The sequence below is a fragment of the Taudactylus pleione genome, unplaced genomic scaffold (genome assembly GCF_031769625.1).
Source record: "Taudactylus pleione unplaced genomic scaffold, aTauple2 ptg001437l, whole genome shotgun sequence".
Lineage (NCBI taxonomy): Eukaryota > Metazoa > Chordata > Amphibia > Anura > Myobatrachidae > Taudactylus > Taudactylus pleione.
Window position 1 is genome coordinate 996,747 of NW_028285836.1, and position 61,877 is coordinate 1,058,623.

Here is a 61,877-nt window from a genome sequence, read left to right on the forward strand (position 1 = left end):
AAATTAAATTCAACAAGGCTTCTCTCAATAAAAATTTATATTTAATAGACACAGACACTTAACGGGTTGGGTATGAAATCCCGGCGGCTCGATAGCCGCTGGGATGAAATGCAGATGTCAGAAGCCCGATAGAGGAGAATCCCGATGGAGCATGTAAGTACCCTATCCTTACCTAGGGGTGCCTAACCCTAAAACTCCCAGGGTGCTGCCTAACCTTAAGTCCTCCCTGCGGTTGCCTAAACCTAACCCTCCCCCCCGCACCCTAAACCTAACCCTCCCGGGGGGGTGCCTAGCCTTAATCCTCCCTTCTCCATGCCTAACCCTAACCCTTTCCGGGGGGTGTCTAACCATAAGTCTCCCTGGGGGTGCCTAAACCTAACCCCCCCTCCGCGGCTAAGTTCTAAGGACAGCCAGACTTACCTCGATTGATATCCTTCGGCATTCCGGCGTTGGGATTAAGATAGGCGTCGGTATTTCAACGCCTATCTTAAGTTCCTTGTCAGGCTTCTGCTGTCAGGATATAGACCGGTGGCATTTAGTCTGCTGGTCTATAAACTACATCCCCACTTTACATATCTAAAACACACATATCACATGGCAAGTATGCAAATGTATTATAATAAAAATGAACATGAAAGTAGTTTGAAATAATACCACTTTAGGCTGCAATATTCAATTTGGTAGTATTTGTAAATGGTTACCCATAATCAGTGAGGCTAAATACACTATCCAGCACATTTGAGAGATAGATACAACGTATAAAGTGCTCACCGGCACATTGAGATAGTTACTTTGTCTCCTTAATTAGCCTGTATGCATGGGTTGAGATCACAAAGTTCTTAGGACCTTATTCAGCTTGGATTGCATGGCTGCGTTCACACGCAGCCGGTCGATGTTTGTGCTCTGCGCATGCGTATGGATCGTAGGGCACGTGCATGAACCAGCCACTGCAAATGGCAAGCGATTGCAGTGAGCACACAGTCCAACAGCATAGTGATTGACTAGAAGTGACCATTTAGGGGTGAAGAGGTGGGTGGTCGGCGGAACGTAGACGTGCCTCTGCGTTTGAATGCCGTTACAGGGGTGTGTATAATTAAGCCTCTGCAATTGTGTAAACTGGCAGAGATCTAGATGGTGACAGGAAGTTTAGCAGTTTGTGAGGTAGGGTCAGGTCAACCACAACTGAGAATGGTTCCGATGTTACTCAATGTTTTCACTGACTTGTGGATGCATGTCATGGGAAGTGGGTGGCTTTATACAGTGATGGCGTCTTGGTATAGTGCTGCGGTTGCCGTGCGATTGCAATCATTAGCATATTTTTGGGGATAATGCCCTTAATGTGGTGTGTTAACTCAGTCCTTATATGCACACTGCACTCGTCCTCCCGTGCAGGCTCGTGGGTGAAGTCAGCAACACTCTGCTGCTTAATGTCTTTCCTCCGGCATTAGGAGAGAAGACGGCGCGTGTATAAAACACCAATTATTATCTTGTCAGAACTTTATGTTCAATAGTACACCACAACATTTTTAATCAGGTGCTGCACATTAAATGAAGGGCTGCCAACACTTTGAATTTTATTTTAATACAGTTATACTGTACTTCATTTTTCTTTATATTGTGAAAAATATGTCAGGTATGTATATGTTTGTTGTTTTTTTCTGGTGGTGTTATGAAAATGTCAAAATCTACTTGATTCAAAAAAAGGAAAAAAAATATTTTGTTTACCATTTTTCCCCCTTAAAACTGGTCAAAAATTTAAATTTTTTTATTTAATAAAGTTCACAATATATTTTTAAAAATGAATTCAAGCATTTTATTTACATTTTTTTTTCCAAAGGGGCGTCTCGCACCCTCCCATATCCATAGGCCCCCATTGAAAAATTACCCACAACCCCCAATGACAATAGACCCCCCCTACCCCCGTGGCAATAGATCCCATTACTATTACCCTCTACCCCCTTAGTGGTAAAAGAGACCCTGTCATTTAAGCCCACTCCTGGTGTAAATTGTTCCTGCTTTTTAAAACCCTCCTTCCCTGTGATCAGTGTAATTTTTTTCCCATTACTTTTACCTTCCCTCCCCAAATGATGAGTGCAGCAAAGCATGTGTCAGGGGCTACTGATGAGCAGTCCCCTGCGGAAGCTGATTTCTGCATTTGCAGCATACTTGCCGATATCCTGGCTGCCCCTTCCGGGAGGGAGCAGCCAGGTCGGCTTAGCATGGGGGAGGGGCCATCAAAAGGGGGCGTGGCTGGGAAGAAGTCCCGTTTAGGGGATGGACTAGGGGGCAGAGCCACTCACTTGCATCATTTTGGCCCCACCCCCGCTACACAATGACAAGATTCCCGGCATTGTGGACCAGGGGGCAGGGTCATGATGACGCGATTCAGCAAGAATCGTGTCATCAGCCCCCCCTGCTGCGGATGTTTGGGTGGTGTTTGGGTAAGTATTGTGAGGGGACTGGAGGGGCCGGGAGACATGCCTTCTTTTCCGGGGGGCCGGGAGCAGCACCCGACTTTCGGGAGGCTCCCGACCAAAACGGGAGAGTATGCATGTATGACTTGCAGAGATCAGCCAAATAGTGCTTGGAGTGAAACTAAGTTCTCCTCCTTGCACTTCTGTCCCTGATACATGCTGTTGTTCCCACAGCATTCTGGGGCTAGATTCAAGCAGTGAAGTCGGCGGTCATGGACCACCCCATCACTGCTTGACAGTCCGGGGAGATCCATTCTGCACATGTTGAGAATGGATCTCCTCTTCAAAAATCGAGTGGCACAGCAGAACAAGGCAGTCGCATGTGATGCAACCTTGTCAGATGAAACGCTGCTCGCTGCAGTTCCCACATCAGTTTAGTCTTGTCAGGGGTAACATGGATTAGGCCTTAATCTCCCATTTTCAATGAGGTGTGAACTTCATCTCCACCAGCCCTAGAATAAAGGATGAAAAAACCTTGGCTGCTCCACTTTGACATAAGAGATATATTTAGATAGACTAACTCAGGCTTATGGCATTCTATATACAGTACTATGCAAATTATGAAAAAAATAGCATGTTAAGATAAAAGTGCAGGATTTACATGTTTTACGGTTTCAAGATCATTTTGTTAGCTTTAAATTTCAATTCTGAAATGAATGGCTGAGGTCTCAACAATTGGGACATAGGCCTGTATTCAATATGGGGCGAAAAGTCTGAGTCATCGACGTTTTTTACTGGGATAAAGTATCGGGCACATGCCCGCTTATCCCAGTATTCAATTAGGATCCGGCGAAAACGGGACCCGGCGGAAAGGTAAGTATTGCAAAGTCCTGGGAATTTTCAGGAAATCATCCTGGCCCTCCCCTAAAGATGGTCTGACAAGGGGGATCACTATGGGTATCCCCGAATTTGCCTGTTGAAGGTAGTCGGGTTTTTAAATAGTTGCGGCAGGTTCATAAATGTGGCTTTGCTAAAGTGGTGAAGAATAGCACTTAGGGTTTTTCTGGGAAAAAATAACTATGCCCATCAAATTTGGGTACATGAAAATGAGTGCAAGCATATTTTTAAGTCCCTAAAGTTATTTTTTGAAATTCTTAAAAAATGCACCTGCCGCTACCTAGAAAAATGCACCTGCCGCTACCTAGAAAACACCTGCCGCATACTTGGGGACCCCACATGAATCAATTTAGCTAGTTTAAAACTTTGTTCCCCAATATTTTATTTTTCACCTCAAAATTAAAGTACATTTTTTGGTGTGTCCTGAGGATTTTTTTACAATTTTTTGACTTTTAGGGGACCCTCCCAGGACTGTAGGCTAATTTTTTTAAGCCTGCACCCCTAAACCCCAGTTCTGCACTTTTTTTTGCCATGTATTACATGGAGAAAAGTTATCCCCGTTTTTTAAGACTTTTCGCACACGTGAAAATTCTTTGAAATTGAATATGGGGATAATTGAAATAGGCGAAAATGACGTCATCAGCGATAAATTATCGCCGATAACGCATTTTTTAGCCTCTAATTGAATATGGCCCAAAGTTGGTTGAGGAAAGGAGTTGTGTAGAATGAAGAAATGTAATGCTGACAGATGTTTTCTCATACACTTATTCCTTTTGCTCCATATTGCGTACATTTTCCTCAGATCTGATACTTTTTCATGCTACTTTTTCTGTCATTGTGCTACTTTTTCCTTAATTTTGTTTAGCTACTCGATTACTTTTTTTGTAGCAAATGTATAAAGTAGCAGATTATACATTATGATGCCTGGCGAGTGTCTCTAGTATCAGACCTGTCTTTTGCTGGTTTATCCTGGATAGTGTACTTTTTCCTATACATTTGCTGCTTTTTCCTCAATTTTGCTAGTTGTTTCTGCTATTTTTTCCTAGAAATGTGTGGTTCTGAGTCGAACTGAGGGCCTGATTCAGAGCCCCTCGCTAGATGCAATCACTTGCACGATGTGTATGCAAATGCGTAGGCAGTGCTGTTGCACAGCAATGCATTAGCATGCCCTGTATTTCTTAGAGAGTGATCACATAGTGTATGCAGACACCCACCAGCCTGTTTTAAGACAACCATCGGTACATTGAGTAACATCGGATCGCAGCGCTTGAGGTTGACCATACCCTGCTGCAAGCACTGCGAGCAGTTCAGTGTAAAAAACAAGCCAGGTGACGTGTACTATGATGCTGTCTTATAATTATGCACGCCTCTAAAACGCTGTTGAGATGCTCAGGCACGCCTTCGCTTGCACCTCCACTCCCCCCGTTTTTAATGGCCAGCCCCTGTTACCACCTACAAACGGCTTCCCCTGTCACTCACTCTGCTGGGCTGTCTATGCACAGCGAGCGAATGCATTGTGAACTTTCACGCAGGTATGCGCATGCTTACTGCGATACATATGCATGTGCACAATGCATACACACTGTATACCATCGACAGCAGCGAGAGTATGCATCTAGGCGAGTGGGTCTGAATCAGGGCCTGAGTCCCAGCTCAGGTCTGCTGTAAGTTTGGCACTCGGTTTTGGATTGTAGGTACAGGTTAACATTATATGATTTTAGTTGTTTTTGTCAATTTTAAAGAAATCCAAAATCAAATTCACTTGAGGGTGGTTTTGCCAAAACCAAAACGCGCACATCTCTACTTTTTCCTTCATTGTGCTGCATTTTTCTCCGTATTATATTTTAGTTTGCTTATAGTGTACTAGGTACTTAAGATTAGTGTTTTGGCGAAGCTAAGTAGCAAAATCCGTGTTGCGATAAACAGGGCTATTTGGCACGATTTGAGGATGAGTGTATGTGGACACATCTGTAGTTGGACCCAAACAACCAGAATACTTAGTTCTTAACACCATCAAGTGCTATAATTAATAGATATATCTACTTTTCAGCAATGTATATAAGTTGTGTCCTTGTCCTGCACTGTAATGTACTGTAAGTTACTTGTTTCTTGTTCACCTATTAGTTCTATGTACTATGTAAGGCGCTGCGGAACACTTGTGACGCCATATAAATAAAGGATAATAATAATAATAATAATACTTGTAAAGAAGAAAGGATTTTCTTACACTTCAGTTAGGAATGTAATTTGAATGACCGTTTACTTGACTTAGTGCTCCATAATGATATATTGAAACTACATACTATGAAATTATTGACACATCATTTGGCCAAGTTTAAACCATTAGGATTGCAATTAAAGTTAAACTGCCTCCATGCACTTGTTTTGACAATTTTGTAAATATTTATTTATAATTATTGTGAATATAGGAGTTACACACCTTGAATTCTGTCAAGTACAAAATTTAGATGACACCACAATAGTGGGTTGGGGATATGGACAGTTATAGGGAAGAGTGGAGCAACTTGTAAAATGGGGAGAGGATAACAAGCTGCTTTTAAATAGCAAGGAAACCAAGGAGGTGGAGATAGATTTTAGGAGGACTAGGAAAATTGCCCCATGATCCCTATTCTTGAATGGTTCGGAGGTAGATAGGGTTAGTGGAATTAGGCCCTGATTCAGAGCCGGACGCTCTGACAGAGCGCTCGCTCTGAATCAGGGCCGTCCCTCCTTCATTTTGGAGCGGCCTCCTGTGTGACCACCCACAGCTATAGCGAGCGGCCAAAATGATGGTCGCGATGGTCAAGACCAAGACCATCGTGACCATCGGGCTTGCGACGAGACCCTGCGGTAGGGTCTCACTGCCGCAAGCCCAGGAGTGCTTTTGGCTCTATCAGAGCCAAAAGCACTCCCACTGACATCACTAGTGATGTCAGCGGGGCCGTCCCCAGACGGTAGGCGTTCCCATCGACAGCACGCCCCCTTTGGTGCGAGACCAATAACGATGGCTTGGCCGTCGTTATTCGGGTCTCGCGCATGCGCACTTGGGCACCAGCGCTCGCGAGCGGGTCTAAATCAGACCCTTAGGTCCTTGGGAATTCATTTCTCTGATGATCTTTCATGGTCTTCACATCTCAACGGTAATTGGGAAGGCTTAGCAATACCTTTTCTTTCTAAGAAAACTCAGAGCAAGTGGTTTATCAAGGCCATTACTTGTACATTGTTACTGTTTAATTGAGAGTATTTTAACGTACTACATCACTGTATGGTATGGAAATTCCAAATGTTCGGACCGTGGATCATTAGTTAGAGCACTTAAAGCAGCTAAAAGAACCATTGGCCAATCCTTGCCTAGATAGGAAGAAAGTTTTGCTAAATGGTGTTTATTAAAAGCGAATAAGATCATTGATGATTCTAAGGAAACGATCTGAAAAACCGATGGCTGAATAGTCACTGGTTCTCATGCCGATGATCTACAATCCCGACTGGGGCTGGTAAGTACTGTATGCTAACCCTCCCCTCTCCCTCCCCACCCCTAACCCATCTTTAGAGGTGCCTAGCCCTAACCTCCCCTGGTGGTGGCTAACTCTAACCCCCCCTTCTCGCACCCTAAACCTAACCCTCCCCGGGGGGTGCCTAACCCCCTTCCTGTAGCTTAACACTAACCCTCCGGTGGGAGGTGCTTACCCTAATCTCCCCCGGGGGTGCCTAATCCTAACCCACCCATCCCCGGGCAAACTATATACTTACAATCGGGATGGCAGGGTCGGGATGCCGACGCCGGTATCCTGATGTCATTCGGGATATTGGCATCGGCATTATGGCAGGCAGTGGGATTCCGGTGTTGGTATATCGATGTCTGGGATCCCGATTTCTGGGAAACTAACTACATCTCGATTCTAGCCACCCGTGTTATTCTCTGTTCTCTCTATTGCCCTCTGGTAAGCGTTTTAGGTGTATTGGGTGCTGTACTATCAGGTTGTGGAATAGTTTTTTCCAAACTGTGATTGTCTAAATTCTTAACTGTATATTTTATGTAATTTTATTAAGCTGTGAGTTTTTTGCATCGTAATTTTGCTGACACATTTTTGCAATGTGGAAGTGACAATAAATTTGATTGATTGCTATATCAAATGAAAATGTCAAAATGGCGATAACAAAATAACCCGTAAATAATTACATTTTTATTATTGAGTGATGTTTTTATCAAAATGATTCTGCAGTCCTTTAAATGTATTTAAATATACAGGATTGCTAAGATTGCACAATTAAATTTTGTCAGTTGCAAAATATGTAGCAGTAAAAGAATGCAAGACCAAGAGACAATTTTCTGAAAATGGGAAAGAATATTATTTATGTTCCATTGACAAAGATATGCTTTAAAATGAATTTGGTAGTATTTTAAACCATATTTACAAATACAAGCATATATTTCCACAGCTGAGCAAGAAGGACTGAAGTTTATCTTGCTCTACCATTTGGGTCTTTGCAGTATCCAAAATCTGTGTTTGTGATGGTCCCGATAATAGTTCTGTCCACTTCACAAGTCAGTCCACTTTCACATGGGCAGAAATAGTAGACTCCATAAAGATGCTAAAGAGAAAGATGCAATGTTATTGCAAAAATATTAAATTAATGATCTACCACATTTTATAATCCTAGGCAAATGCAGGGGTGGGTTTTAGTTGCCTGGAACTCACAAGCTCTGTTCCTACATACGAATTTTAATACATTTGAGCAATATTTTCAAATATCGCAATGTAAAAATAAGTAAATTTATTGCATCATAACTGCAAGATGCGGATTGTGATAAATATACCTGTAGGTGTCTTCTTATTTGAATTATGAAAACCACACTATATTGTATTTTCTAGATATTATTTTAGGTTTACCTGACTGTATTCAAGAGACACTGTAAGAAAAGTATTCCTTCTTTTATACTATTTCACAGAGCGACATTATGCTCAATTGTTTTTCTTTATTACTATGTCTGTACAGTTAAGTTGGAAAAAATGGCATTGCAGTTTCCACATAGACCTGAATTACCTCCTTTATCATCTTCCAGGATTATAACATTCTTTAATACTGACAGATTCAATCCTGCTTCTTTGTTCAGCGAGACTGGCCTCAGTGATCTAGATCAACTCATTTCTCCACCATTATTTTAAGCACCTAACCCAGTAACCAGAGCCCAAAAAGCAGCAAACGTATGCACAGACACACACGGCATAGGGACAGTGATAGTGGGACCAAAAAGAACAGAGGGTAGAAAACTTTATCTACAAACAATCTCTCTAGTTTTACCCTGACTTCAATAGAAAATAAGGATCTTCAGAAAGGTTTATCCTTTGTTCCTAACCACCAATTTTAGTTTGATTTGAATATGGGATTATTAAAAATGGGAAGAGTTTTGAGACTAATACATTTTTTGGCAAGACATCCACCTCATCTATCACATTGCCACATATGATGCTTGTAAAACCAGGTCCACATTTGACCTTCAAACAAATAATGCCTCTATCAAGACCTCCCGAAGATGTCCAGATTTCATCATAGTCAAAACCTCAAATACTGTATATATGATCCCAAACTTACACAATATAAGATGACAGGTCTCAAAAAACTGTCAAAATTAAAGAACATGGTAATCCGGGAAACTGATAAAGGAGGTGCGGTGTTGATTCAGGATTATGCGGACCGACTACCGCAATTAAATTCTTTCCCAACTAAACTGTACAGGTACCTACCATTTACTAGATGAGGATTCTACCACGCTATTTGAATAGCTACAGATCCGGACATATCCTTACTGCGGGATACCCGGGTGATGCCCAGTTATATATTGCCATGGTTAGATACAAGGTCATTGACCATGTGCCTGTCTCTTTAAGAGGAGGCAATCGATCCAGAAAATTATTACAGCTAGAAACATCATGGATCTTTAGATTAGACACCTTAGCCCCTCTGGGCTTATATGAGTCGTTGGGCCTTCAATGCCATTTGTAGTGATTTTGGTTACATAGAGTTGTTTAATATAGGACTGACATTAGCTTGTTTGACATTTTCATATTCAACATGAATTGTAATATGATCATACTATTAGGCAACATCAGGCAACTATCTATGAGGCAGATAGTTGACATCATATTATTATACTATATCTTATATTAAGAATAGATACATGCTTTCAGTATTTAAGGGACATTTAAGGGAAAACGTTCTACAATTTCCACATCCAAAATCGCAGCTATTTATAAACTCAACTAAAGATTAATATAAAAACTCCAGGATGCACAATAACCTCCACTGGCTCTCTAAATCAGTCACTGAAACAGTATATGGACTCAAAAAGAACAATAGGTGGCACTAAACACATATATTCATAAATTGGTATCAGACATTTATTAAAAACTAATAATAATAATAATAATATAGTTGTTATGTAACTTACGGCAGGGGGACAGCATGTTGTTAATATAGAGAGCATCCGGAAATTATTCACAGCGCTTGACTTTTTCTACATTTTGTTATGTTACAGCCTTATTCAAAAATGGAATAAATTCATTTTTGTCCTCAAAATTCTACACACAATACCCCATAATGACAACGTGTAAAAAGTTTTTCTGAGATTTTTGCAAATTTAATAAAAAAAAAAAACAAAGAAATCACATGTACATAAGTATTCACAGCCTTTGCTCAATACTTTGTTGATGCACCTTTGGCAGCAATTACAGCCTCAAGTCTATTTGAATATGATGCCACAAGCTTGGCACACCTATCTTTGGGCAGTTTCGCCCATTCCTCTTTGCAGCACCTCTCAAGCTCCATCAGGTAGGATGGGAAGCATCGGTGCACATCTATTTTCAGATCTCTCCAGAGATGTTCAATCGGATTCAAGTCTGGGCTCTGGCTGGGCCACTCAAGGACATTCACAGAGTTGTCCTGAAGCCACTCCTTTGATATCTTGGCTGTGTGCTTAGGGTCGTTGTCCTACTGAAAGATGAACCGTCACCGCAGTCTGAGGTCAAGAGCACTCTGGAGCAGGTTTTCAACCTGGAAGTCTCTGTACATTGCTGCATTCATCTTTCCATCTATCCTGATTAGTCTCCCAGTTCCTGCTGCTGAAAAACAACCTCACAGCATGATGATGCCACCAGGGATGGTATTGGCCTGGTGATGAGCGGTGCCTGGTTTCCTCCAAACATAACGCCTGGCATTGACGCCAAAGAGTTCAATATTTTGTTTCTCATTGTCTGAGAATCCTTCAGGTGCATTTTGGCAAACTCTAAGCAGGCTGCCATGTGCTTTTTACTAAGGAGTGGCTTCCGTCTGGCCACTCTACCTTACAGGCGTGATTGGTGGATTGCTGCACAGATGGTTGTCCTTCTGGAAGGTTCTCCTCTCTCCACAGAGGAATGCTGTAGCTCTGACAGAGTGACCATCGGGTTCTTGGTCACCTCCCTGACTAGGGCCCTTATCCCACGATCACTCAGCTTAGACGGCCGGCCATCTCTAGGAAGAGTCCTGCTGGTTCTGAACTTCTTCCATTTACGGATGATGCTGTGCTCAGTGGAACCTTCCCCAGATTTGTGCCTCGAGACAATCCTGTTTCGGAGGTCTACAGACAATTCCTTGGACTTCATGCTTGGTTTGTGCTCTGACATGCACTGTCAAGTGTGGGACCTTATATAGACAAGTGTATGCCTTTCAAAATCATGTCCAAACAACTGAATTTACCACAGGTAGACTCCAATAAATCTGTAGGAACATCTCAAGGATGATCAGTGGAAACAGGATGCACCTGAGCTCAATTTTGAGCTTCATGGCAAAGACTGTGAATACTTTTTTTTTCTATTAAATTTGCAAAGATCTCAAAAAAACTTTTACAAGTATGTCATTATGGGGTATTGTGTGTAGAATTTTGAGGACAAAAATTAATTTATTCCATTTTAGAATAAGGCTGTAACATAACAAAATGTGGAAAAGGTGAAGTGCTGTGAATACTTTCCGGATGCACTGTATGAGGTCAATACATAAATAAATACACACAAAAAATAAATGAACATACAATAATATCTTTAATAGAGAAGATATTATTGTGTGTTCATTTATTTAATTTTTTTGTTTGTATTTATATATGTATCTTTTGTGTGTATTTATTATGTATTTATGTATTCACATCATATATTAAGAATTTGCTGTCCCACTCCCAGAACCACTATATTATAGGGGTGAGCGGGTTCGGATTTCTGAAATCCGAACCCCCCCGAGCCCCCCCGATCCGAGTCCGATCCGAGTCAGGCTCGACTTTTCCCGCCTGACTCGGATCTGACATCGAGGCAAAACGTCATCATCCCGCCTTCCGAGTCTCGCGGGTTTTGGATCCTATATAAGGTACCCGCGTCGGCGCCATTTTCTCACTCGGCTGTGGACAGTGAAGAGGGAGGGTGGGAGTTAGTGCTGTGTAGTGTAGTGTAGTGTAGTGCTGCTGTTGTCCACTACTTCAAAGTCCATAGGGGCTGGCTGTGTTGTGCTGTGCTGCTGTTGTTAATAGGGGCTGTGTCCACTACTTCAAAGTCCATAGGGGCTGGCTGGACTGTGTTGTGCAGTCAGTTCTCCATAGGGGCTGTGTCCACTCCAAAGTCCTGTGCAGTGTCCCAGTCCTAAAGGGGTGCTGTAGTGTTGTCCAGGGGGTGCTCTGTCCATCAGGGGTGCTCCCCCCAAGTGCTAAAAAAATAATATATTTTCTGTGTTTGTGAATTGTGTGCGCAGTAGCCGCACGTGCATCAACAAAGTAGTGCCAAGCGTGCGCCTGTGTCATAAGTAAAGGGCCGGCTGGCTTGACCGTTAAGGGTGCTGTAACCCCCGAAAGTACACTCCAGTCCAAACCAAAAAAAAAATTATTTTCTGTGTTTGTGAATTGTGTGCGCAGTAGCCGCACGTGCATCAACAAAGTAGTGCCAAGCGTGCGCCTGTGTCATAAGTAAAGGGCCGGCTGGCTTGACCGTTAAGGGTGCTGTAACCCCCGAAAGTACACTCCAGTCCAAACCAAAAAAAAAATTATTTTCTGTGTTTGTGAATTGTGTGCGCAGTAGCCGCACGTGCATCAACAAAGTAGTGCCAAGCGTGCGCCTGTGTCATAAGTAAAGGGCCGGCTGGCTTGACCGTTAAGGGTGCTGTAACCCCCGAAAGTACACTCCAGTCCAAACCTAAAAAAAAATTATTTTCTGTGTTTGTGAATTGTGTGCGCAGTAGCCGCACGTGCATCAACAAAGTAGTGCCAAGCGTGCGCCTGTGTCATAAGTAAAGGGCCGGCTGGCTTGACCGTTAAAGGGTGCTGTAACCCCCGAAAGTACACTCCAGTCCAAACCAAAAAAAAAATATTTTCTGTGTTTGTGAATTGTGTGCGCAGTAGCCGCACGTGCATCAACAAAGTAGTGCCAAGCGTGCGCCTGTGTCATAAGTAAAGGGCCGGCTGGCTTGACCGTTAAGGGTGCTGTAACCCCCGAAAGTACACTCCAGTCCAAACCTAAAAAAAAATTATTTTCTGTGTTTGTGAATTGTGTGCGCAGTAGCCGCACGTGCATCAACAAAGTAGTGCCAAGAGTGCCCCTGTGTCATAAGTAAAGGGCCGGCTGGCTTGACCGTTAAAGGGTGCTGTAACCCCCGAAAGTACACTCCAGTCCAAACCAAAAAAAAATTATTTTCTGTGTTTGTGAATTGTGTGCGCAGTAGCCGCACGTGCATCAACAAAGTAGTGCCAAGCGTGCGCCTGTGTCATAAGTAAAGGGCCGGCTGGCTTGACCGTTAAAGGGTGCTGTAACCCCTGAAAGTACACTCCAGTCCAAACCAAAAAAAAATTATTTTCTGTGTTTGTGAATTGTGTGCGCAGTAGCCGCACGTGCATCAACAAAGTAGTGTCAAGCGTTCGCCTGTGTCATAAGTAAAGGGCCGGCTGGCTTGACCGTTAAGGGTGCTGTAACCCCCGAAAGTACACTCCAGTCCAAACCAAAAAAAAAATTATTTTCTGTGTTTGTGAATTGTGTGCGCAGTAGCCGCACGTGCATCAACAAAGTAGTGCCAAGCGTGCGCCTGTGTCATAAGTAAAGGGCCGGCTGGCTTGACCGTTAAGGGTGCTGTAACCCCCGAAAGTACACTCCAGTCCAAACCAAAAAAAAAATTATTTTCTGTGTTTGTGATTTGTGTGCGCAGTAGCCGCACGTGCATCAACAAAGTAGTGCCAAGCGTGCGCCTGTGTCATAAGTAAAGGGCCGGCTGGCTTGACCGTTAAGGGTGCTGTAACCCCCGAAAGTACACTCCAGTCCAAACCTAAAAAAAAATTATTTTCTGTGTTTGTGAATTGTGTGCGCAGTAGCCGCACGTGCATCAACAAAGTAGTGCCAAGCGTGCGCCTGTGTCATAAGTAAAGGGCCGGCTGGCTTGACCGTTAAAGGGTGCTGTAACCCCCGAAAGTACACTCCAGTCCAAACCAAAAAAAAATTATTTTCTGTGTTTGTGAATTGTGTGCGCAGTAGCCGCACGTGCATCAACAAAGTAGTGCCAAGCGTGCGCCTGTGTCATAAGTAAAGGGCCGGCTGGCTTGACCGTTAAGGGTGCTGTAACCCCCGAAAGTACACTCCAGTCCAAACCTAAAAAAAAATTATTTTCTGTGTTTGTGAATTGTGTGCGCAGTAGCCGCACGTGCATCAACAAAGTAGTGCCAAGAGTGCCCCTGTGTCATAAGTAAAGGGCCGGCTGGCTTGACCGTTAAAGGGTGCTGTAACCCCCGAAAGTACACTCCAGTCCAAACCAAAAAAAAATTATTTTCTGTGTTTGTGAATTGTGTGCGCAGTAGCCGCACGTGCATCAACAAAGTAGTGCCAAGCGTGCGCCTGTGTCATAAGTAAAGGGCCGGCTGGCTTGACCGTTAAAGGGTGCTGTAACCCCTGAAAGTACACTCCAGTCCAAACCAAAAAAAAATTATTTTCTGTGTTTGTGAATTGTGTGCGCAGTAGCCGCACGTGCATCAACAAAGTAGTGCCAAGCGTGCGCCTGTGTCATAAGTAAAGGGCCGGCTGGCTTGACCGTTAAAGGGTGCTGTAACCCCCGAAAGTACACTCCAGTCCAAACCAAAAAAAAATTATTTTCTGTGTTTGTGAATTGTGTGCGCAGTAGCCGCACGTGCATCAACAAAGTAGTGCCAAGCGTGCGCCTGTGTCATAAGTAAAGGGCCGGCTGGCTTGACCGTTAAGGGTGCTGTAACCCCCGAAAGTACACTCCAGTCCAAACCTAAAAAAAAATTATTTTCTGTGTTTGTGAATTGTGTGCGCAGTAGCCGCACGTGCATCAACAAAGTAGTGCCAAGAGTGCCCCTGTGTCATAAGTAAAGGGCCGGCTGGCTTGACCGTTAAAGGGTGCTGTAACCCCCGAAAGTACACTCCAGTCCAAACCAAAAAAAAATTATTTTCTGTGTTTGTGAATTGTGTGCGCAGTAGCCGCACGTGCATCAACAAAGTAGTGCCAAGCGTGCGCCTGTGTCATAAGTAAAGGGCCGGCTGGCTTGACCGTTAAAGGGTGCTGTAACCCCTGAAAGTACACTCCAGTCCAAACCAAAAAAAAATTATTTTCTGTGTTTGTGAATTGTGTGCGCAGTAGCCGCACGTGCATCAACAAAGTAGTGTCAAGCGTGCGCCTGTGTCATAAGTAAAGGGCCGGCTGGCTTGACCGTTAAGGGTGCTGTAACCCCCGAAAGTACACTCCAGTCCAAACCAAAAAAAAAATTATTTTCTGTGTTTGTGAATTGTGTGCGCAGTAGCCGCACGTGCATCAACAAAGTAGTGCCAAGAGTGCGCCTGTGTCATAAGTAAAGGGCCGGCTGGCTTGACCGTTAAAGGGTGCTGTAACCCACAAAGTACACTCCAGTCCGAACCAAAAAAAAATTTATTTTCTGTGTTTAGCCGCACGTATATATCAAATCGATATAACATAAATGGAGGACCAAACTTTCTCCGATAAAAATAAAATAGAGAAAGATCAAGAACCACTTCCTCCTAGTGCTGAAGCTGCTGCCACTAGTCATGACATAGACGATAACATGCCATCAACGTCGTCTGCCAAGGCCGATGCCCAATGTCATAGTAGAGGGCACATACAATCCCAAATGGCAAAGTTCAGGAAAATGACCTTGAAAAAGACATTTAAATCAGCTGAAGAGAAACGTAAACTTGCCAATATGCCATTTACGACACGGAGTGGCAAGGAACGGCTAAGGTCGATCCCTAGTATGTTCATGACTAGTGGTTCAGCTTCACATGACGATGGAAGCACTCCTCCCACTAAAAAAATCAAAAGAGTTAAGCTGGCAAAAGCACAGCGAAGAACTGTGCTTTCTAAGAAGATATCACAAATCCCCAAAGAGAGTCCAAGTGTGGTGGTGGTTGCGATGCCTGACCTTCCCAGCACTGGACGGGAAGAGGTGGCTCTTTCCACCATTTGCACGCCCCCTGCAAGTGCTGAAAGGAGCACCCACAGTCCACTTGCTGATATGCAAATTGAAGATGTCACTGTTGAAGTACAACAGGATGAGGATACTGGTGTAGCTGGCGCTGAGGAGGAAGTTGGCGAGGAGGATTCTGATGGTGATGTGGTTTGTTTAAATCAGGCTCCGGGGGAGACAGTTGTTGTCCGTGGGATGAAAAAGCCCATCACGGTCATGCCTGGGCAGAAGACCAAACATTCCACCTCTTTGGTCTGGCAATATTTCTATCCAAATCCGGACAACAACTGTCTTGCCATATGTACCATATGTAAAGGTGAAATAAGTAGGGGTAGGGACGTCAACCACCTAGGAACATCCTCCCTTATACGGCACCTGCAGCGCGTTCATAAAAAGTTACTGTCAAGTTCAGAAACTTTGGCTCAGACCGTAAGCAGTCCAGGGACACCTAAATCCCGTTGTCCTGTTGTATCCAAGCGCCTGCAAACCACACCGTCAACTCCCTCCTCGTCAATTTCCTCCTTAGTCAGGATCGGAAGTAGTCCTGCAGGCCATATCACTGGCATGACTGACTCTCCTTTCCGGGATTCCTCCGGAGGATCCTGCATTGCTACGCCTACTGCTGCCGCTGCTGCTGTTGCTGCTGCTGCTGGGAGTCGTTCATCATCCCAGAGAGGAAGTAGGAACACCACTACTTTTACTAAACAATTGACCCTCCAACAGTCCTTAGCGAGGAGGATGAAGTACGACAGCAGTCATCCTGAAGCAAAACGTATAACTGAGGCCTTGACTGCTATGTTGGTGTTAGACGTGCGTCCGGTATCCGCCATTAGTGCAGTGGGATTTAGACAATTGATGGAGGTAGTGTGTCCCCGGTTCCAAATCCCGTCTAGATTCCACTTCACTAGGCAGGCGATACCGAGACTGTACAGAAACGTCAGAAAAAGTGTCCTCAGTGTCCTGAAAAATGCCGTTGTACACAATGTCCACTTAACCACGGACATGTGGACAAGTGGAACAGGGCAGACTAAGGACTATATGACTGTGACAGCCCACTGGGTAGATGTATCACCTTACGCAGCAACAGCAGCAGCGTCACCAGTAGCAGCATCTCAGAAACGCCAGCTCGTTACAAGGCAGGCTATGCTGTGTATCACCGGTTTCAGTAAGAGGCACACCGCCGACAACCTCTTAGAGAAACTGAGGGAAATCATCGCCCAGTGGCTTACCCCACTTAGACTCTCCTGGGGATTTGTGATATCTGACAACGCCACCAATATTGTGCGGGCATTACATCTGGGCAAATTCCAGCACGTCCCATGTTTTGCTCACACAATAAACTTGGTGGTGCAGAATTTTCTGAAAAGCGACAGGGGCGTGCAGGAGACGCTTTGGGTGGCCCGAAAAATTTCTGGCCACTTTCGCCATTCAGCGACTGCGTGCCGAAGACTGGAGCGCCAGCAAACACTCTTGAACCTGCCCCGCCATCACCTGAAGCAAGAGGTTGTGACGCGGTGGAACTCAACCCTCTATATGCTTCAGAGGATGGAGGAGCAGCAAAAGGCCATACAAGCCTATACATCCACCTATGACATAGGCAAAGGAGGGGGTATGCACCTGACTCAAGCGCAGTGGAGAATGATTTCCGTGTTGTGCAAGGTTCTTCAGCCCTTCGAACTTGCCACACGTGAAGTCAGTTCAGACACTGCCAGCTTGAGTCAGGTCATTCCCCTCATCAGGCTTTTGCAGAAGCAGCTGGAGAAAGTGAAGGAGGAGCTAAGACGGAGCGATTCCGCTCGGCATGTGGGACTTGTGGATGAAGCCCTTCATTCGCTTTGCCAGGATTCCAGGGTGGTCAATCTGTTGAAATCAGACCACTACATTTTGGCCACCGTGCTCGATCCTAGGTTTAAAGCCTATGTGGTGTCTCTCTTTCCGGCCGACACAAGCCTGCAGAGGTGCAAAGACCTGCTGGTGAACACACTGTCAGCTGAAGCGGAACGTGACACGTCAACGGCTCCTTCTTCATTTTCTCCCGCAACTGGGGCTGCCAGGAAAAAACTTAGGTATCCTAAGCAACCCGCTGGCGGTGATGCAGGGCAGGCAGGACCAAGTTTGGACATCTGGTCCGGACTGAAGGACCTGGCAACAATTTCTGACATGTCTACTGTCACTGCATATGATACTGTCACCATTGACAGAATGGTGGAGGATTACATCGGTGACAGCATCCAAGTAGGCATGTCAGACAGTCCATACCTGTACTGGCAGGAAAAAGAGGCAATTTGGAGGCCCCTGTACAAACTGGCTCTATTTTACCTGAGTTGCCCCCCCTCCAGTGTGTACTCCGAAAGAGTGTTTAGTGCAGCCGGGAACCTTGTCAGCGAAAGGCGTAGGAGGTTGCTTCCACAGAATGTGGAGAAGATGATGTTCATCAAAATGAATTATCAGCTCTTCCAGGGAGACCAGCCTCCAGAAGGTACAGAGGGACCTGTGGTGGTGGATTCAAGTGGGGACGAGTTAATACTTTGTGAGGATGAGGATGTACACACTGAAGAGGGTGAGGAATCGGTGGATGAGGAGGATGAGGATGACATCTTGCCTCCGTAGAGCCAGTTTGTGCAGGGACACATTAATTGCCAGCTTGTTTTGTGGGGGCCCAAACGAACCAATCATTTCAGCCACAGTTGTGTGGCAGACCCTGGCGCTGAAATGATTGATTTGTTAAAGTGTGCATGTCCTGTTTATACAACATAAGGGTGGGTGGGAGGGCCCAAGGACAATTCCATCTTGCACCTCTTTTTTTCTTTGCATTATGTACAGTTTGGGGCCTAGTTTTTCTAACTGCCATCCTGCCTGCCACTGCAGTGTCACTCCTAGATGGGTCACGTGTTTGTGCCGCCCACTCGTGTCGCTTAGCATAGTCATCCAGCTACCTCGGTGCAACCTTTTGGACATAAAAACACTATTGTGAGGTGTGAGGTGTTCAGAATAGACTGGAAATGAGTGGAAATTAAGGTTATTGAGGTTAATAATAGCATAGGAGCAGAAAAACCTACAAATTCTGTGATTTTAGCTGTTTTTATGCTTTTTTTCAAAAAAATACAGATCCAAAACACAAAACCCAGAACCCAAAACACGGAAGGGTGGTTTTGGCAAAACCAATCCAGATCCAAAACACGAAGAAAGATCCAGATCCAAAACCAAAACACAAAACACGAAAAGTGGCCGGTGCACACCCCTACTATATTATTACTATAGTTATTACTATTATTATTATTATTATTATTCTTTTAATAACTGTACTAATTTATGAATATATGTGTGGATGACTCTATGGGGGTCATTCAGACCCGCTCACGAGCGAAGGTTGCTTGCTAGCGGGTCGATGTTACCCCAAAGCGCATGCGCACGACGGAGGGAGCTCCATAGTGCGCATGCGCGAGACCCGGACTGCGACAGCCAAGCTGTCGCTCCGGGTCTCGCACCAAAGGTGGCGTGCTGTCGATGGTGACTGTCAGCATGCCCCCTTTGATGGGCGTGCCGGGGGCGTGGCTGCCAGACGGAGGCGTTCCCATGGGAACGCCTACCGTCTGAAGCCGGCCCCACTGACATCAGTAATGATGTCAGTGGGAGTGACTTTGGCTCTGATAGAGCCAAAATCACTCCTGGGCTTGCGGCAGCGAGACCCTACCGCAGGGTCTCGTCGCAAGCCCGATGGTCGCGATGGTCTTTGACCATCATCATGGATGCTCGCTATAGCTGTGGGTGGTAACCCACAGCTATGTGAGCGTCCATGAGGACGCTCCAAAAAAAGGTAGGAGGGCACTGATTCAGAGCGAGCTCTCTGGTCAGAGCGTTCAGCTCTGAATCAGGCCCAATGTGTATAGTGTCACGATTCCGGGTAATGGCCCTGATTCAGAGCCGGACGCTCTGAGAGAGCGCTCGCTCTGAATCAGGGCTGTCCTTCCTGATTTTAGAGCAGCCTCCTGGTCGCTCGCATAGCTGTGGGTTACCACCCACAGCTATAGCGAGCGGCCAAAAAGATGGTCGCGATGGTCAAGACTATCGTGCCCAACGGGCTTGCGACGAGACCCTTGTGATAGGGTCTCATCTGCCGCAAGCCCTGGAGTGCTTTTGGCTCTATCAGAGCCAAAAGCACTCTCACTCACATGTCAGTGGGGCCGGACCCAGATGGTAGGCATTCCCATGGGAACGTCTCCGCCTGGCCAGCCACGCCCCTGGCACGCCCACCAAAGGGGGCGTGCTGTCACTCACCATCGACAGCACGCCCCCTTTGTAGCGAGACCCATAGTACCGGCTTGCCCGTCGCTATCCGGGTCTCGCGCATGCGCACGACGGAGCCGGGTCCGTCGTGCGCATGCACACTGGCCCAACATCGACCCGCTTGCGAGCGCTCAGCGATCACGAGCGGGTCTGAATCAGGCCCTATGTTCCCAGAATCAGGTCCTGTTTCTACCTGTCCGGCCACTTGTCAGACGACGGGGTGCTCTGGTGGCAGGAGCTGCATGACTCACGCAGCTATGTTGGTCTTCACGGCGGATGCCGTGAGTGCCAATGTCGCTGCACATGTGTGCACTATACAGGATTCGGGGTGCAGCACTTGTGTCCCTCGTGGCTTTGTTCCCGCCGGGCCAGCAACATGGATGCCGCCATCTTGCCCAACATCAGGTGATTGAGTCCAGGCCAATCCTGTCCAGCCAATACGGATCTGCCCATGGGTATAAAGCTTCCAGGTCAGAAGGGCCTGGGTTGTCAGTGCCATATATCACACAGCTCTGCGTGTGAACTTTGCAGCTGTACACCTCTGTATTCAATAATGGTCCCAGCGGATCCTGACTGCTGCTTTGTTAGCAATTCCTCTGGTGTCAACTCTGACTTATCTCCTCATTCATCGGTGCAAGTTCAATATTCCTCGGCCATCGATGCAAGAATGATATTCCTCTGCCTTCGGTGCAAGTCTGATATTATTCAATCATCGGTGCAAGTCGGATATTCCTCAGCCTCGGTGCAAGTCTGATATTCCTCAGTAATCGGTGTAAGTCCGATATTCTCAGCCATCGGTGCAAGCCCGATATTCCTCAGTCATTGGTGCAAGTTCGTTATTTCAGTTCGATATCCTTAAGTCTTTGATGCAAGTCCGATATCCTTTAGTGTTCAGTGCAAGTCCGATATCCTTCAGTCATCGGTGCAAGTCTGATATCATTCAGTCATCGGTTCAAGGACGAAATTCGACACTGTCATCAGTTATCCCTCTAGTGCTAGCCCAGGTGACCCAGTCAGGGGGATACGACAGGCCCGTCGGACACAGCTGAGCCCATATTCCCTTGCGGGATTCCCTGGTAAGACTCTGCTCTGGGTCTTCACCAACACCTTGGTGGTAGTTTTAGTTCCCTCATTTTATTATCTCGTCATTCACCTCCGTGGTTCCAGCTGACAGTATTCTGCTTAATGCAAAGAAATTATATTAAGTCATCCAGCTTCTCACACTCCTCCAGTCCAAACCCACACAACCCATACACAGGGTCGAAGACACAACCACCTATTGTTCTTTTTAAATGTATTTTCCGTGAAAGAACTGGAATTTCTCTCTTTAGGTAAGCAGCTTACTTTCCTCATAGGACCTTTTTAGAGTAATTATCCTGCTTGGCACCAGGATTACTTTTATGTTCAACTACATGACGATACAGCTTTTATCATTTTCTTAAGACAATTAACTACTCTCTCTGCCTCCTGTCTACTTGTGATCCTGGATGTGACAAGTCTATAAACATGCATCCCACATGAGGAAGGTATTAAGGCTGTCCATGATCTTTTGGTCTACAATCCTGCTTATGTACAGTAGGACCAAAAATGTATTTACTTTGGAACTGCTCAACATTATTTTAAAAAAATTGCTTTGCTTTTAGGATCTGTATTACCTACAAATTCAAGGAACGGGCTAGGCAGTGTCACCATCTAATGCTAATGCCTATATGTCTGCTTTTGAGTCAAAACACTTTGTGAATTCCATCTATAGCCAACATATTGTCAGCTAGCATCGTTACATAGATAACATTTTCCTTTTCTGGACAGGCCCTTGTGATGTCCTGATTAAAATGGTGGATGATATCAACCATTTCCCTATCTAACTGACCTTAACATATGATGAACATACCATATACTTTTTATATGTACAAGTTTCAATGACAGATATGAGCATCAAGACTTAAAGTTGTAAAAAAGTAATAGATAAAAATAATGCATTATTAGCAAATCGCTTTCATCCACTCAGGTCACAATTCCTGAGGGTACATCGCATTTCACCTGATCTGGAAATTGCATGCACAGACATGATGACCATGATTGATAACTTCATAGTAAGAGGCTATAACGCATAATCACATTAATAACAGAGGAGGTTTTCAGAATTTCACATATGTCACTGTGAACAGATGTCACCCTTATTGCCCATTCTGATAAGACTGGGAATCTCTTTCCAATATATTCTCTGCGGACATGCAGCACAGCAAGCCCCATAGGATTCTATGCTGCGATGTGCCTGTATACAGCTAGCTCCGGAGAGCATAATTTTACGAAGTTTCTCCCAATAGACAAAGCCATTGTCAGGCTATTCTGACCCTCTGCCGAGGTATTGGAAGACATGGACCCAGGTTGAGAAACGAACAGGAGGCGAGGGGCCTGGATAAATGACTTCCTCATCCATTAGTACAGGATGTTGGCTAAACCAAAAGCGCGAAGTCTAACTTACTGGGAGGTGTTCACCAATGACCCCTCCAATGCTGCACCCAGCAAGCAGGTCACCACTCTTTGGTCAGGTATACGGTACAAGTGGGAAATGGAAGACCATCACGGGGAAAGAAAGGAAAAAGATACTCTGTTCATCCAGACGCGAGGCTGACACAGGAAAATGGCACTAGGAGAGTTTGTATTTGGATGACGTACTAAGTACATACGCTGTGGCTTCAGATGCAGAACTGGCACAGGAGAATGGTATGTTGAGATGGAACTTGGATGTTGTACTAAGTACACACACTGTGGCTTCAGATGTAGAACTGGCACAGGAGAATGGTATGTTGAGATGGAACTTGGATGTTGTACTAAGTACACACACTGTGGCTTCAGATGCAGAGCTGGCACAGGAGAATGTTATGACGAAATAGTGTTTGGATGACATACTAAGTACACACTGTGGCTCCAGATGCAGAACTGGCACAGTAGATGACTCTAGGAGATTGTACTCTGAAGACAGACTGTCAGGATGCGGCCTGGGATCGGCTGCTACTCACCTCCGTGCTGGCGTCCTTGGGCATAGGTGTTCAGTCACTGGCTGGGAGTGAAGGTGAGTGGTGTCTGAGTATTCTCCCCTGGGTCTGCTAGGGGTTTTGTGCGTGCGTCCTGGTTTCCGGGGTGCCGGCCATGGGCGCAACCATGTTGGTCCATATCACCTGACTAGTCTCTCCCAATGGTAGTCCTGTGGTCAGCTGATCCTCTGATCCAATGACCAGCTACCCAGGGGTATTTAAGTCTGACTCCAGGAACAGGAAACTGCTGTTCAACTTCGCTGTTCCAGTGACTGTGAGACTCATCAGTGTTGCTCTGTGTTATTGCCTTCAGAGTGTTGCTTCAGCCTACACACAGTTTTTCAGTGTTACCTGTATTAGCTTCCATGCTAACTTTCAGTCTGAGTCTTTAGCTCTCTCTGAGAACTCCAGTGTTTTATGTTGTTATTCCTGTGTCTTGTAGTGTGATGCTGTGTTCTATTGCATTTTCCCTGTGTTACTGTGGAGTCAGCTTTCCTTCTAATTATTAGTTACTCTCAGCTATACTTTTAGCAATCCCCAGTACATGCCTGTGTACACTTCTCATGGACCTCATTCAGAGTCGGTCGAAGCGGCCGCACGGTCGTACACCACCGATGTTCGCTATACTGCGTATGCGTAAAGTTCGCAATGCGCGTGCGCAAACTAGCCGCTACGATCAGAAATTTCTCTCTCCTTGAATACAGCCAGGTCGGTAGTTTGAGTGACAGATTGAGGCGTTTGTGGGTGGTAACAGGGGAAGGTGCTTGAAAACGGGGGAGTGGAGATCCGAACGCAGGTGTGCCTAATTAGGCGAATGGCGTTTTATGGGAGTGCATACAGTTTATGGGAGTGCATAATTAACAAAGTAGCATCATGGCACATGTGACATGGGAGGTTTTTACACCGACATGATCGTAGGGCTTAAGAGAGGGTATGGTCAACCTTAAGCTCTACGACCAGTTCCAATGGTTTCCGATGGTCTTGATTAATCCTTATATGCCCGGAGATGACGTGTAATGCGTACAAGAAGGGGGCGTATTTTTTTGTCTTCCGGCCGCTTCCTCCCCTTGGTCGGCCAGCTACCGATCCGAACTTAGGGACGCAACTTGCGAGGGAATCATTTGCATATCCAGCCCCTTTTTCCGTACGACCATGCGGCCGCTTCGACCAATTCTGAATGAGGTCCTGTGTCTCTCTGTGCAAATCAGCACATGAATGTGTAGCAAATCCCAGTATATTTCCCTGTGTTCTCAAGCAAGCCTGTGACTAGGATCTCTTGCATTCTCAAGTTCATCACCAGTGTTAAATTATTAAGTTCATCACCAGTGTTCACGTATTCCGTTCAAGTATTTGCGTTCATCTCCGGTTTTCAAGCATTCAGTTCATCTCCAGTATCCAAGTATTCGGTGTGTCTCCAGTGTTCCAGTAATAATTTCTACTCCAGTGTTCCAGTATTATCTCTACTCAAGTGTCCAAGTATTAATTCATTTAATATAGCTCCGGTCTTTCTGCCATTCCCAGGTACCTGTCCAGAGGGCCGCGACATGCCAACTTGGTGCAGCAAAACCCAAATCCCAACTGGGGGGGTCACTAGTGAAGACCACCAAGTGGGTTAGACTCCGCACCTCTGTGCAGGTCTAGTCAAACCTGGGTTTGTCCGCAAAAGGCACACCTAGCTGTCATTCACCTGCTTATTCCCTAGCCACCCTATCCCCTGGCTCCTCCTCTATGGTTCCTGACACAGACACACACCATGGATAAACACTAGGAACAAGTCACTAGAAGCAATGGAGCTTGGGACCTGGAACACTGCAACATCTAGTCTTCACTGGAAGTAACTACATTGTACAGGCAATTTCCTGTATTATCCAGAGCCCAGTTAAATACCCTAAGGTAGCAGTCCATTGGAGGATAGTGGCTAATCAGGATTTAGACTGTCATGGCTGCATCCATGGCAGTAATCGCAGAAACCACATCACGGAGTGAGCACATGGATGTCCTAGCAGACCCCAGGTATAATCCTCAGCACGTAACCCGCCACTGTGCCTGGTGTCTGACTGCTAGGCAGGTCAGGGGAAGCCAGCACTGAGTTGAGTAACGGCCGCTCCTAGGGCCTGATTCAGACCCGCTCGCTAACATGCATACTCTCGCTGCTGTCGATGGTATGCAGTGTGCATGCATTGTGCGCATGCATATGCATTGCAGTGCGCATGTGCATACCTTAGCGAAAGTTCACAATGCATTCACTCGCTGCACATAGACAGCCCAGTAGAGTGAGTGACAGGGTAAGCCGTTTGTAGGTGGTAACAGGGGCTGGCCATTAAAAACGGGGGGAGTGGAGGTGCAAGCGAAGGCGTGCCTGAGCATCTCAACAGCGTTTTAGAGGTGTGCATAATTATAAGACAGCATCATAGTACACGTCACCTGGTTTGTTTTTTACACTGAACTGCTCGCAGTGCTTGCAGCAGGGTATGGTCAACCTCAAGCACTGCGATCCGATGTTACCCGATGTACCGATGGTTGTCTTAAAACAGGCAGGTGGGTGTCTGCATACACTATGTGATCGCTCTCTAAGAAATACAGGGCATGCTAATCAGTGGCGTAACTAGGGTATTTGGAGCCCAGGGCAAATTTGAAAAGGGAGCCCCCCCCCCCATGTGCGCGGCTAAAAATGGGGCGTGTCAACATGACACACCCTTTATTTTCAAACTGAACATTCCTATCCATATGCACCTTAACCCCAGTAGTACCCCCAGTATGCAGTTGTGGTCCCTCTGATGCAGGCCCATAGTAGTGCCCCTTATACAGTATCCCCAGTAGTGGTCCCTCTTATACAGCCTCCAATTAGTTCCCCTTACTCAGTACCCCCAGTAGTGGCCCCCCAAATGCAGTGCCCCCAGTAGCAGTCCCCACAATGCAGTGCGCCCAGTAGCGGTATCCCCTTATGCAGTGCCCTTTTATATAGTGCCCCCAGCAGTAGTCCCCCCCCATGCAGTTTTCCCAGTAGTGGTCCCCTTATGCAGGCACCCTGTAGTGATCCCCCCTATCTAGTGCCCCCTGTAGTGGTCCCCGCAGTGCCCCTAGCAGTAAGCCCCTTATATAGTGCCCCCAGCAGTAGTGTCCCCCCCTCCCATGCAGTGCCCCCAGTAGTGGTCCCCCTGATGCAGGCTCCCGGTAGTGACCCCCCCCTATCCAGTGGTCCCTGTAGTGGCCCTTCCTATTATTGCCCCCATTAGTGGTCCCCCGAGTGCAGTGCCTCTAGTAATACTAGGCCCCTTTTAGAATGCCCCCAGTGGTAGTCCCCCCCCCCAAGTAGTAGTCCCCAGTAGAGTAGCCCCCCCCCCAGTAGAGGTCCTCCCAATGGCACCCCCAGTAGATGTCCCCCCCAGTAGTAGCCAACCCCTCCCCCGTTGTGCAGATAGGTTTAAAAATAAATAAATATATATAAAACTATACTTACCTGATTCCACGCTGCTCCTGTCCGCGATGCCGATGCCGCTCCCGCCCTCCAGTCCGCCCGGGCTGGCGCGCTCAGCATTATGGGACTGACGTCATGACGTCAGTCCCATTACCCACTGCAGGAGCCGGACGGAAGTCCGGCTCTTGCAGTGGGTGCTGCAGCAGTCAATGAGAGTCTATCTGACTCTCATTGGCTGCTGTTTAACACACGCATCGCCGCCAGCGCTGGCGGCGATGCGTGTGTTATGCACAGCCTGAGCCCGCCTCCTGGTGCTATTGGGCAAGTGCTCAGGGGGAGGGAACGGGCTCAGGTGTGCAGCACAGGACCGGCGCTGGAAGCCTAGCACCGGTCCTGTGCAAATGTGTAGCGCTGACCGCACTCATTGCGGTCGGCGCTACACTGGCTATCTAGGGCGGGCTGGCCGGTACCGTGGCCGGCGGCGCCCCCCCGCGCCGCCGGTCCAGCGGCGCCCAGGGCACGAACCCCGCTCGCCCTGCCCTAGTTACGCCACTGATGCTAATGCATTGCTGTGCAATAGCACTGCCTACGCATTTGCATACACATCGTGCGAGTGATTGCATCTAGCGAGCGGCTCTGAATCAGGCCCTCAGTTCGACTCAGAACCACACATTTCTAGGAAAAAATAGCAGAAACAACTAGCAAAATTGAGGAAAAAGCAGCAAATGTATAGGAAAAAGTACACTATCCAGGATAAACCAGCAAAAGACAGGTCTGATACTAGAAACACTCGCCAGGCATCATAATGTATAATCTGCTACTTTATACATTCGCTACAAAAAAAGTAATCAAGTAGCTAAACAAAATTAAGGAAAAAGTAGCACAATGACAGAAAAAACAGGGGAGTGGAGGTGCAAACGCAGGCGTGCCTGAGCATCTCACTGCATTTTAGAGGTGTGCATAATTAAAAGACAGCATCATAGTACACGTCACCTGGCTTGTTTTTACACTGAACTGCTCGCAGTGCTTGCAGCAGGGTATGGTCAGCCTCAAGCACTGCGATAGCATCCGATGTTACCCGATGTACCGATGGTTGCATACACTTCCTGAACATGACATGCACAAGTGAGCATCTTAAGACAGGCTGATGGGTGTCTGCATACACTATTACACTATGTGATTGCTCCCTAACAAATACTGGGCGTGCTAATGCATAGCTGTGCGGTAGCACTGCCTACGCAATTTGCATACACATCGTGCGAGAGATCGCATCTAGCGAGCGGCTCTGAATCAGACCCCTAGGCCGCAACCTGACAGCCATCTTTAGATAGTGTTTCCTATAAAAGCCTGTTGGCTTCTCAATTCCTATTCATCCCCACCCCTACCCCCATGTGGATTGCACATTTGCTGGCCGATTGCAATACATAAACAATAGGACTTCAGAGTCACATACCCAGAAGTCTATAAAAGGAGGTAAGTATTTATTGCATACTGGCGATCAAACTTGCCGTTATGCCAGTAAATAATGGTGGAATGTATCAGAGTATTAAAAAAACTTTGGGAAATCCTGTTGCAATAATCCTCTGATGAAACTACAGTAACATTTCTAGCTATAGAAACAGGCCAGGAAGCAAGGACTGGAAGAGGAAGAGTTATAACATCTGCACTACTGAACATTTATTTTGAAGCACTCAAAACTTTTAAGTGACTGAGAATGAAGCAGATTTTGCACATCATATAAAGTTGCATACACACGGTACGATCTGTACCACCAACGACTTGAAAGATATCTCTCAGTGAAGTCATCCTGCCATATCTCTGAACAGGCAAAGTTGACAATATCGTGCAAGTTGGCCTGTATGTACGGACGATCATAGATATCGTTATAGCTCATGCAGGAACGCGCATCATTGGTCATTCACTGCATAAAAATGAATGATATATCATTGAACAATATCGTTATTGTTCATAGATATCGTACCGTGTGTACGCACTTTTAGAGTTCCTTTTCAGTCCAGTTTGATGCGAATAGACTGCTAATATTTGCATTTATTTGCCTGGTTTACAGCTGCTTCACTAAAGACATAAATGGATACTAACAAGCCATTTTGCTATGGGGATGCTACCTATTGCTACAAACTCAGGGCAGGTGGATAAAAATCAAAAAGAATAACTTGCAACTTTCAAATCTGCCAACAAAAATACTGTAAGTCGTCAATAAACTATCTGGGTCAGGGCAATGGCAGACAGAGTAAAGATAAACAATCTAAAGTCAGGAGAATAACAGGCTTGACAGTAAAAATTGAGCTGGATCAACCAAAAGCATGGCCAGAACAAGAGCAATAACAGACTGACTGAACCCTATTACTGACAACCTGTAAATGCCAAAGATCAGCACATGTGACCAGATTTTCAAACATGACGCAATCCGGATTTAAAATGCAGTTATACTTATAACGTGATATTTTCCACTAAATTTGCATTGCAAGTTTAGGAAATATCACCTGGATGCAGTCAATAGCATCACCAGGTGGGAGCGGGGGGTGTGGGCCGCACTGGGTGACACCATCTGAGGGGGTGACACCAAAATAGCAGATCTGCTCTGCTATTTTGGTGCCACCCTGTTGGATGGTGTCACCTAGAAGCCACAACACGGAGAGAGGCAGGGGAGAGACTGGGCTGCCCCAGCAGCTGTTGGAGCACTGGGTAAGCCCACTTATTGCCGAGAATGGGGGCGGTAATGCCCCCAAGATCGGCACACACGAGGGGTCATGGTATCACATATAAAGACCACACCCCTTCCATGAAGACAGCCCCCTTTTTTGTGAGTGCGTGATGCAGACGCGTGGAAGGACTCCTTCCAGCTGCACCAGGTGTCATCCAGATGAGTGACACCTCTGGATGCACTAACATCTGCATGCAGGGTCAGAGCTTGTGATAAAGCTCTGTCCTTGGGAATCCCGTCCGCACACTTCTCTCTGAGCTTTTAAAAAAAAATACAGGGGGATATCTTGATAAAGACCTATTACAGGCCGAAACGCATCGAGAGAACCACAAGTGTGAACAGCCTTTTTCCTGAACCATCACGTTTGCATTTACTTTTTAATTTTTAAAAAAAAATTTTTTTTTGTATGCCTTTTTTTCATGGACTTGTTAATGTTTTTTATTGTTCTGTATATATGATTGACCATTTGGAGGTCATCATATACATGTTTTTTACCTAAGATCACTGGCTGCTGTACCCTTCTATGAGTGATCTGATACAATAAACTCCATATTAATGCCCATGGTTTGGAATGAGATGTTCAACAACCAATTATTGAGGAATGGTATTGAAATACCGGTGGTTCAGATCCCTACAGCGGATGCCGACATGATGAAGATCCCGACTCGGGTAGGTATGTACCCTAACCCTCCATTAGCGGTGCCTAATCCTAACCCCCTCTTACCGCTTCCTGAACCTAACCCTCCCAGGGGGGTGCCTAACCCTGATTTCTCCCTGGGGGTGTCTAATCCTCCCCCCTAGGGGTGCCTAATCCTAATTCCTCCCCCTACCTAACCCTAACCCCGCAAAACTCCCTAATCCTAACCCTCCCCCCCCCGCGGCTCTCGCTAAGGACCTGCCTTTGTTCGGGCTGGCGTCCTCTGCATTCCGTCGTCGGGATTAAGATAGGCAACTTTATTTCGACGCCTATCTTAAATCCCTTGCTGGTATTCTGATGTCAGATTGAGACCAGCGGCCTTGCGGACGCCAGTCTCATAACTACATCCCACTATTGATGTGATGTTCGGGTGTTTACATACTTTTGGCGATGTATGTGATATCTATCAGTTCTACAGCATTCTATAACATACCTTCTCTCCATATAATTATTATGTCCCTGTATGTGAAAACAGGACACCAATAATATTTTGCCCAGCTTGAAGAACAGCAATGGGCATCATTCTTGCCAAACACTCACCAAAGGTGAACATTTCTGGTTGTCAGGTGCTTTGGGTGCACATCGTGCCAGGCTCACTGTACTTTCTCTGTGGCAACAGCTGCTCTTGCACTGAGCACTTTGAAGGCATAATTCTCCTTCATCCTAAAATTAAAGACAGAGAAAACTCTTAGCAATAATGTATTTTCCCCAAATCTGGCCCATTTTATGGACGTGTTATGGGAGTATCAAGGGCATGTCATGGATCTGGTTGCGAGCTTAATGACTCACACTGGAGGCCACTCTCAGACAGAGATTCCGTACCTTGCATGGGTCTAGGGCAAGTTTCTATGGTGCAACCTATGGTGGAATCTGTAGACGCACCAAGCGGTATTTCAGTGCCTAAAGATGCTCAAATTGTGTGTCTTATTCCTTTCACATGCAGATGTATGGATGTACACCAGGGAAGGGCTTGTAGCTGTATTAGCATAAAGTTACAAACACGGGCGCGGCAGAATCCGACTCAGACCCCCATCTGTGGAAATAATCTATAATACAGTGTGCCCGATAATGGTATTTGGAATAGTAACCTGCATCCCAGGGCTGTAAATGAGTCCAAAATTTACTCATTGTGGAGCATATTTATTAAAATTATTTGTATTAAAATAAGAGATGTGCACCGGACCATTCTTGTTGGATTTGGCTCTGATTCGTCATCTGGCTTTGGATTTGCCAAACCGCCATGACTGGTTTTGGATTTGGATTTTTTACAAAAATTGACAAAAAAAATCTAAAGTCACATAATTTGGGCTTTTTTTGTTCCTAGTGTATTATTAACCTCAATAACATTAATTTCCAGTCATTTACAGTCAACTTAAACCACCTCACAGCTCACAAAATTGGAGTACGGCTCAAGGAGTTACAGTGCTTGTATACACAGTGGGGGACCAGCGTGCACTCTCACCGCCGGAGCACCCGCCGCAGCGGCTACCACCTGCCATCCAAGGCAGCATCACTAGCGCTAGCGGTGGACTGGAGGACAAGCCAAGGACCGGGAGTCTTCACACCATCACAGCTAAATGGACGAGTGTAATTCTGCTACCAGGACAATCAGTATACAAGCACGACGAGGTAGGAGGTGGCGCACCCATCCAACTCATTGCTACTTTGTGTTCAATATTCTCAGCTGATGAGCTGTTACTTGTTACATTTGTAACCAAGGTACCCACACATTACAACCTTCATATTTCATGTCAAGAACAAACTGGACTACCTAACTTACTATTGATCATATACACTGTACTGTCAATGTATGTATTTATCTTCTAACCTATATCTTGCTACCATTTGTCTTATATATTGACCTAATACTGCTTTTGTCAAATTCTGAATTTACACTGGTACCCTTTTATTAACATATATTGTGTACTACCCATTCATTTTATGACATTGTTGTAACTTCATTTATAATTAAATAATCAATTGTGTACACACCACCGCATATTGATTCATTAACCCTATGTTGCGCTGACAATTAGACACAATCTCTCTTTACTATCATCGTACACTTGTGAGTCTGGACACAGCCACTTTAATCAGCAGAGTATAGCGCAGCATACAGCAGCATGCCCCATACACAGTCACTTAACAGCACAGCCAGCCACTTGCTGTGAGTCTGGACACAGCAGCTGTACAACCAATATGGCAGAGCAGTGTGCAGCATTCAGCAGCATACAAGTGAAATGGCGCCGAGTCCCAGTTGCGGCGCCTTATATAAAAACCAACTCTAGCGAGAATCCGATGTCGGGAGGATGACGTTTAGCCTCGAAGTGGGATCCGAGTCAGGCGGTAACACCCGAGCCGTGGCTCGGGTGGACTTGGATCCCTGGTGTTCGGAGCGGTCCGGATTCCACAGAATCCGAACCGCTCATCTCTAACTAAAATAGTATGAAAACTGGTGTTTTCACACCCTTTTCACATTCATTTAGTATCACATGAATTTACTAAAGGGCAATTGGAGTTGAATTTACAAAATTCTACTCCAAACACTAATTATTACATATTTTTAGTAAGCAGATCGCATTTTCCATACTTGTAATGGGAAATGTGATCTGCCCAGATTTACTAAAACTAAATAGTAGTGAAATAATACTGGGGGAAGCCCTGTAATAATAACACCACCTGCAGAGCTGGGAGCCGGACCTCATTGATCGGCTCTGTAGTCTAAATAGACCACAAAGTGGATCACTACAAAACAAAAAAATAGTTAAAAGAAAACACTTACCTGCACCCAAGGACCTGTATTCGGTGCTCCAGTGAGGTCCTCTGGGGCACCGGTCAGCTGGTCTCTAGGCTCCTGCATTGTCACCCTATTATAGAGCAGCTGATGGGGGTACAGTGCAGGAGCCAGGAGACCAGTTGACTGGAGCCCCAGAGGACATCACCAGAGCATCGATTACTGAGTGTAATCGGTGAGTTACTGAGTGTGAGCTGAGTGGAGGGGGGGTTATGAGGGGGGCTGGTTGTGGTATACGGTGCTGGCACGTGTGCATACACTTTCTCCCTGTATTGTTTTTGAAAAATACAGGGAGAAGTGTGCGGATGTTAATCGGAAATATCACACTACAACTGCACTTTAAATGTGGATTGTAGTAAATAGGGGCCTGTAACTTGATGGGACAACTGAACAGGTAGAATGTAAGCTTTATATAAATTGGGGTGTTGCCTTGGGGAGTTGAATCTGTGAGTTCACTGCTGTTACCCTGGGTATTACTGCTACCACAGGCATCACTATGTTACTGCTGTTACCACGGTTAACTCCCACTTTACCACTGTATACTGCTGTTATCAATAAACCTGAAAACCTGTTAAGGACATCTGTGTGGCCAAACATTAATTTTCACATTCCGCTTTACACCTATTGCGACTACCAAGGTCCCAAACAAAAGGTTACAACAATAGGTTATGGACCAAAGAACCCAAGTGTGAAATAAACATAAAGCTCCTGCATTTTGGATCAGCACACAGAAAATGCACAGTGAAGTTGCAAGGGAACCTTCAACAAACTAAGAGGTTCAGAGAAATACACCACGTGGAATTTCACTATGGAGATGCAGCTATAGCAGGAAAAGCTGTAGAAGATCATAAATAATCCAGTTGACAATCCAAATCCTGTGGATAGACAGAGCCACTGGAACTATCTGCCTAGCTGTGGAGAAGCACATGTTTTAATTCATGGGAAAGTGTTATCACATGATATGTGGATAGCCATGCAGCAGCACATGAAGACAAGGTTCTCATGAGGAGAATAAACCTGAGGTGCAGAGAGACATGAATGAGTACAGTGATAAGATGTTATCCATATCTCAGCAGTTGACATTTGTAGGAGTCCAGGTGGATGAGGAGGAGGTTGCAATGGCAATGCTGCAAAATCGAACGCCTGAATTTGATTTCTTGGTTTTGGCTTTAGAATTCAGTATAACTAAGCTATCAATTGAGATCATGAGTGCTAAACTGCTGCAGTTCCAAGAATGCATTCCAGTTGAAACAGATGCTAAGAGTTCTGTTTTACTCACAAAAGACGCTAAGCCCAAAAGGCCTAAGTATAAGTGTTTTATATGTCACAAGGTGGGATATAAAGCCTGTGAGTGCAGACTGAAAGATTCAAATGGTGTGCAGAAGAAGTATAATAAAAGGAAGAAGTCAGCTTTGACTGTAACAGATAGTCGCAGAAAGATTTGCTGGTACATGGGCTTGGGAGCCATGAGGCATTTCAATTGCAATCAAGAATGGTTTACATCATTAACCACGTGTGATTCTATAACAGTCAAAAAGATTGGAGACAAGGTCCTTACTGCTACAAAAGTCAGGACAATCATGGTGCATCTGAGAATAAGAAGTGAAACCATATTCACAGACATCCATCATGTGTTATTCATACCAAATTTGGGGACAAACCTCATTGCCATAAGGAGAAAACAAAGGATTCAAGCTCAAGTTTGCAGGGCACAAGTGTGTTGTGCAAAATAAAAGAGGAACTGTGATAGCAACAGCAACCCGGTGCCAACTACTGAACATCTTAGTCATAGAAGATGGAATAGAGATGGGAATAGCCATAAGAGATATAGAGAGACTGGCATGTGAGTGCTGAATAAATGGTAAGCAAACTTGCTGTCCCTTCCCAAAGTCAGCAACCAGAGCTGAGGCACCACTAGCATTGGTGCATACAAACGGATGTGGCCTGATGGAAGTGAAATTGAGACATATATACTGATATTTCCTAACATTTATCGAAGACTTCACAAGAATGACACGCATTCACATCATCAAAGCCAAGAGTGAAGTAGTAAACAAAATTTCAGACTATAAAACTCTGGAGGAGACACAAAGGTCAAAAGCTGAAGATCTCGAGATCTGACAATGGCAGATAATACGAAAATAAAAATGAAGCCGTGTTCCTAAAGAAATATAACATTGAGCATCAGCTAACCATTCTGTAGATGCCAGAACAGAATGGTGTCATTGAGCAAACCAACCGCACAATTGTGAAGAGAGTGTGGACTATGCTGAGTGACGCAAGCCTAGAAAAGTGTTTTTGGGCAGAAGCAGTGTCTACCGCAGTATACTTAAAGAACTGTGAACCCACAGCAGCTGAAAATTACAAAACACCACTAGAGGCGTGGTCTGGAAGTAAGCCAAACATCAATCTTCTAAGTGTCTTTGGATAAGGAGCTTATGTGCACATTCCTAAGGAGAAGAGGTGAATGCTGGTCACCAAGACAGTTGAATGTATCATGCTTGGATACCACCAAGAAAGCAAGGGAATCAAGTCCAGGGATATAGTATTTCGTGAAACCGTGTCACCTAATTTGAAGCTAGAAGTATGTCTGAGGTAGAGACTGCCAGTGTGGATAACCAATTGCAGAACAGGAATTCTGTAAGAAACAATAAAGAAAAGGCCCCCAAGAGATATTATGAAGAGTTTGCAAATATGTGAACAAAATCATATTCAAGAGGTAAAGTTAAGCAATGACTGGGAGGAATGTAAATCAGTAATAGAGAAAGAATGGCATCATTACATGCAGTGGCGTAACTAGGGCAGGGCGAGCGGGGTGCGTGCCCTGGGCGCCATTGGACCGGCGGCGCGGGGGGGCGCCGCCGGCCACGGTACTGGCCCGCCCACCCTAGTTAGCCAGTGTAGCGATGACCGTAATGAGTGCGGTCAGCACTACACATTTACACAGGACCGGCGCTAGGCTTCCAGCGCCAGTCCTGTGCTGCACACCTGAGCCCATTCCCTCCCCCTGAGCGCTTGCCTAATAGTGCCAGGAGGCGGGCTCAGGTTGTGCATAACACACGCATCGCCGCCAGCGCTGGCAGCGATGCGTGTGTTAAACAGCAGCCAATGAGAGTCAGATAGACTCTCATTGACTGCTGCAGCACCCACTGCAAGAGCCGGACTTCCGTCCGGCTCCTGCAGTGGGTAATGGGACAGACGTCATGTGACATCATGACGTCTCTCCCATTATGCTGAGCGCGCCAGCCCGGGAGGACTGGCAGTGGCGGCGGGACCGGTGTCGCGGTCCAGAGCAGCTGCGTGGATTCAGGTAAGTATGTTTTTATATATTTTTTTTTTAAACCTGTCAGCACTACTGGGGGCACAACGGGGGAAGGGGGTGGCTACTACTGGGGGGACCTCTACTGGGGTGGGGGTACAACGGGGGTGGTGGCTACTACTAGGGGGACCTCTACTGGGGTGGGGGCACAACGGGGGCTGGTGGCTACTACTGGGGGCACCATTATTGGGAGGACCTCTACTGGGGGGGAGTTACTGGGGGCACCATTATTGGAAGGACCTCTTCTGGGGGGGGGCTATTACAGGGGGCACTTAATCGGGAGGGGGAACCTCAACTTAGGACCACTAGTTGGGGGGGAACTACTACTGAGGGCATTATAAAAGGGGCCTACTACTAGGGGCACTGCACTGGGGGGACCACAACTGGGGGCAATAACAGGAAGAACCACTACAGGGACCATTGGATAGGGGGGTCACTACTGGGGGCCTGCATCAGGGGGACCACTACTGGGGGCACTGCATGGGGGGGACTACTGCTGGGGGCACTATATAAGGGGCTTACTGCTAGGGGCACTGCGGGGACCACTACAGGGGGCACTAGATAGGGGGTGATCACTACTGGGTGCCTGCATAAGGGGGACCACTACTGGGAAAACTGCATGGGGGGGACTACTGCTGGGGGCACTATATAAAGGGCACTGCATAGGGGGGGACTACTACTGGGGGCACTATATAAAGAAAGGGCACTGCATAAGGGGATACCACTACTGGGTGCACTGCATTGTGGGGACTGCTACTGGGGGCACTACATAAGGGGGAACACTACATAGGGCACTGCATTTGGGGGAAACACTACTGGGGGCACTAAGTAAGGGGAACTAATTGGGGGCTGTATAAGGGGGGACCACTACTGGGGATACTGTATAAGGGGCACTACTATGGGCCTGCATAAGAGGGACCACAACTGCATACTGGGGGTACTGTATAATGGGTACTACTGTGGTTAAGGTGCATATGGATATGAATGTTCAGCGTTAAAATAAAGGGGTGTGTCATGTTGACACGCCTCATTTTTAAGTGACCATGCCCATTTTTTTTCCGCGCGTGCCTTTGGAGCGCGCACATATCGGGTTGTTGGGGGGGCTCCCATTTCACATTTGCCCTGGGCTCCAAATACCCTACTTACACCACTGATTACATGACAACAATACATGGACTCTTATTAACAGGCCAAGTCACTGCAAGACAATGAAGAACAGGTGGCTCTTCTGTAAAAAGTTGAATGTCCATTACAAAGCATGTCCTGATTGACTACAGCAAAATAGTCTGCTTGTTGAAGAAAGCTCAAAGTGGCGTTGGTACATTAAGTTAGATGCTGTAATAATGGAGATGAACTGAGGGCCTCATTACGAATTTGCACAAATACAATCGCAACTGTGATCTCTCATGGACTGCAGTTGCGAAAATATGCTAATGACGTGACGTGCAACAGTGTAAATGTGCTCAGAGCTCTCATGCTGCGAAGGAGATAACAATGGCTAATTTATGCACACACATGAAACAGCGTTTTGATGGTCAGACATGCCTGCGTTTTTGTAACCACCTCCCTGTTACTTCACCCAAACGCTGACTACCTGTCACTCACTTTGCGAGTGAATCTTCAGTGCGAGTGTAATTGCAAGCTTTCACACATGCACAATGGCTAGCAATCGCTAAATCTCGGCATTGTGTAAATCTCTAATCAGGGCTTCTGTACTTTCAGAAATGTATTACTATCTATATAACAAAATAATAGAGCACAAATTGTTCATTGTAGTCGTATATATCAGGGGCAAACGCAAGAATTTTAAAGGGGGGTTTCCAAACTGTTGATTTTTTTTCTTTTTAAAAAGCAAATATATATATGCTGTATATATTGTATCCCCAGCAGCACATAATCTGAGATAGTGGCTAACTCGGACTCCAAGCAAGAGGCTTTTATAGCACATAAACAACAAATCAATAATATTCCCCATTAATTCTTTTCTGTCACATACAGCAGCAGCACACACACTGTGTCACACATGGCAGCAGCACACACCCTGTCACACACGGCAGCAGCACACACACTGTGTCACACACGGAAGCATCACACATACTATGTCACTCATGGCAGCAGCACACACCCTGTCACACACAGAAGCACACACCCTGTCACACACAGAAGCACACACCCTGTCACACACAGCAGTGGCACACACACCCTGTCACACATAGCAGCAGCACACACTCCCTGTCACACACACAGAAGCACACACACCCTGTCACACACAGCCACACACACCCTGTCACACACAGCCACACACACAGAAGCACACACACCCTGTCACACACAGCCACACACCCTGTCACACACACCCTGTCACACACACTTTGTCACAACAGCACACACACACCTCTGTACAAGTGACTTACTTCCTGCATCCAAGGAGTTAATCATCAGGAGTCAGCTTGTCGGCTGATTGGGACCCTGGAACACTGAGCAGTGTAGGGATGAGGAATACAGGATGTGTGTGTTACTGAGTCAGTCACAGGAACACACACAGTACTGCACTTTTGAAGTTGCCGCATTTAGCTGCCCCAGCTGTAAATTCTCTGGCACCGGGGCTTTTAATCTGTCAGTGTGCCCCCTCAAGCCCCAGTACCTTTCTGTTGGTACTTAGCTGCTATCACACCAGTCCTTTCCGACTATATACACGCTGCCTGTCACTCTGCCATGGTGCCATTTTAGAGCATCCCCTTGATGATGCACTGGCACAGACAATCATTAAACAGCGCCTATGACATGAAGTGCACCTCATCAACGCTACTCCGAGTCCACTGCATCCCCATAGTGACACAGTTCCCAATCAGGCTGTCCACCTCTGCTCTGCTGCGCACCTCCATCTAGGTGCCGGGCTGCTGGGTGATCCTCCTTCTCCGACGCTCTCTCTGGCAGGACTGTATGCAGTGCCCAGGCAGATCCAATCATGGTGGGTAGCCTGCGGCTGATGCAGAGATGGAGACAAGGCTGTCTCCATCTCTTAAAAAAACAATTTGGTCCGTCAGGGGGGGTTTCTGGGTACTCAGAAACCCCCCTGTGTGCGCTACTGTATATGGATGATTTGTTGTTAGAAGGTTAGGAGAAACACATATGGTAGTCAGTGTCAAGCATCTGCTGGAGTAGAAATTCAAGTTGAAAGACTTAAAGTAGGGCCTGCACATCACCTGTTTAGCTAAAGAATTTTACTAAACTTGACTGAAGGAACTGCCACAGTTGATCAATAAGGATATATTGAAGTATTAATTAGCAAGAATGCAATGTTAGATGCAAAACCAGTCAGTACTGGCACTAAACTAAACAAAAGCCATGTTACTAACAATGAAGCAAGATAGAGAATATGGAAAAGGTTCCTTATCAGGATGCTGTTGGAAGTTTGATGTATGTAAGTATGCAAGTATTGGAACCTGACCAGACATTACACATTCAGTATGCCCAGTGAGTCAATTTTTCATTAAGAAACAACACTGGACTGCAGTTAAAAGAATCCGAATATATCTAAAGGGTTCAACTTTCTAGAATTTTCATAGTCCGGGAATTATGTAATTCCATCTGAGGATCAGATGATGAATGAAACCCACCGTGGTCCTATTTACCACTGAGGTGGAGTAAATGGCGCTTACAGAAACTGCCAAGGAAGCCTTATACTTAAAAGAGACTTTATGTGAATTAAGTATTCTGAATGAGGATGAGACTATCAACATAGAGTGTGACAACATAGGTGCAACTGACTTGTCCTACAGCACAAAGCACCATGGATGTTCTAAGCACATAGCTATTAGATATCACTTCATTCATAAGTTAGTGGAGAAGTTTGTCAACATTACCTTTAAAGTGAGTGTCTAATGTCACTGATATGTTGACAAAGGGACTTTCATCACAACTCCCGAATGTGTTCCTAAAGAAGTGTAGACTGGAACACACTTGAAATGTGTTGATATGTTTCTCTTTTATTGTTTTATTGCATAACCCTAATATGTTTTCTGGTTAAACATAGCACTTTGCTGACATAGTCAAGTGAAGTGAAGTGTTAGGTGTTTTATGTAGTCGGGGACAGCCCAGACTAGAGGTGGGGGTGTTGGAGAGTACTGCACCCTGGACAGCTTCTGGAAGGTGTTACCCTGCATATACCACTGTTACCTTGTATGATCACTGCTATTACCCAGAGTATTACCACTACCACAGACATCACTGTGTTACTGCTTTTACCACTGTTTACACCTGCAGTACCACTGTATACTGCTGTTACCAATAAACCTGCAAACCTGCTTAAGGACATCTGTGTGGACTAACATTCACTTTCACATTATGCTTAGCACCTATTGTAGCCATTCAACTCCCACCCAATAGGTTATATTAATAAAGTATTGATCTAGATACAGTAAGTCAGAAAAGTACTAGAATGTAAGTATATTTCACCAGCAGTATTCAATTAGTCCCATTAACTGCATGGGTGCTACTTGATCACCACCCTGTATTCAATTAGCCCCGGTGATTAGGGATTTTTTTTTGGCTCTCCTGACACCCGAAAAGAAATCCCCGTTAACTGTGCAGTTATTGGGAGATATCTGCCAGTTAACGTAAAGGTCCGTTAACTTGTCACGGATCTTGTGTGTTAACAGCTGTTACCCCGTGTTAACGTCCATTAACACAGCTATCGGGTGAAAAAGAGAGGCTAATTGAATAGCCTCAGGCGATAAAGAGCAAGGCTACCTCCCTTCTTCACCCCCATTAAGTTATCGTGGCGAATTGAATTCCCCCCTGTATCGGGATTATTAGCACTGTTTCATCTAAAATGATTGACATGAAAATGATTGTTGCTAATGTAATGCAAAGCCCATAATGAAAAGTGGTGCATGATGGAATTGTCCTTGGGCCCTCCTGCCCACCCTTATGCTGTATATTAAAAAGGACATGCACAGTTTAACAAACCAAGCACTTCAGCAACAGGAAGTGCTAGGTTTATTTGTGCCCCCACAAAACAAGCTACCAATGGTCTTAAGGTAGCTAACAGTGTTGTTAATAATTTCTACAGTTGAAGATGTCAATCATCCTCACCCTCATCAGTGTTAATATCATCATCACACAATATTAGCTCATTACCACTGGAATCCACCATTACAGAAGTTTCTAAAATTTGTTGTAATTGGCGGCAAAGGTCTTCCTCATAAAATGTGTAGTTAATTTTTATAAACATCAGTTTTTCCACATCTTGATTGCTCACAAGGTTTCCAGTTGTGCTAAACACTGTTTTCTAATACACACTGGAGGGTGGGCAGCTTAAGTTAAGCAAAGCTAGTTTGTACAAGGGTCTTTAAATAGCCTTTTATTCCCACCCAGTATTCAAAGGGAATATATGACATACTAATTTGTACATTGTCATTAAAATAATACTCCACCATTCTACTGACGCTTAGTGTATCAGATTGAGCCACGATAGAAGTGTCTTTTGAACAATTTTTTTTTCCTGGCAGCAGCATTTGCAGGAGAAAGCATGTCATGTGCCACTTGAGCTGACAACTTGCTTGCAAGGAGCTCTTTGCATCTCTTAAGATCTGTGTCAGTTGGAAAGAAAGACATTACATAGGACTTAAACCTAGGATCAAACAAGGTTGCCAAAATAAACAGATCCATTTGCAAGATGTTGCAAACCCTTTGGTCCTGGTGAAGGAAATAAAGAACTTGATCTACAAGTCCAACATACTTAGCGATATCTTTGTTTCATCTCCTTCAGTTTCTCTAGCTGCTTTTCCAGTGGTTTAACTAACAGAATCAACTGACTCAGGCTGGCAGTGTCTGAACTCACTTCATTGGTTACTAGTTCAAATAGTTTCAGTATCTTACATAAAATGGAGAGTATTTTCCATTGTGCTGGAGAAAGGTACATTCCCCCTGCTATCCCTCTGTCATGGCTCGTAGTGTAAGTTTGGATGGGTTTTTAGTGTTCCTTCAGTCAGTGAAGGGCATAATTACTCCTTGTTACTACCTCTTGCTTCAGTTGGTGAAATGATAAATTTAACTGTTCTTGCAGCTGCTGCAAACTTTTAAATGCAGTTGCTGAATGCTGAAAATGCACAGAAATTTTATGAGCCACAGACATCATCTCCTGCAGGCACCAGTCATTTAAAAAAATTTTTTGAACCACCAAGTTTGTTTGTGCAAAACATGGTACGTGTTCAAATCCAGCCGGTTGTAATGCTTGTATAATGTTACTTGCTTTATCAGAAATGACAAATCCTGAGAAGCCTCTAAGTGGGGTAAGCCATTTTGTGATCACATCCCTGATGTATGAACAGGTTCATATGGAGTGCACCCATTTGTGAATGAGCTTGCACTGTGATACTGCTGCTGCTGCTGCAGCTGAATGTGACACACATACCCAGTGGGCTGTCACAGTCTAGTAATCTTTTGTTTAACAAGTACCGCTTGTCCACAGAACTGTAGTTAAGTGGATACGTTTTCTTTAATGTCAAGGTACAAGTGAGGAATTGCTGTTCCGGGAAATTGCTGTTTTGGTAAAATAGAATTGAGATGGAATTTGGAGGACACAGGACCATAAATAACTATCTAAAACCAGGTGCATTGGTGGTAGATATTGGAAGCAGATCTAATGCTAGCATATGTGTTATGGCTTCAGTGATCCACTGTTCAACTGTATGGCAGCTTTCATAATTATTTTCTCTTGCAAATTATTGTTTTAAACTAGTAGTTTCAAATTGTTGTTTGAAGCTACTAGTCTTCTTGGTCTCCTTCTGTGATGAAGATTCACCCCCAGCTGCAGCAGCCCTAGTACACAAGGATTCTTCTAGGAAATCCTGGATAGAGGAAGAGTCAATTAGCTTTGGCAAATTGGATGCATGAAGACTACCTTCGATTAGTAATGAGGAAATTGATGATGAAGGTGTTGGTGATGGATGCATGTGCTAGGATCTATCCATGCTGTTTGTAGCTGATGCTGGACTGCTTGTTATTATTTTACAGGATTTTTGAGATATTCCCAAATAATTTGCATGAACTCACTGCAAATGACAAAACAGAGAGGAGGTTCCTAGATGGTTAATGTCTCTACCACTACTTACTTTGGCTTCAAAAAAAGTACAGATGGCTAGACAAATATTGTCAGGATTTTGGTAAAAATTATTTCACACAAAAGAGGTGGATTTTTTGATCTTATTGTCAGGCATGACAATGGCATTTATTATATCACAGGAAAGAACTGTTGCCACTGACTTACTTCGACACAAACAACATCCTCCTCCTGAATTCCATCAACTTCTTCTTGTCCAACACATTCATCATCAACATCCTCATTAGCATCAGATGCACAAATACCCCCCTCATCCTGTTGCACTTCCACAATAGCATCCTCAATTTCTATGTCACCATCTTTACTTTTCCTGTTACTCTCCCACACATTTACAGAAGGTACAAAAATGGTGGAAGGAGGCTTCTCCGCAAATAGTTTTAAAAATGTCTGACTCACAAATAGCACTCACGGACACCCTCAGACTCTCCTCAGGGATTTGTGAAGTTTGTGAACATACAGATTGTTCTTTAGCCTTAATGTTTTTTTTGTGCACTGTTTTAAAGGTGGCATCTCTAGACTCAGAGTGAGGTGTTGCATGTGAGGTTACAGAATATGCCTCACTGTGTTTGGCGCCATTTCCACAATAGGCATTCTATTGCATGAAACAACAGTAGCAGGACTACCACTCAAAAGAAAGCCCATGGTCTGAGAATTTCCTTGCCACTGCGTTTGATGTATGGTATGCTGGCAATTGTTCATTTTTCAGCAGTACATTTTTCCAGTTATTGTTAGAGATTATGTTTTTTCCTTAAAATTGTGAAATATTGTTTAGATTTCAGGTGCCCTTTCTTAAACCTTCTTTCCCCTTGATCACCTTTAGTAGATGTTGAAGTACTATCATGACTGATGTACTGGCTTGAAGCACATGCTCTTCTATAGACTGATCCATGATTGGTTTAATTTTTGACACCAGCCAAGAAATGGTTTATATACACTTGAGAATTGTTTTGGGGTACAGATTAAGGGTGGGACACCACTGCACACACTGTTACTTACAATGGAAGGATAACACACTATTTAATTTTTCGCAAAATAATGGCTTTGTTTTTTAGACACAGACAACACTGGAAATTGTTTAAATACACTTGTAAGAACAGGTCTTTGTGAGAATTGCATTGGGTGCAGATTAAGGGTGGGATACCATCTCACATAGAACAGTAATGTACGCTGTGGCATCTGAACACACACCTCTTGAAATACACAATATAATTTTTAAATTAATTTAGAAAAGTCTGCAGGTTGTTTTTGTTTTAAACAGGAAAAAATATAAAAATGATTTGCAATTTTTTTTTATATATAGCTGACCTGAGGAAAAACACTGAAAACAAAGAGGTCTTCTTGGGGTGCAGCAGCCTCAACCACAGTAATGTACTTTTTGGATGGATAAACAATTTAATATACTTCAGAAAAAAAGTGCAGGTTCACTTTAAGAAACAAAAATCAGCAGCTGCTGTGTGTACAGCATTCAACTCTGAAACAAGCCCAATTACTCGCATGTAGCACACACCTTTACTCTAGAGTCCCTGAGATATTCCTCACAAAATAAATAAATAGTCACACCATCTGTCTCCACAGCTCTGCAACTGAGCTGTACTGACACTATTGTTTACATAGGGCAGAAACAAGCAAAGTCCAAGCACCTGGGCTGTATCGAAGTAATGATTGGTCTCAGATATATGCCACAAGCGGTTGGAAAAGGCTATGGGCCTGATTCAGAGCTGCTTGTTGCTGGCGAACATTTTCTTTGAATCAGGGCGTGTTTTATTTTTTTATCCAGGCCGCTCGCAAAGCTGTGGGTGACCACCCACAGCTTGTGCGAGCGGGCTTGAGGTTGTCGCAATTATCGCTACCATCGGGCTTGCGACGAGACCCTGTGGTAGGATCTTGGCTCCCGCAAGCCCAAGTGGACTCCCTGCTCTATTAGAAGTAGGGCCTCCCACAAATGGCAGGCATTCCTAAGAGAATGCCTGCGTTTGTGCAGCACCACCCCTCCCCGCCTACAAAACGGAGCAAGCTGTCACTCACCATCGACAACTGCCCCGTCTTGTAGCGAGCCCTGGAGTGACAGAACTTCAGTCGCTCACCGGGGCTCGCGCACGCACAGGATTTTGGCCACTTCCCGCATGCATCTAGTTGTCTGGCTAGGTATGCAACCGCACTGCCTCAATTATGCACACCCCTATAATGGCGTCCCAACGCACAGGCACTCCTGCGTTCGCCTGACCACCACCCATTTCCACCCACAAACGGCACTTTCTGTCAATCAATATCGGAAGGGTCTGCGTAGGTGTCCGAAAAGTGTGACTGCAGGCATCATTGTTACTTGTCAGTGTATGTGTGTTTGTCACACACACGGTACACTCACACACTGAGTTATGCTAATACTTACTCATACATTTTACAAGAGCGCAGCATTGGATCATCTGCGAACACATCGGCCATCTGTGTACACCACAAGTTATGCAGGACATCCACTTTCCGAATATGCAGACACTGGCCTTGATACAAGTATGCTGGCTATCATCACCCCTTCCCAACCCCCAAATGGCTGCAGCATGTCAATTATGCTATGACTTAGGGGGGAGTGCGTCCCACATCACAGTCAGAGACTGGCACATGCACCAATCATTAAACAATGCTTAAACCATTGGGTTTACGTACAACTCTGAATCAGGCTCATATTTGTCAAAGGAAAAGGAGTCTTTTTTTTAACTTTCACCAGAGCTGTAACTAGACTTTTTGGTGCCCTGTGCCAGAGAGAGCATTGGCGCACCCCCCTGCACCCATTTTTTAAATAGGGACATAAGATAGTGCACCTGATAAAGGGCCATGGCCTCATAAGGAAGGGCCAGGGGAGAGATAGGGGAGGCCAGGAGATGCTGGGGATAAAAAAAGAGGAGCCTACAAGTGAGAATGTTAACAAACGGGAAAATTGACAAGCCCAAACAGCGCCCCCCACCCTGCGGTGCCCTGTGCCATGACACTAGTGGCACCACCCTAGTTACGGCCCTGGGTTTCACTATGCTGAATGTATTGTATTAATATAAATATTAATATAAATGAGGCGTAAGCATTGCAAGAGGGTGTTAGTGGTAGACTTTCCTATCGTTTTGAATGTGAGAGCCTATTTATCAAGTATTAAGGTAGATCAAACTGAAAGAGGAGCATGGAAAAATTTTTTTATTGCTATATTCATTGTTTCTCAGTTTTCACTTTTTAAAATGAATGAAGCCAGAAAATAAATATTATTTTGTTTGGAGCGGAAGGGCCAGGTTATTAATTCTAACAAATATTTTATAAATACCACTGGGGGCAGAAGGGCCAGGTTACTAATTATAACATATATTATAACAACTGCTAGGTGCAGAAGGGCCAGATTACTAATTATTAGATATGAGCGGGTTCGGATTTCAGAGATCCGAACCCACCCAAACTTTAGAGATACTAGGCAGATCCGAGTTGGCTCGGGTTTTCCCACCTGACTCGGATCTCAAAACGAGGCAAAACGTCATCATCCCGCTGTCGGATTCTCGCGGGTTTTCGATTGTATAAAAGGTCCCGCGATCGCTGCCATTTTTCATTCTGGCTGTGGAGAGTGAAGAAGGAGGGGGCTGTGAATGTGACCGCTGTATTGTGCTGTTGCTGATGCTGTGCATAGAGGCTGGCTACTGTTGTCACTCAGGGCCTGGCTGCTTAATGTCCATAGGGGGCGGGGCTGGCTGTTGTCCATATAGGGGCTTGCTGGCTGTTGACCTGTCCACTCCATAGGGGCTGGCTGTTGTCCATAGGGGCTGGATGTTGTCCATATAGGGGCTGGCTGTTGTCCTTTCCATAGGGGCTGGCTGGCTGTTGTCCATAGGGGCTGGCTGTGCTGCTGTGATGTCCAGGGGGTGCTATGTCCATCAGGGGTGCTCTTCACCCCCAGTGCAAAAAAAATATTTTTTTTCTGTGTGTGTGTGCCAGTTAGCCACACTTATCAGCAACGTAGGTGCGCAGGGGTGCTGCCTGTGTCATTTATCAAGGTACCACTGCCTTGTTCAGGGGTGCTTCCCCCCAGGGTGAAAAAAATAAAGTATTTATTTCTGTGTGTGTGTGTGTGTGCATTAGCCACACTTATCAGCAACGTAGGTGCGCAGTGGTGCTGCCTATGTTGTTTATCAAGGGGCTGGTGCCTCTTTCAGGGGTTCTCTTCACCCCCAGTGTGAAAAAAATAAATAAAAATTCTGTGTGTGTGTGTGCACATTAGCCACACTTATCAGCAATGTAGGTGCGCAGGGGTGCTGCCTGTGTCATTTATCAAGGGGCTGCTGCCTCTTTTAGGGGTGCTCTTCACCCCCAGTGTGAAAAAATTAAATACAAGTGTGTCCGCAGTTGCCATGTGTGAGACTGACATTTCTAATACTGTTCTTGAAGAGAATCCTCCTTCCACCATTTGTGTGCCCTCTGCAAATGTGGGGATGAGCAGCACAAGTCAACATGCTGATGTAAAAATCAAGGATGCTTCTGTGGAATTGCACCAGGAGGCTGAGGAGGATAGTTACGTAGTTGTCGATAACAACAAAGATGATGAGGATGTTGATGATGATGAGGATTTTGATGCTGAAGATGTTTGTGTAAAAACTGTAAATCAGGCAACAGTTGTTTCCCATGTTGGGAAAATCCCATTGTTGCCATGCCTGGGCAAAGGACCAAAAAATCCACTTCTCACATGTGGAATTATTTCCACCCAAATCCAGACAACCTTTGCCAAGCCATTTATAACCATTGCCATGTAACAGTGAGTAGAGGTAAGGACCTTAACCATCTAGGAACCTCCTCCCTGTTACGTCACTTGCAGCGCATTCATCACATTGGAAAGGGTATTTCAAATTCTGAAACTTTGGGAACAAAAAAACAAACAACAATCAGACCAGTGTCACCTAGCTGCTCCCTTCTATCTGGATCCAAGCACCTGCAATCTCCACCACCAACACCTGCATCATCATCAACATCCTCAATCATGATCGGAAGTAGTCCTGCATCCAATTTAATAAGCATGACTGACTCCTCTCCTATCCATGATTCCTCAGAAGAATCCTTGAGTGCTATGCCTGTTGCTGCTGCTAGGGGTGGATCTTCATCCAGGGCCGTCTTAACAGCAGTGTGGGCCCTGCGCAAAGCAATGCACTGGGGCCCCTACCCACCCATTGTGCCCCCACTAGTAAGCCCCTTATATAGTGCCCCCAGTAGTAGTCCCCCCAATGCAGTTTCCCCAGTAGTAGTACCCCTTATGCAGTGCCCTTTAAATAGTGGCCCCAGTTGTAGTCCTCCCTATGCAGTACCCCCAGTATTGCCCTTTATATAGAGCCCCCAGTAGTGGTCCCCCGATGCAGTGCCCCCAGTGGTAGTCACCCCCTATGTAGTGCCCCTAGTAGTAGTCCCCTCCCCTTGTAGTGCCCCTAGTAAAGTCCCCCCTTGTACTGCCCCTAGTAGTTGTCTCCCCCTTGTACTGCCCCTAGTACTTGTCCCCCCCTTGTACTGCCCCTAGTAGTTGACCCCCCCTTGTAGTGCCCCCAGTAGTAGACCCCCTTGTAGTTCCCCCAGCAGTAGTTCCCCCCCTTGTATTGCCCCCAGTGGTAGACCCCCCCTTGTAGTGCCCCCAATAGTAGTTCCCCCCTTGTATTGCCCCCAATAGTAGACCCCCCTTGTAGTTGCCCCAGTAGTAGTTCCCCCCTTGTATTGCCCCAGTAGTAGTTCCCCCCTTGTATTGCCCCAGTAGTAGTTCCCCCCTTGTATTGCCCCAAGTAGTAGTTCCCCCTTGTATTGCCCCAAGTAGTAGTTCCCCCTTGTATTGCCCCCAGTAGTAGTTCCTTACTTGTATTGCCCCTAGTAGTTCCCCCTTGTATTGCCCCCAGTAACAGTCCCCCCTTGTATTGCCCCCAGTAGTAGTTCCCCCCTTGTATTGCCCCCAGTAGTAGTTCCCTCTTGTATTGCCCCGAGTAGTAGTCCCCCATTTTATTTCCCCAAGTAGTAGTTCCCCTTGTATTGCCCCCAGTAGTAGTCCTCCCCCTTGTATTGACCCCAGTAGTAGTTCCCCCTTGTATTGCCCCCAGTAGTAGTCCTCCCCCTTGTATTGCCCCCAGTAGTAGTTCCCCCCTTGTATTGCCCCCAGCAGACACGCACATAATACAAATAAAATATAAACACTTACCTGAATCCCCACCGCTGCCATCTGCTCCTCCATCAGTCCGGCCAGGCCCCTCTGCATTATGGGAGAGACGTCATGATCTCCCATTACCCATTGCGGGAACCGGAAGATGCCTGGCTCCGGCAGTGGGAGCAGCAGCCGATGAGAGTCTGTGTGACTCTCATCAGCTGCTAAAACAAACACACAGCTGCCGGCGCCGGTGGCTGTGTGTTTGTCACTGTGTAGCGCTGAACAAACTCCTTCCGGTCAGTGCTACACACGTGGTGCAGTTGTGTCACAGAGACACAGACTGCCTGTGGCTGCGTACCGGAGGGAAGGTCACTCATCACGGGGGGGATGGGGGGAGGAAAGGTGACAGACTAGTGCTTAGAAAAAAAAGCATTTACTAACAGGCAGTGGCTGCAGGGGGCTGGAGGGCCCAACCTCCTCCTTAATAATTGAAGGTAGTCCTTCCAGAAAATGTTTTGTGGGGGCCCATACAAACCAAGGAGTTCAGTCACAAAAGTGTCATCTTCTAGTCGCTAAAGTGCTTGGTTTGTTAAACTGTGCATGTCCTTTTTAATACCCCACATAAGAGTGGATGGGAGAGACAATTCCATCTTGCGCCTCTTTTCTTTACATTTTGCACAATTTGGGGCATTGCCGACTGACATTATTATAGTTTATTAAACTGCCATCTTGTCTGCAACTGCTGTGTGGCAATGTTTCATAGATGTCCTCTATTTTTTTAAACTGCCGTTCGTTTGTGCTGCTGCTCTGTTGCTTACTTAAGCCAGCCAGCTCGCTGCAGCCTTTGGGCCTGATTCAGAGCCGGACGCAATTTGCGGACGGTCGTTCAGGAAAAGGGGGTGGCTATTCAAATGAACCGTTTGCTCTTTGCGGTCTGTTCACGCCTCTATGTCTGAACGAGTGAACAAAACTTGCGGTCGTTTTTTGGATAACTACGCCCCTGGCCACTCGCATCCTACGTCATGTCCGCTATTTATTAGATTAATCGAGTCCATCGACCAGGGTATGAACTGCTCGCTATTCTTGTGGTTGGTTTTTCCTACCACAATCTTGCGAGCAGTTCTGACTATAAAATCGTCATTGACCAGTGACGTGGTCAATGACGCTGCTGTATTAATTATGCACACCCATAAAACGCCTTTAAGCACGCCTGCGTTCGGATCTCCACTCCCCGTTTACAAGCACCTTCCCCTGTTACCACCCACAAACGCCTCATTCTGTCACTCAAAATAGCAGGCATTCGCAATTTAGCGAACAAATGATTTTCGGCCGCAATGACTGGTTCGCGCATGCGTATTATGATCCGTATGCATGCGCAGTTGGGCAAACATCGCTCAGAGCGAACGAGCGGCCGCTTACGAGCGGCTCTGAATCAGGCCCTTTGGCCTATATTTAGTGAAATATAATATTGTGAGCTGTGAGGTGGTTAAAAATGCATGGGGATGCCTGAAAATGATTGTTATTAAGGTTAATAATACTGTAGGAACAAAACAGGCCCAAAACATGTGGTTTTAGCTGTTTATATAATTTTTTGGAAAAAATACAGATCCAAAACCAAAACCTAAAAACAAAACACCAAGGAAAAAGATCCAAAACCAGATCCGATCCAAAACACAAGGAGATACAGATCCAAAACCAAAATACTGGGGTCGCCACACATCTCTACTAATTATAACATATATTATAACTACTGCTAGGTGCAGAAGGGCCAGGTTACTATTTATAACATATATTATAACTAGAGATGTGCGCCGACCACCGTGTTTTGGTTTTGGATCTGGGTCTCCCCTGGTTTTGGATCTGGATTGGTTTTTCCAAAACAACCCTACCGTGTTTTGTTTTGGTGTTTTGGTTTTGGATCTGGATTTTTTCTTAAAAAATCATAAAAACAGCTAAAATCACATAAAATGGGCATGTTTTTGTTCCTACAGTATTATTAACCTCAATAACATTTATTTCCACTCGTTTTCATCCAGTTTAGGCCTAAAATTTGCACCAAGCTAGCAGGCTGACTAAACTAAGTTGCAGCAGTGGGCAGCACAAATACGTGGCAGTTCAACTTCCAACATGGCACATAAGGAAACAGATGTTTTATTATTCAAGAGAAGCCAGAGGTAGTTGGAGTATGTATGCAGATGAAAGCAGGGACACGAAGGGTTGAGTGGTAGAAAATGTAATAACATTTTTCCATTCCAAAATACATTTTTGAGGGAGAAGGGGAGGAGGCATTTACAAAAATATATCTTACTTATTCACATCAATCCTTGCCCCAGAAGAATCCTTGAGCACCATGCCTGTTGCTGCTGGGAGTGGATTTTCTCATCCCAGAATGAGACCAGGAAGACTTCTAGTAGTGCTTTCCACATGAAAAAGCATTTCCCAACCTGTACAGGGACATTAAAAAAACATAGTTACTTAGTGGCCTCCAAACTGCCACTTAACCAGCACAGATTTAAGATTAAGGGGCAAATTTAATTTACTAAAGTGAGAGTTTTTACTAGTGTATTTTAGAAGTGATGTTGCCCATAGCAACCAATCAGATTCTACTTAACATCATTTACCTAGCACTTTCTAGAAGATAATAGCTAGAATATGATTATTTGCTATGGGCAAGCAGCATCACTTCTAAAACTCACTTCTAAAAACTCTCACTTTAGTAAATTATATTTACCCCTTAAGGTCTTACATTTTGTCTTTCTTGAGAATCCTGTTCCAACTTCTGCTGCTAGGAGTGGATTTTCATCCCAGAAGGGGACCAGGAAGACTGCTTTCCAAAACAATTGACTGTAAAACAATCCTTTGCAAAGCTGCCACATGAGCATTTCCCAACCTGTACAGGGACATTAAATAAAAACATAGTTATTGGCCTTTAAACTGCCGTTGTTCCCACTGTCCACTTAAACCAGAGCAGAATGATATGTGGACAAGAGGAACAGAGCAGCAAATGCAACATTTCAGATTTAAGGTTTAAGTCTTACGTTGTGTCTTTCTTGAGAATTCTTAAGTTCCATGCCTGCTGCTGAGAGTGGATTTTCATCCCAGAAGGGATGAAGAGATTGTTTCGTCTTCCCAAAGGACACAGATCTGAAGAGATGTAAATAACTACTGGCAGGAAAAACAGTCAATTTGCAGGCCCTTACACAAAACTGCCTTTGCTTTACTTGAGCTGCCCACCTTCCAGTGTGTACAGAAAGAGTTTTCAGCACAGCCGGGAACCTTGTCAGTGATCGGCCTGAGACTGCTTGCCCAAAATGTGGAAAAGATGATGTCCATCAAAATTAACTACAAATCCTACGAGAAAGACCTTTGCCGTCAATTGTATGCAAAAATTACAGAGGCACCTGTAATGGTGTATTTTAGCGGGGACAAATAAATATTGTGTGAAGAAGATGATGTATACATCACCCCAGATTATGGCATCACCCAAGCCTATATCGTCATTCCATCCTGTGTTGTGTATAAATTACAGCTGTGCAACCTATTAGATTGGGGATTCATTGCCACTTTAGTGGATGTGAGCTCCATTTGAATCCATATCATCACCACATCCTCTACACTTCTTCTGACCTGGGCTACAGGAGGAGCAGCTGCACTCTGGAATATGGTTGCATGGAGTTGTGCCTCTGCCTCACTGAAATTCAGGTAGAGGGGCCATGGGTAGAGACTGGGAGTAGGGACACTATAATCAGAGAAAGCAGTTTTAGCTGCTTTATTCAATTTTTTTAACCATATCCTCTATTTTTACCTTTGAAAATGTTTATGCAAATCTCAGCAGAGGCACTTGTGATGCCATGGCTAATGCGCACACACACATACAGAAAAAAAAACATTGATTGATTGTTTGGAGTAATTTATTGGGGGCACTTGGGAGGGAGAGCACCCAAACGAGGCAGCAGCCTCTTGATAAATGACACAGGCATCACCCCTGCGCAGCTACATTGCTGGTGATAAGGGTGGCTAATGCGCACACACACACACACACACACAAAAAAAAAAACACATTGATTGATTGATTGGATTAATTTTTGGGGGGCACTTGGGAGGGAGAGCAACTGAACGACGTAGCAGCCTCTTAATAAATGACACAGGCAGCAGACCTGCGCAGGTACGTTGCTGGTGATAAGTTTGGCTAATGCGCACACACACACAAAAAAAAACCACATTGATTGATTGATTTGATTAATTTTTGGGGGCACTTGGGAGGGAGAGCACCCAAATGAGGCAGCAGTCTCTTGATAACACAGGCAGCACCCCTGTGCAGCTATGTTGCTGGTGATAAGTGTGGCTAATGCGCACACACATACACACAAAAAAACACATTGATTGGATACATTATTGGGGGGCACTTGGGAGGGAGAGCACCTGAACAAGGCAGCAGCCTCTTGATAAATGATACAGGCAGCACCCCTGTGCACCTACATTTCTGGTGATGTGTGGCTAACGCGCACACAAACACACACACACAAAAAAACACATTGATTGAATTAATTTTTGGGGGGCACTTGGGCGGGAGAGCACCCAAACGAGGCAGCAGCCTCTTGATAAATTACACAGGCAGCACCCCTGCGCAGCTATGTTGTTGGTGATAATGCACACACATACACACACAAAAAAACACTGATTGATTGATTGGATTCATTTTTTGGGGCACTTGGGGGGGAGAGCACCCACATGAGGCAGCAGCCCCTTGATAAACGACACAGGCAGCACTGTCTCCTGCGCAGCTACTTTGCTGATAAATGTGGCTAATGCACACAGAAAAAAACACTTTTTTTTGTACTGGGGGAGAGCACTCCTGAAAGAAGCAGCAGCCCCTTGATAAACAACACAGGCAGCACTGTCTTCAGCACAGCTACTTTGCTGATAAGTGTGGCTAATGCACACACAGAAAGTGAAAGTCCCTTGATAAACACAGCACCCCTGCGCAGCTCACTCATAGAAAAAAAATCTTTCTTTTTTTTCACACTGGGGGTGAAGAGCACACCTGATGGACAGAGCACCCCTGGACAACACAGCAGCAGCCCTTATGGACTGCAGTGATACAGGAGCCACTGAAGCCCCTCTCTTCTGTCTGCAGCACAGCTCCTAGTATAGTAGATAGATTAACACAGCCCTTATGGACAACAGGCACAGCACAGCAGAGCCCAACAGCCGGCCCTAGTATGGAGTGGACAACAGCCAGCCAGACAGCCCCTATGACAAGTATGACAACAGCCAGCCAGCCCCTATGCAGCAGCCAGCCCCTGACAAGTGACAACAGTAGCGCGCCACTTAAACACAGCAGCAGCACAGCACAGCTCCCTCCTTCCTCTTCACTCTCCACAGCCAGAATGAAAATGGAGGCGATCGCTGGACCTTTTATACAATCCAAAACCCGCGAGAATCCGAGAGCGGGATGATGACGTTTTACAGTATCTCGTTTTGAGATCCGAGTCAGGCGGGAAAATCTGAGCCGACTTGGATCTGCCTTGTATCTCCTAAGTTCTGGTGGGTTTGGATCTCTGAAATCCGAACCCACTCATCTCTAATTATAACTATTGCAAGGTGCAGAAGGGCCAGGTTACTAATTATAACATATATTATAACTACTGCTAGGTGCAGAAGGGCCAGGTTACTAATTATAACATATATTATAACTACTGCTAGGTGCAGAAGGGCCAGGTTACTAATTATAACATATATCATAACTACTGTAGGTGCAGAAGGGCAAGGTTATAATTATAACATATATTATAACTACTGCTAGGTGCAGAAGGGCCAGGTTACTAGTTATAACATGTATTATAACTACTGCTAGGTGCAGAAGGGCCAGGGTACTAATTATAACATATATTATAACTACTGCTTGGGGCAATATAAGATATATTATAGCCACTGCTATATTTCAATATATAAATATATAAAACAGTATAGAAAAAATATATCTATTACCAAACAACTGTGAGAGAGTAACTTGTAAAGACTGGTAAAAGAGATATTTTTTCCCCAGAATATTGCCTTCTGTGTTCTGAAGCCAGGTACACACTGTCTCATTTTTTTGATTGGGATAACAAACGGGGCGATTTTTCGGCAAATTGAAAGCCCCAATTTCTGTGCTACACATTATGTAATTTTTTATTAGAAGCTACCAATATTCAGCTACACAACACTGATTTTGCATATGTCCGCCCACAAGGAAAATGACACAATGACAGGAAAACAGAAGCAACGTGGACAAATTCTTGATAATGCACACACACTGCTCGATATCGGGAGATTAAGCCTGAGATTTTCGGTCTTGACCGACAAATTGGATAATCGAAGGATTGCGTGGATGTTTTCTAACCGTTTTATATGTGAAACTCTGATCGTTCATATACACTATACAATAAATTAGCCTGATCATCCAATTATTCGCAATTCGGCCCAATAATTGTGTAGTGTGTAGCTAGCTTGAGGAGGAGGTCAATTATTGTAGAGATTATCAGCAGGTGGGTCATAAAAGGAGGGGTGTAGTTTTGTTAGGAGTGTGTACTGTGCTTGGTGCAAAAAAGCTGTTACTTTACACAAAATATAGGCTCAAATAGTCAACAATTTGTGCGCAGTGGTGCAATTTATAGCCGCTAGATTTAAAGTACCAATTAGTTTTTGGGTTCCTGACTATAGATAGACAGTAATTAGATAGACAATGTCTAGATAGACACCAGATGTTAGACAGTCAATAGTTAGACACGGACAAAAGGTCCACAGGGATAAAAGTCAGACACACTAAAGTTCGACATGTAAAAAGATCGACAGGTACAAAAGGTCGACATTCTCAAAAGTTCAACATGAAAATGGTCGACAAAAATGGTCGACTTTTTTGATTGTTATTTAGGGTTAGGGTTAGGGTTAGGCACTTATCCCACGGTTAGGGTTAGACACTTACCCAGACGGTTAGGGTTAGACACCAGGAGGGAGGGTTAGGGTTAGGCACAAAGGGGAGGGTTGGGATTAGGGTGAAGATTAGGGTTAAAAAAATGTAAAAAAATAGTTGACCATTTTTGTGTCGACCATTTTCATGTCAAACTTTTGACCCTGTTGACCTTTTTGTACCTGACGACCTTTTTACATGTCGAACTTTATCGTGTCTGACTTTTGTCCCTGTCGACCTTTTGTCCCTGTCTAGCTATTAACTGTCTAACATCTGGTGTCTATCTAGACATTGTCTATCTAATTACTGTCTATCTCTTATACCACACCCGAAGTTTTTACCAATCACCATAGTATAAACTTATAAAACAATGTTGTATGGAGCACGATTACACCTCAGAGAATAACAAACTGCAGTATAATAATAACACTGAAACAACCTTAAACAGTCTCATTTAACCACTTGGCTGGTGTGGTCATATTAGATGCGACAACACCAGGCTGGGTTTTCCCTGACATGGTCGCATTTGATAGATAGATAGATAGATAGATAGATATATATATACATATAATTTTATTTTTTTCTCTTTCCCCTTTCTCCCTATCGGTAGTAATGTGATAGTTAATTTCAGGTATTACTTTGATTATGGCAATCCCGTATCGATCTAGAAAACATCAATATGGGGCCAGTTCAAGTTCATGTGATGGTCTATGACCGATGCCAAGTTGGGTTTTTCAATCAATGGAGGCCCCAATGTTAAGGATACCTGGACAGTGGAGGCGGCCGGATGGGCACGGTCTGAGCATGCACAAAACTCAAACATCATTGGTTAAACCATCAATAGTTTCTAATGATGGTTTAAACCACCGCTCCTTGATGGCACAGCCATCAATGGCCATCACTACAGTAAGTCATAACAATTGTTATTTTTATGGTATACTGTGTTTGAAAAAAAAAAAATTTTAAATAATTTTTTGGGCATTCATTTTAAATAGATGGTCTTGACATAATTCAGTCATAAAAAACAGCAATTTCTGAGTGGTGTTTGGAAAAAATATTAGCCAGTTAAGTAGTGTAAGGACTTTTTCAAGAAGTATGGACTATCCTGATTTGGGAAAAACTTGCAATCAGCAGATCACATGATTTGAAAAAGGTATAATTAATCATCACAAATTGGTATTATTATTATTATTATTATTATTATTATTATTATTATTATAATTATTTGATATTCTCTCATTCAGATTTGGAGCACTTAATATATTATTTGTTTTTCTTTGTATTTTTTTGGCCTGCATATGTTTAACACATTTTTATTTCAGTTAAAAAGCATCTGGACTGCAGGGTGCCATTTTAGGTACCCTGTAAACCAAATACAAGTATCCCCAGGACAGGTGATGCCCCCTTAGCTTTGTGCCCTGGGCGATTGCTCTATGAATAAATATTAATAATAAAGTCTGCCATAACTGAGGACCTTATTCAGAGTCGGTCGCGAGCGCTGAGCGCTCGTAACCGACTCGATGTTGGTCCACAGGGAATGCGAACGACGGAGACGGCTCCGTCGTGCGCATGCGCGAGCCCCCGCTAACGACGGGTGATCCGTCGTTAGCGTGCTCAAAGCAGACAGAGCGAGCTGTCGATATTGATTGACAGCTCGCTCCGTTTGCTGGGCGGGCAGGGGGCATGCCTACCCAAACGGAGGCGTTCCCGCCGAAACTCTTGCCGTTTGGGGGCGGCCACACTGACATCACCAGTGATGTCAGTGTGAAGCTTCCTGATCGATCAGAGCAGGAAGTTCACTGGGGCTTAAGGTTGACGAGACCCTACCCTAGGGTCTCGTCGTAAGCCCCGATGGTCACGATGGTCTTGACCATCGCGACCATCTCCCTTAGCGGTCGTTAGAGCTGTGGGTGTTAACCCACAGCCTAACGACCAACATGGAGGCGGCCGTTCAGGATGCAAGCGGACGCCCTGTTTCTGTGCGACCGCTTGCATCCTACGACCGCCTCTGAATGAGGCCCAGAGTCTCAGCACATAAAATTGCTGAATACCTTAATGAGAAATGCACAATAGTAACGCTGACATCTGATAAGATGCAAAGAGTTTTAGTATAATGATATTGATAATTCTTATACTTACAGGTTAAATAACTGCTTATGCGATGCCATGGAGCTTAATGAAAAGTCCCATATCTTTAGTAAACCTGGCAATACTTTAGTAAACACCAGATATATCTGTGATATCTTCAGCATTAAATGAATGATAAATAGCTATTGAATTTATACTTGCAATAATTATGTGAAAAGTGAAAACAGATATTTTTGATTTATGGCCTAATTAATAGGCCTATGGAGAGAGCAGAATGTATACTAGTACGAAAGACTAACACAGAAGATACATGTGTTTAATAAAATAACCCTGAACATATTACTGGGATCAAGTCATTGTCTTCACCCATACCCAAAGATTGTTAATTCGTTTGAACAGCGCCTTTTCCCCTTCATCTTCTCTACATCATTATGCTAACCCATACTTGCCGACTTTCAGCTCCCTCCTTCCGGGCGGGAGTTGCCAGGCTTCCGCGGCGGGGGAGCGTGTCGCAGCAGAGAGGGGGCATGATGCTGTGATGATGCCCCTCTTCACAATGTCGAGATTGACGGCATTGTGAAGCAGGGAGCGGGGCCATGATGATGCAATTTAGCGCAAATCGCGTCACCGCCCCCCCCTCGATGCGGGAGTTCTATTGCAACTACGGGGGGGGCACATGGTCAGCGGCCGCCACGTGGCTTGCCTGCCTTTCCGGGGGGCCGGGAGCAGCACCCAATTTTCGGGAGGCTCCCGGCCAAATCGGGAAGGTAGGCAAGTATGTGCTAACTGCACACTTTAATTATGTATCATTGTGAATTTATATACTGTACTGTCTGTATTAGTCTGTACTTATACATCTTGTCCATTTTTTCCTTGCACGGTGCTACAGAACCCTTGTGGCACCTTATAAATAATTAGCTGTTACCTGTGGTGTTGCCCATAATGAAATCACTTTTGCCAACATTTTTTGAATTTAAGGTCTTATAGTTCTATAGCTTTGAATAGAAGCCCTGTTGCAGGAGTGGCCCAAGTGACCAGCAGCACTATACAGACTGGTGGCAGCTGAGGCTACACCCACCACTCACACCAATGTCACTGTGTGCCCTGTGCACAGACTGCTATGTAGCCTGCCCTATTTAAGTGAACGTGGGCCCAACCCTTACTGAACCTATCTCTGGCATTGATGATGTCAATAAATTTGGTTTTGTTATTGCTTAGATTTAACTTGATGGATGGAGATTAAGCAAAGTGCAGGTTATTTCTAGGAGTTTCCACTACAAAATGAAAATTGGTTCAGTAGTTTTTGCGCCAACTTGGAAAAGACAAACAGACACAACGTTCTTATAATATTAGTATAGACATATAATAACAATAATACATTTCTGTGCCAAAATTGAAATCTATTTTGGAGCTATGTTCCATATTTGTTAATATTATAAGAACCCGTAATCCTTCATTTCAAAGAATAATGGTTTATTAAGATTAAAAATTGCCCCCTAAAAACTAACACTCCATATCACTGCATGCTCTGGCAATTTGGAATGTGTTTTCATTGTTATTTATTAATCAGGATCTCCTCTAATGCTGCCAGGAAGAAGTTCCTGCAGTATGCATATGTACAGTCTTCAGGATCCCTCTATGAAAAATTATGCAGTAAGGTAAAGCTGGTGATATCTAACAGGAGCCAAGCTGGTGTTTGCTAACAAGTGCAACGCCCTGAAAAGCTAAGTTCGTAAATAGGGCCTGCAGTGTTATTTAGCCTAATGTAGGAGAAATGTCTGCAAATTTAATAGTCAAGAAGAATTTGTGTATGTCAATGTTATATATACAGTTTTTAAATAGAAATATTTAGTGCTAAATTCTCCTTACCAGATCAAAGAAAAGTCCAGACTGTGCTATCTCAACAAAGAGTAGCAGTGTAACAAACAGCCACATCGTCTTAATCCTATAATATGCCATTGTCATGGGGATGAGCCAAACTGCACAAAGCCCTGCTACAAGTTTCACAAATATAACGTATCGTATAGAGCATGTGAGCAGCTTTAAACCAATCCAATTTAACAAGCTACTCTAGGTTGTTTAAGAAAAGTAAACATGAGACATGTGAATGCTGCAGGTGTACACCAAGCGATAACTACTTGTTTTCATACTGTATAATATATAATACATTAGTTAGTTTTAACAAATGTACAGTATTGTCCAACAAAAGCGCATTAGTCTCACTGTGATTAAGCTTGAACACTGGTTTATGGTGGTAAAAGAAGCCACAGGATAGTATTGGATGTCATAATATTTTTTAACAAAAATGTCAAAAAGCACAGCTTTATAAAATGAACTCTCTTCGCCGCCCCCATAGTGGACTGTGGGAGTGGTGGTAAGCAGTGACGTGCGGTGAGGTTAATGGCCGGGGAGGCACACATAGAGATGGAAATACACCAAAAAAAGAAAATCTATTGGGATGCGCTGACACAAGAGCAGCTGGTGTAGGGTTAGTCACACCTGTTAAGTTACACACTATAAAACACAAAAAAAACTGCGCTAAAAAGATGGAAGGTAAATCATTAGACAATAAAAATTACATTTATTTATAAAAAGCCACACATAATAGATAAATAGCCAACACTCTTAATATCTGAATTCCAGAGAGATATTATATATGGGATTGGAACTAAATCTCTGATCCTGTGTATTGAAAAAGATAAATAGGATCTAGGACTTCTTCCACTGTATCCAAAGCTTTGAAATTTCAAGCAGCCATAGAAATTGTCGCTACAATTGGTTTCAACACAGTCTTTAGCATCCAAAGTGCAAATTGATTAGAGCTGTATATTATCCACCTGTATTTGTTCCGGCGCTCTACTCAGTCATGGAGAGAATGTGGAGGTCCAAAAGTATAGTCCAGTATTCACAGGATTCCCAGAGTGATTACCTCAATGCATTTCACTGGGTAAGGATACACCCAGCTTCTTCAGGAGTGTGTATGTTGGTTCTTATTGCTAGGGTGGTTAAATAACCTAAGATAATTGATTAATTGGTAACACGTGTGATGGCAAAAGTAAAAGGAAAAAGAAAAACTGTCCATCATATGTTTAAAAAAGCCTGAACATGGCTATAAATAGGCAATCCCACTTACCCAAGAAATGAAGTAAAGAAATATTCATTAAAAGTAATAAATCTATATTACATAATAGATGGCGATGAGGTCATGTGACATCCTAGTGTCACATGATCTCATGCCGTACTCTAATTAGTTATGTAGAAATGGTACCCGCATACCACATAATTCCCGATCTCTGGGCACCTTCGCACAATCATACATCCGCCAACCACAATGACATACCCCAGACAACTGCCCGGAACCACGACATCGGGACCCGGGTGTAAGATGAACAATCTGTGTTGGTCATGTGTCGAGGCTGTGTCACATGACCATAAGTGGGTCAATCACCGAAGCTGCATTACGGACTGCAATTCCCAGCAGTCTCCCTTC

The 61,877-nt window shown here is 44.8% G+C and overlaps 1 protein-coding gene across 1 annotated transcript; it reads right to left on the reverse strand.

The window, feature by feature from the left end:
• Positions 1-7,772: 7,772 nt before the first annotated feature.
• CLPS (colipase) lies at positions 7,773-60,346 on the reverse strand. Its single transcript, XM_088463728.1, has 3 exons — positions 60,257-60,346; positions 30,513-30,635; positions 7,773-7,904 (listed from the first exon to the last, which is right to left on the reverse strand). The coding sequence occupies exons 1-3, from the start codon at positions 60,344-60,346 to the stop codon at positions 7,773-7,775; spliced, it is 345 nt and encodes a 114-aa protein (XP_088319854.1).
• Positions 60,347-61,877: the final 1,531 nt, after the last annotated feature.

What these genes read in the sequence shown, in the direction of transcription:
- CLPS (XM_088463728.1), bottom strand. Translation starts at nt 60,346, where the DNA reads ATGGCATATTATAGGATTAAGACGATGTGGCTGTTTGTTACACTGCTA. An exon ending in CTGGACTTTTCTTTGATCTG is followed by an intron (nt 30,636 to 60,256) that starts GTAAGGAGAATT and finishes CTTTAATTTTAG; the next exon opens with GATGAAGGAGAATTATGCCT. An exon ending in ACCAGAAATGTTCACCTTTG is followed by an intron (nt 7,905 to 30,512) that starts GTGAGTGTTTGG and finishes CTTTCTCTTTAG; the next exon opens with CATCTTTATGGAGTCTACTA.